The 72089-nt window shown below is 45.9% G+C and overlaps 2 protein-coding genes across 2 annotated transcripts; one reads left to right on the forward strand and one right to left on the reverse strand.

Annotated features, from left to right (window-relative positions):
• Positions 1 to 857: 857 nt before the first annotated feature.
• Positions 858 to 46852, reverse strand: LOC141144111 (selenoprotein N-like). Its single transcript, XM_073629500.1, has 2 exons — positions 46618 to 46852; positions 858 to 8562 (listed from the first exon to the last, which is right to left on the reverse strand). Exons 1-2 carry the CDS (start codon positions 46673 to 46675, stop codon positions 6866 to 6868), a joined length of 1755 nt encoding a protein of 584 aa, XP_073485601.1. The 5' UTR covers positions 46676 to 46852; the 3' UTR covers positions 858 to 6865.
• A 10598-nt stretch (positions 46853 to 57450) lies between these two features.
• Positions 57451 to 59854, forward strand: LOC141144112 (E3 ubiquitin/ISG15 ligase TRIM25-like). The gene has a single exon (XM_073629501.1). It carries the CDS (start codon positions 57641 to 57643, stop codon positions 59219 to 59221), a length of 1581 nt encoding a protein of 526 aa, XP_073485602.1. The 5' UTR covers positions 57451 to 57640; the 3' UTR covers positions 59222 to 59854.
• The last annotated feature ends 12235 nt before the right edge of the window (positions 59855 to 72089 follow it).

The raw sequence follows: 72089 nt of genomic DNA on the forward strand, positions 1-72089 counted from the left end.
GACTTAAAAGTGTACGTCTGAGGAAAAAAAAAGATACTCAGTACATCTCAGCAATACATTCATGTCTCCCATTGTTTCATCTCCTATAATAAAGCTGCAATTACAAAAAAATACCTGTTGTTGATTTGTTAGAAATCTAGTGAATTCTTAACTTCCTGTTTGGCCTGACAACACAGTGCACTGAAATTCCAAACAGCCCTGCCTGCTGGACTACAGAACCCCTGCCTATCCCCCACCCAGCCACTTCCCACCCCCGCCTTTCCCCCACCCCGCCAATTCCCATCCCCGCCTATCCCCCACCCTGCCACATCCCACCCCCGCCTATCCCCCACCCCGCCACTTCCAACCCCCAGCTATCCCCACCCCGCCACTTCCCACCCCCCGCCTATCCCCCACCCAGCCACTTCCCACCCCCGCCTATCTCCCACTCAGCCACTTCCCAACCCTGCCCATCCCCCACCCAGCCACTTCCCACCCCCGCCTATCCAGCACCCAGCCACTTCCCACCCCCGCCTTTCCCCCACCCCGCCAATTCCCATCCTCGCCTATCCCCCACCCCGCCACTTCCCATCCCCGCCTATCCCCCACCCCGCCACTTCCCATCCCCGCCTATCCCCCGCCACTTCCCACCCCCCCCTATCCCCCACCCCGCCACTTCCCACCCCCGCCTATCCCCCACCCCGCAACTTCCCACCCCCGCCTATCCCCCACCCCGCCACTTCCCACCCCCGCCTATCCCCCAACCCGCCACTCCCCCCCGCATATCCCCCACCCAGCCAATTCCCACCCTGCCACTTCCCACCCCCGCCTATCTCCCACTCAGCCACTTCCCAACAGCGCCCATCCCCCACTCAGCCATTTCCACCCATGCCTATCACCCACCCAGCAATTCCCAACCCTTGCTTATCCCCACCCAGCCATTTCCCACCCCTGTCTGTACCTCCCCACATTGGTAGATTTGTTTTTTTCCCCAGCAAAACAAAGCTATTAACACCCTAACTCCCAAGCACTAGTCCACGCACTGTGTGTAGAGAAGCAATCTCAGGAGATGCTGTTCTGGGGGCATACCTATGTCAGTAGGGACTAAATTCCCAGCACCTGTCCCTGTGAGAATATTACAAGCCTGGCGATGAGGTCACTGGGAGTAATGCTAGGACATGTTCTAGAGGGAGGTTTGGCTACTTAAAGTGGTTGTAAAGGCAGAAGGTCTTTTTATCTTAATGCAAATCTATGCGTTAAGATAAAAGCCTTCTGTGTGCAGGAGCCCCCCCCCCCCCCATACTTACCTGAGGTCCATCTAATTCCAGCGATGTCCATGAATGTCTCAGCCATCTGAGATTCTCCTTCCTGATTGGCTGAGACACAGCAGTGGCGCCATTGGCTCCCGGTGCGGTAAATCAAAGTCAGCTAGCAAATCAGGGGAGAGAGGGGGCGGGGCTCCGTGTCTGAATGGACACACTGAGCTGTGACTCGGCTCAGGTGCCCCCAAGCTGCTTGCTGTGGGGGGCATTTAACAGGAGGGAGGAGCCAGGAGCACAGAAGAGGGACCCGAGAAGAGGAGGATCGGGGCCGCTCTGTGCAAATCCACTGCAACAGAGGAGGTAAGTATAACAGGTTTGTTATTTTTATAGGAAACAAAACACGAGATTTTACAATCACTTTAAAATTTGGGTCATGCCCGGACATACACTTTAACATCCATTAAACAGTTGAGAAGAATAGAGTCCAATTTCCATCATACTCAGTTTACATACACTACACATAACAGGAACCTTACAATCAAAACGTTCTACTTCGTAGCAGTAAAAAGAATATAAAAACGGTGTATATTTTATAGAAAACAAAAAAAATAACTTGCAGAAAAGATAAAATCATGTCTCTCCATCCTGAACATAAGCTATTGAAAAATTTCAGGTCTAACCCATTTAAACTAAATTTAGGATTACACAGTCATGGCAAATAGCTTAATCAGGACCACGAGAATAATCCGTCTGTTCTGCTACAGAGCCTGGATATAAAGGAGATCACACACACACAAGAGGGGCCAGTACAGCCCTGGGAAACCTAAAGTGTATCTAAACCCAAAACAACCAAAAATGTGTATATATTTATTGCAGCACATCGGTCCTTAAAGCGAAGGTCCGCCGAAAAAAAAATATTAAAAGCCAGCAGCTAAAAATACTGCAGCTGCTGACTATTAATATATGGACATCTACCTGTCCAGGGAGCCTGCGATGTCGGCAGCTGAAGCCGATCTTTCTGTCGGCTCTCGGCTGCTGCCGTCGCCATCCTCGGTAAGGGAATCACTTCACTTCCTGGTTCCCTACTGCGCATGTGCGAGTCGTGCTGCGCGTCCTCACTGTCTTCTGTCTCCCAGAACACAGCGGGGGAAGACAGAGTAGGCGCCGGAAGTGGCGTAGGTCACCGTGAACGCCAAAGTGCTCTATGCCAGGAAGTGGGAGCTAATACCTGTATTAGACAGGTATCTGCTCCCTCCTCCCCCCTGAAAGGTGCCAAATGTGACACCGGAGGGGGGGGGGGGGAATCCAAAAAGTGGAAGTTCCATTTTTGGGTGGAACTCAACTTTAAATGTGGTTGCTGCATACATTTTCCTTTTTCAGGCTCCCCCCCCCTTTATTTTCACCTGCTGATCCTGCCAGTAACACACGTCCTGTCCCTTTGTGTCTACACTCATTTATCTATAGAAGGAGCCATGGTTGTCACGCAGGTAGGGTTGCCACCCATCTGGGATTCACCCGGACAGTCCAGGTTTTGAATCATGTGCAGACACATTATTCAGACTGGATTGTGGCTCCCCAAATAACGGAGTGCCACAACCGCAGAGAGCATAGGCCTGTGCATGTGCTGAGTGTGCCTCCTTAATCACCAGGGTTGCCAACCATCCTGCAGTTGTCTAAGCTGAGTGTCTGGGACACTCTCTGTCCAAAGCCAGCACATTAACCCCCATCCCCCCCCCCGTCCTCAGGTGAGTGAGCTCACCATCCACTGTCTGTGACTGAAGTCTCCCCCCCTTCCTTCTCTCTCCTGCCCTCAGAGTGAGTACACTAAGGTAAGTAGTAAGGGGTGCTCTGCAGACTCCCGCAGTGTTTGCCCTTAAACAAAATTGCTGTGTGCCGCTAAAGTGTTTGGGTTTGGCTTGAGGAAAAGTTGGCAACCCTACACACAAGCTGAACTACAAATGTGTCTGTCCTTGTTCATCTCCATTACATGGTGGATAGACGGGATTAATAGTTCACAAAAGGAGAGAAAACATTGCTGTCTTCTGAGTTCACAGAAAGTGATAAGGACACGGCATCTCTGGCAGGATCAACTGGTATTTTCTGTACTTGCTAAAAATGTTCTTAGCCCAATAAAAGAAAACAAAATACGGCCACCACATTCTAAGGACTGCTAAGCTGCAATATATTATATTTTTGGGTTTGGATTTAGATACATTTTAACATTTCAGCTGTTCTTAATTAATGCATAGATACTAAGACTTGAACTATAAGTGAAAGCATTGCGGTTTCTTGTATACAGACGGGTTGTGATAATTTCCGATTCCTAAGTGAAGATATACGGGGACCACCCGTAAATGTTAATGGTTTGATTAGACCAGCCTTTCTCAACCAGAGGAACCCTCGAAATAAAGTTCAGGTCTCAGGGAACCCCTTGGTAAAAGCAATTCATTGGAAGTCAGTGGGAAAAAAAAAATGTCCTTTACATTGGTGATCAGAATGCCATCCTTTAGTGTTGTTGCTGGCTTTGCCAAGGGGCATTTGACCTGGAACTACACAGTCACTATGGGATGGGAGGTCAATCAGCCATGGCTCAAGAAACCTCTAGCATCCTCTGGAGGAAACCTTGGGTTCAATGGAACCCTGGTTGGGAATGGCTGGATTAGACTGTAGAAAGCATTGACTTGCATGGAACACCAAGTCCTATATTTCATGTTATTCAGAAAATAACACTCTGGATAGGTAGTGCTGGAACTCTTGGATTATCCTATTGGCGTTTCTATACAATATATACAATAGTGTTTTAGTGGTGTTTTGGATGGAGTGTCTGGATTCCCAGCTGATGGCCTTCACACATCAAAGGACCCCCCCCAGGTTTTCTTGGTTTGGTGCTTGAGATTGGAGCACCACACATCATGAGCTAATAGTTCAGATATACATTTATACCAATGCAAGATCAAATAGAAGACCATACAAACGATTTAACACGTTTCAGGGGCCAGAACTCACCCCCTTTATTGGGACATAAGGATAAGAGACTATGTATGTGGACTGAACCTGATTAGAAGATACAATATATGTGGTATTTTAACCAAAGAGTAAAGCACAATATTCCTCATGTGGTTGGAACAGCATCTTTTTAACCATTTTAATCAACCTATCCCGTTTCTAATCCTTAAGCTCTGATGAAGGGTGCCCTCAAAAGGTATTAGCTCTTATATAGTGTTTTTATACTCTTCTACTTGATCTTACATTGTTATAAATTTATACGTGGACTATAAACCCATGGTGTGGCATTCCAATCTCACATCCATTTGGATGAAGTTTTGGAAAGTATTGCCTCTTTTGTTAAGGTTATAGGGCACTTTAGAAGGGTTCTATTTAACCCAACTTCTCACGCGCATTAAGATCCACCTGCTTTATTTTCCAATGACTATACATAATTCAAATGTCTTTTCCTACCCTGTTTTCCCGAAAATAAGACCTAGCATGATTGTCAGTGATGGCTGCAATATAAGACCTACCCCCCAAATAAGCCCTAGTTAAAGTCCTTTTAGGTCTTCTTTTCAGGGTAGGGATTATTTTCGGGGAAACAGGGTAGGGTTTATTTGGGGGGTAGGGCTTATATTGTAGCCATCACTGACAATCACGCTAGGTCTTATTTTCGGGGAAACAGGGTAGTACCTGCCCTCATCCATACTCAGGGTTTTTTCAGATTCCTTATCCCTCTGAACCTTTAATTCAATCAGATCCTCTATAAGAAGGGGGGGTTTGAGGTCAAATTTCAAGGAGCCTATTTCATGGAATATGGCATCTCCAATGTATCTTCAGGTTTACTGCACTGGTAATGTACTGCACTTTGGTAAAAAAAAATGCAAAGTGGAAGGCGGTGAGTTCAGTGTTTCTTATTACAACATAGACCGATTGTGTGATTTTATTAGATAGCCCTTAGTTAGGCAGACCTCCCCACTCAACACTCACTGTATAGAAAATCCAATTGCATTAAACAAGGCCTAACATGGTATGTGTAAACCAGTTAAAGTTCAACTGAAGCCTCACACCTTTTTATCTTTATAGCTCTGTACTCCTGACATATTTTGTTTCAAATACTTATCTACTGTAAGTGAAAATGTTGCTTCATGGCCTCCCCCTCCAGTGCTCTGTTCTGGCAGAGCTGAGTAATAGTCACACCCCTCATCACATACCGTATTTATCGGCGTATAACACGCACATTCATTTTAAGAGGGAAGTTTCAGGAAAAAAACATAAATTATAAATAAGAAACTTTGAAGCAAAATAAGGGTCAGTGCCCATCTGCAGCCTCACCATTGCCATCAATGCTGCCTGATCAGTGCCCATCTGTGACTTCACAAGTGCCGTCAATGCAGCCTCATCAATCCACATCAATTCAGCCTCACTGTTGCCATCAATGCAGCAGCCTCACCATTGCCATCAATGCAGCAGCCTTTACCATTGCCATCAGTGCAGTCTGATTGATGCCCATCTGCAGCCTAGAGGGGACAGGGAGGGGGGCAGGACGAGCGCCGACAGATTACATACAGTGAGAATTTCCTATGATAGACAGAACAGTGGTCCAATGGTGGACCAGGAGACGGGACTTCCTGTTAAAGAGGCCGCCAAGTAAACAGGAGATTCTCACTGTATGTAACCTGACGGCGCTCGTCCCACCCCCCTCCCTGTCCCCTCCGAGGCAGCTAAAATTGAAGTATTGGCGTATAACACGCACACGCTATTTGCAGCCGATTTTCACGGTGAAAAAGTGAGTGTTATACGCCAATAAATACAGTAATTCCTTTTATAGACTTCTATTGTAGAGAAGGGGAAGGGGTGTGTCTAACCAGGTCATGTTACTGAGCGCTGTTTACTAAGAGCACTGGGTCTACCACTGGTGTCTATTGAATTGCACTAGCATATTTAGACACCTGGCACAACTGCTGTGACAAGACGAAGGAGGAAAGACTATGAAGATGGATGGTTAGTGTAATGTCTGCAGTAATGATCTGCACTGGATATAGGTGACCTAGAACAGATATGTTTCCCCTCCTCAACAAGAATGGGATTTCATTTTAAATCTGACCCTTAAAAAATACACTAAAACCTTCATCAATGGAAGGCCCAAGAGCAGCATCTACCCATTCTACATTCCTTCTTCACATCATTGTGTTTATTATTATAGCACAAGGCTCTTAAGTTCAATAGCATTATTCTGGAGAAATAAGTCATCTGGTCACCTCCCTGGACAATTCAGTTTGATCTAAGATGAGAAAATACATGATAAGACTTTACCTTGGGAGAAAACCATATCATAATGATCAGCAGAGTCAGTTATGAGAATCTGAAGTAATACAGAAACCTTGCAAGTTCTGTAAAAACACAATTTGACCTCACTCCCTTCTGCCTCTCAAGCCTCCATATTGCTTACCCTACTAATGGACAAGCTCCTTGACCAATAGGGAGACTGCCAAAGTCGAAGGGGTGGGACCAAGCTCAAAATGTATGTAGTTTCAGTTGTCTATATCTTTGGTGCTGGCGGCCCCATCAGTACTTTACCGTGAAGTTACTGGTGTGTTGTATGGACATTATCACAATATTTGTGGAGTGTTAAACTATAAATTCAAAAATGGCTTTGCTTTCTCAAGCCCTTCTCTCAGGAATTTCACATAGGTGGAAGTAGATACATCTTCCAAGCCGTCAGCAAAACTGAACAAGCTGGTGTCCACGTCCTCTGGCTTCACAGAAGTGATATCTAAGAAGTAGTTGGCATTAATGTTGTGGACTACGGTTCCATTGGGAAGACATACCATAATTTCCACTGGGAAATTGTACTTCTCCAAGTGAAGAGAAGCAAATGTTGCATACAGTTTATTTTCCTGGTTATTTTGGAGCTCCTCGAGTTCCTTCACCAGCGACCAACTGCTGATGAAGCTCTCGTTGAGCAAAGCGAGAACGGGCAAACTCTCCAGGACGGTCTCCCGGAGAGTTCGCCCCGAACCTCAGCAGGATTGATCGTCCAAGGCACCCCAAAGCAAGATGGAGTGCACAAGTTTCTTTTCAGCAAAGGCTCTATCAAAAGCTTCAGGGAAAGGAAGGTAGGATACCTTCTTAAACGGGTACATGGTGACTTCAAGCTTTTTGGCAGCTTCCTCCACACTTATTTCAGACTGCCAAATAATTTCATCAAATACAAAGTCTAGAGGTTCACCGTTGGAGCTATGACTGTCAATGACATCTCCATTCTCATCATAGATGACTGAAGGGATAGAGGGACCCATGGACTCTATTTCCATCTGAGGCAGGTAGCCAATGTCCACTTCCATATTACTGCTTTCACTTGCTCCATACAGCCATTCCATATCAACATTTAAAGTCCGGTTATTGGGGACATACATCTTGAAGTATCTCACATGAGAGCCATCTTTGGAAATGACAATATGACCAGTGAATTGACCTGGAGAAAACCAAAAAGGATAATTGGGTGGTTCATTAAGCTGAAACTCAGCATGAATCCGGAAAACAATGTCATAATAGAAGTCGCCAATGGCTCGGATGCAAGCCACTGAGCCTTGAGGAGCAAACCTGGTTTTTATGAATGGACGTGGATGAATCATGGACAACAGTTTATGTATGATAACTTCTTTTCCCTTTGGAGGAGGTGGATAAATTCGGTTATTAGGCAGGTACCCTGTGAAGATATTTAACTCACTTGGAATAATCCACCAAGGATCTCCAAGATCCAATTTGTGCTTTGGCGGGAGAAAGGCTTTGAATTGCTTGGCAAAGAAAATAGTAGTTGGCGTTACTGGCACAGTCCAGTTTCTCAAGCCTGAAAGAGCGCTGTTGGTAATACCTAAAAAGCCATCCTTGCTCTTGGTCATGGTCTCCATGAGTAGAGGCTGGAAATGAGCAGTCACTGACATAGTTTCTCCATTGGGATCAAGGTCCTCCTCCTCTTCGTAGTCAGACACTGGGGTAATCCCAGTGAGTTTTTCAGCTATAGGTTTAAACTCCTCAGGACTTATGTACATATCCTTGTTGCTATCCAAGGAAGAAAAAAGGAAAAGACCCTCTGTGCCAAGTGCCCGAAGAGCTGCCTCCTGCTGCTTCACCAGTTCATTATCACTGTACAACTTTACCCCAATTAGCAGGGCAATTGCGAAAAAAACAATAGTCGTTCTTTTAAAGACTTTATACCAAAACAAGGGTTCTTTTTCTTCCTTGCTTTCTTCTTTGTCCACATTTTCTTGATGCACACCATTTTCCGTCTCCTTGTCTTTTTTCCTCTTCCGAAGGTCAGTGGTCATATCTGCAATAAACAAGAAACTTTTAGTAACAAACTTGCTGGGCAACACAATGCAAATCAAATGTATATTAAAACCATCAAGTATGAAACAAATGTTTGGATGTTAGGCTTTGTACACTTGTATCTAAAAAGGGAAGTATAAGTGCTTAAATCTAAAATGAAGATTTCAATGAATGCAGGTGCCAGCAGCACAAGGGACACATCGGACTGATAATCTAATAATAAATCAAGTCCCTTGTGCTGATAGGTCAAAAGTGTAAAAAAACAAAAAAAAACAAAACAAAAAAAGTAGGCTTTAATGTTAATTCTCACGAATGCACTGCATCCAAAATCTAGGGGGCACCCTACAGGTTCACTGGGCACTTACTTCCTGAATCCTGTGCTATCCTGTAACTTTCTTTATAAATGCTTCTTGCATCACCAATCACATTCAGACTTTCAAAGAAGGTTTTGAATCTGATTGGTGGATGTCCAATCATCACAAGTCAAGTACAGAAAAACTGAAAAAATAAAAAAACATTTTACAGTAGTCAACGGAATAGGAGTTGAGGAAATCTACCCAGCGGGGACACAGGCAGCAATGAAAACCGGAGAGGTGTTCTATCCCATCCCTACTCCACCCAAAACTGAAATAAAAGTCAAATTAAAAAAGCTGGGTGACTTTACTTTAATCATTGTAGGAGATGTATCAATGTCCCCCATATGTGTCCCCAGCAGAGTTTCCCCGTTATTAGTGTCCCCAGCAGAGTTTCCCCATTATTAGTGTCCCCAGGAGAGTTTCCCCATTATTAGTGTCCCCAGGAGAGTTTCCCCATTATTAGTGTCCCCAGGAGAGTTTCCCCATTATTAGTGTCCCCAGGAGAGTTTCCCCATTATTAGTGTCCCCAGGAGAGTTTCCCCATTATTAGTGTCCCCAGCAGAGTTTTCCCCATCATCAGTGTCCCCAGCAGAGTTGTCCCCATTATCAGTGTCCCCAGCATAGATGTCGACATTATCAGTGTCCCCAGCATAGATGTCCCCATTATCAGTGTCCCTAGCTCAGATGTCCCCAGCATAGATGTCCCCATTATCAGTGTCCCCAGCATAGATGTCCCCATTATCAGTGTCCCCAGCTCAGATTTCCCCAGCATAGATGTGCCCATTATCAGTGTCCCCAGCATAGATGTCCCCATTATCAGTGTCCCCAGCTCAGATTTCCCCAGCATAGATGTCCCCATTATTAGTGTCCCCAGCACAGATGTGCCCATTATCAGTGTCCCCAGAAGATGTGTGCAGATTAAAGAAATACAAGCCGACTTCTTCACTGCAGGAGCCGACTTCAGCTCTCCTGCACCTCCCAACTCCTGCCAACTGCTACACACGCAGGCTGTAAGGTGGAAAGATTTCTTTTTACCAAATAACATTTTATTGTTATATTTGTATTACAAGATTACATATTATATACCATCGTTCAAAACCGTACACGTTATTAAAACATTCAATACAAAAAGAAAGAAAGAGGGGGGAGAAGGGAAGAAGGGTAAAGAAGGGGGGAGGGGGGAGGTGGTTATTACATTGATTTGTTTACTTGTTCAAGGTGGGTCCTCCCGACAGTGCCACAGCTCCCATACTTTATTATGTGCTTCCAGCCTGTCCTGTATTCTGGCCGTCATCTTTTCCATCAACTCCACATCTTTAATCCTAGCGTATAGGGCTTCAGGAGTGGGGGGGGAGGTTTTTTTCCAATTTAGGGCGATAAGGCAGCGTGCCGCTGTGAGAATATGACGCATTAATTTTTTGTATGTCTTAGGGATTTTTAGTTGTAGGAGTCCTAGAAGAAAGAACTTGGGAGTCATGGGAACCTGAACCTCCAAAAGATCGGTCAGTAATTGGTGGACCTCAGTCCAATAGGGGGTAATCAATGGACAGCTCCAGTATATGTGAAGGAGTGTTCCCCTTTCTTTCTGACATCGCCAGCAGCGGTCGGAACTGGAGGGGTATATGGCGTGGAGGGTGTCTGGAGTCATATACCAGTATAGGAGGATTTTATAAGTATTCTCCTTGTATAGGGTACAAAGGGAGCTTTTTGCCGCCTGGGTCCATATCGTCCGCCACTGCTCCATGGGAAGTTCCTCCTCGAGGACCCTTTCCCACCTGATCATGTAAGCATGCTTACCTTTAGTTTCTAATGGGTAGGCATTTATTATTTTGTAAATATCAGAGATTAGGCCCTTCTGGGCTGTGCCTCCCATAATCAGGTTTTCGAAAAGCGTTGGAGGAGAGAACTGTAGGTCAGACGCTATGGACAGGGCATAATGGCGTATTTGCAGGTAGCTGTAGAAGGCCTGACGTGGAAGGTCATATTTGGTTTGAAGATCAGAGTAGGGCAATAGTCTGCGGGTTCTAGGGTCTACTATGTGTCCGTAGTGGAAAAGGTTCCGCGACGACCACGGGTGAGACATCTGGCGAGTAAGGCTGTCTGGAATTTTGGGGTTATAGATGAAGGATGTTAGGACCGACTTTTCTGAGGACAATTCATGTACATTTGATAATTTGTACCACAGTCGGCGAAGATGGGACACGGCTCCCAGTAAGCGCTCGGGGGGGACTTCCGCCCTTGCGTTCCATAGTAGGTTATTAGGGTGGGTCGGGGCTAACCATATTTTTTCAATCTCTGTCCACCTATTATAGGACCGTTGAGTAAACCAGGAGGCTATAGCTCGTAGTTGGGTGGCTTGATAGTATTTAATGAGGTTGGGGAACGCGAGACCTCCATCTGAGCGTGCCGCCATCATTACCGACCGAGGAACCCGATGTCTTTTGTAGTTCCAGGTAAATTTAAAAAGGTCAGATTGTAGTTTACTCAGGTGGCTGTGGGGGACAGGGATGGGTAGAGTTTGGAAAAGGTAGAGCAGTTTCGGGAGGATTGTCATCTTAATCGACGCGATCCGACCTAGTAGGGAGATGTGATGTTTTTTCCATGATGTTAGCAGGGCTCTGATGGAGCGGTATATGGGGGGAAAGTTTTCCTGATATAAAGTGTTAAATTTTGTAGTGATGTGTACCCCTAGGTATTTCAAGGAAGTGATTTTCCAGTGATATGTGAAGTTTGCTTTCAAGTGTGTTGTTTCCGTGTCCGATATGTTGATTGGAAGGGCCTCTGATTTAGAGGTATTAATTTTATAGCCCGACAGGGCTCCATATTTGTCCAGTTCTGCGTGTAAATTTGGCAGGGAGACTCTGGGTTGGGTCAGGGTAAGGATCACGTCGTCTGCGAACAACGAGATCTTGAACTCCCGCCCCCTAACAGAGATCCCCCGAATATCCTGATTACCTCGGATAGAGGCCGCCAAGGGTTCGACACATAATGCAAATAGCAGGGGTGACAATGGGCATCCCTGTCGGGTGCCGTTTGTTATCGGAAAAGCTGGAGAGATGGCAAAGGGAGTTCTGACCTGTGAAGAGGGATTTGTATAGAGATGTTTAATGGCTCTCAGGAATGGTCCCCGAAATCCCACGTGTTGTAGTGTGGCGAACAGGAAGGGCCACCCAAGTCGGTCAAAGGCCTTTTCGGCATCTAGGCTGAGTAGCAGAGCTGCCGTTTTCTCCCTATTCGCCACATCCACCAAATCAATCACCTTCCTGGTGTTGTCTCCTGCCTGCCTAAGGGGGACAAAGCCCACTTGGTCCTTGTGAATTAGGGATGGGAGGATCTTGTTCAACCGGATTGATAGTAGTTTAGTGAAAATTTTTAGGTCTGAGTTCAGCAGGGCAATAGGTCTATAGTTGGCACATAGGGTAGGGTCTTTTTCTGGTTTAGGGATCAGAGTGATAAATGAGCGCTGCATGTCTGACGGGATGGGGGAATCTCGGTAGAATGCATTAAAGAGTTTGCACATATGTGGTAAGAGGATGGGGAGAGCTGCTTTGTAGTATTCGTAGGGTAGTCCGTCTGGTCCGGGGGCCTTGCGTGACGGGAGAGTCTTTATAGTCTGTTCTATTTCCTCTTCAGTGATTGGCATGTTTAAAGTTGTCAGGTCAGGATTTTGGAGCTGTGGGACTCCACTCTCCGCCAAATAGCGCTGCATTCGGTGGAGAAGGTCTGGAGGGGCGGGATTACTAGGGATATTAGGATTATTGTAAAGGTCCTGATAGTAGTTCGCAAAGGTATCAGCGATGTCCTTGGGGTGGGATAGTAGGGAGCCTGATTTAGTCTTAATTTGGTGTGGTGTGGATATGTGAGAGTTATCGCGTAGTTTTTTCGCTAGCAAGGAGTGTGCTTTGTTGCCTTTATCATAGTATAACTGTCTTAGTCTGAGGATGGCTTTTTCTACCCGCCCCATTGCCAAATCGCTCAATGTTGTTCGCAGTTTTACAACTTTTTTAAGAAGGGTTAGAGTTGGTGACCGTTGTAGTTGGTTTTCTAAAGCCCTAAGTTCTTTTTCGGTTTGAAGTTTTGTGGCCATGGCATCTTTTTTCATAGCAGAGGACAGTGCCATGCATCTGCCTCGGATCACGGCCTTGTGGGCTTCCCATAGTGTAGATGTAGATATGTCAGGGGTGTTGTTCTCTGCAAAATAGTGGGTGAGAGTGGATATTAATTCTGTTTTCGATGGGATATGCTGGAGGAGGAATGTATTTAGTTTCCAATTGTATGGCCTATAGGCGGTGGAGCCTAGTTCTAATTTAAGTGATATAGGTGCATGATCAGACCATGAGATCGGTAGTATCTTTGCTTCTTTTGTGTGTCTAAGCGCAGTATTATTTAAGAAAAAGTAGTCGATGCGTGAGTGTATTTGGTGGGGGGCTGAGTAGAACGTGTATTGCCGGTCGCCAGGGTGGAGAGCCCTCCAGGCATCGAAGAGAGCATAGCGTCTAGAGAGTCTGCGGAAGAGCTTCGAGTCCCGTAGGGCACGAGCCGGTATTGCCCTGGGGCCCACCACCTGACGATCCGCAGTTGTTGAGTGAGTTAGATTAAAATCGCCCCCCACTACTAGTATCTCATGTTCAGATTTAAAGAGTCGGGTAAATACTTTAGTCAGGAAGTTATATTGTTTAATATTGGGGGTATAGAGGGTGCAGAGAGTAAGTGCCTGTTTTTGCCACTGTCCTTGAAGGATGACAAAGTGGCCATGTGGATCGCTATATTGGAAAGATTTCTAATGCAAATAAAGGCCGGGAAGCTGGGAGGTGCTGCACTGATGACGTCACCTCCTAGCAGCCAATCCTCAGCTCAGCACAGCAGCAAATCCTCTGGCAGCATGGGAGGGTGTGCGGGGAGCGGCTTTTTGTCCTGGACCTGCCAGACATATACTGCCGATAACAGCAGCTGCTTTTAAAAGCCAGCGGATTGGCAGTGCTGTGTTGGCAGAGTCTGGGCAAGCTAAGGGCCGGACAAAACACACCCACAGGCCGGGGTTTGGAGACCTCTGCTCTAAGCGCCTAATGGGTTCTTAACCACTTTTGCTCCGAAAGGTGTTACCCCCTTCCTGACTAGGCCATTTCTTGTAATATCGCACTGCGTTTCTTTAACTGACAATTGCCCAGTCATGCGACATTGTACCCAAATAAAACTGATGGCTTTTTTTCCCCCACAAATAGAGCTTTTTTTTTGGTGGTATTTGATCATCTCTTTACGTTTTTTATTTTTTGTGCTATAAACAAAAAAAGACAGACAATTTAAAAAAAAAAAAAAAAAAAATTATATATATATATATATATATATATATATATATATATATATATATATATATATTTTTTTTTTTTTACTTTCTGCTATAAAACACATCCAATAAAAAAAAAAAAAAAAAAATGTAAAAAGAAATCTAATTTCTTCATCAATTTAGGCCAATATGTGTTCTGCTACATATTTTCGGTAAAAAAAAAAATCCCAAAGAGCGTATACTAATTAGTTTGCGCAAAAGTTATATCGCTTACAAACTATGGGATAGATTTATGGACTTTTTATTTTTTTATTGTTTCTACTAGTAAAATCAGCCATTTTTAGCGACATTGCGGCGGACAAATCCGACACTTACACTTTTTGGTGACACCAATACAGTGATCAGTGCTAACAAAAATGCACTGTCACTGTATAAATGACACTGGCAGGGAAGGGGTTAAAATCAGGGGCGATCAAAGGGTTAGGTGTGCTCCTAGGGAGTGCTTTCTAATGGTGTAGGATGCTGTGACTAGAGGAAAATAGAGATCCGTGTTTCTGCTTAGCAGAAACACAAGATCTCCATTTTCCTCCCTCACTGAACGGCGGTCTGCCTTGTTTACATAGGCAGACCGCTGTTCTGCCTCTCCTGTTAACGATTGGTGGGTCCAGGTGGACATCCCGGCCGCTGGATTTACTGCTTGGCTCCCACTGTGTCCAATCACAGCAGGAGCAGGGCTCCGGTGGTGTGTGTGTGCACCTCCCAGAGCCGAGGAGTGGAATCACGGACAGGTACGTGATTTTGTGCTTAAGGGCAGCCCTGGCTCAGTATATGTATGTAGGGCGATCCTTTAAAGAGGAGCTCCGCCAAATTTTTATTTTTTTTTAAAAGTCAGCAGCTCCAAAATACTGCAGCTGCTGACTTTTAAAATAAGGACACTTACTTGTCCAGGGTGCCCGCGATGTCCTCACCGGAAGCCGATCTGTCCCTTGGCTCTCGGGTGGAGGCACCGCCATCTTCAGTAAGGGAATCAGGAAGTGAAGCCTTGTGGCTTCACAGCCTGGTTCCCTACTGCGCATGCGCGAGATGTGCTGCGCATCCTCACTGGTCCCTGCTGTCTATTGGGACCTGTGTGTCTCCCAGAAGACAACGGGAGGCACAGAGGAGGGGCCGGACATGGCGTAGATCACCGCGGAGCCTGCGGCGATCTCTGCCTGGAAGTGGGAGCAAATACCTGGATTAGACAGGTATCTGCTCCCCCCTCCCCCCCTGAAAGGTGCCAAATGTGACACCGGAGGGGGGCAGGAATCCGATCAGTGGAAGTTCTATTTTTGGTTGGAACTCCGCTTTAAGCGGTTTAAAGGAAGCTCCATGCACCTAGGTTGGAGGTACACAAGTATTTTTTTTTTTATGCATTTTTTTTTTTAATGCAAAAAATGAACAAACACAGCAAAGAACTGGATTCAGTTTTCTGAAGCTCCATTTATAAACGACAGGACAGAAAATACGCAAGGGTGACCAGGGCGCCCTTCCTTTGCAAGCCTGTTATACGGCTTAGATCACAATAAAATGCACAGAGCCAATCAGAGTGTCACTGTGGCCATTACAGCAATCACAAATGTAAACACTGTCAGCGTTTACATTTGAGAGCCTTCCTCCACTAATGCTAATAGTCTCTCCACTGATCCTCAACCCCTTCCCACCCACCTCGGTGTCCCTTTAAATAGTTTGAAATGTCCAGGGGGCAGGAAAGATCAGCGATCATGTGACCAATGTCACAGTGCTTACATTATCAGAAACCAGTCCTAACGGTTACCGATCTTTAGCCCGGACTGAAAGTGGTCTTCGCCAGCTTGGTCTTTGTGCTGGAAGTGCGCAATGAGTGCACGCTCTGCACATAAACTTTGGCCACCCAGAGATATATGAGGTGTGTGGGCGTTAAAGCCCACCCTGTTGGTGCCGCACATACAGTATCTCACAAAAGTGAGTACACCCCTCACATGTTTGTAAATCTTTTCTTCTATCTTTTCATGTGACAACACTGAAGAAATGACACTTTGCTACAATGTAAAGTAGTGAGTGTACAGCTTGTATAACAGTGTAAATTTGCTGTCCCCTCAAAATAACTCAACACACAGCCATTAATGTTTAAACCACTGGCAACAAAAGTGAGTACACCCCTAAGTGAAAATTGGGCCCAATTAGCCCCCCCCCCCCCCCCCCCCCGGTGTCATGTGACTCGTTAGTGTTACAAGTTCTCAGGTGTGAATGGGGAGCAGGTGTGTTAAATTTGGTGTTATCTCTCTCACTCTCTTATACTGGTCACTGGAAGTTCAACATGGCACCTCATGGCAAAGAACTCTCTGAGGATCTGAAAAAAAAGAATTGTTGCTCTACATAAAGATGGCCTAGGCTATAAGAAGATTGCCAAGACCCTGAAACTGATCTGCAGTACGGTGGCCAAGACCATACAGAGGTATAACAGGACAGGTTCCACTCAGAACAGGCCTCGCCATGGTCCACCAAAGAAGTTGAGGTCACGTGCTCAGCGTCATATCCAGAGGTTGTCTTTGGGAAATAGACGTATGAGTGCTGCCAGCATTGCTGCAGAGGTTGAAGGGGTGGGGGGTCAGCCTGTCAGTGCTCAGACCATACGCCGCACACTGCATCAAATTGGTCTGCATGGCTGTTGTCCCAGAAGGAAGCCTCTTCTAAAGATGATCCACAAGAAAGCCCGCAAACAGTTTGCTGAAGACAAGCAGACTAAGGACATGGATTACTAGAACCATGTCCTGTGGTCTGATGAGACCAAGATAAACGTATTTGGTTCAGATGGTGACAAGCGTGTGTGGCGGCAACCAGGTGAGGAGTACAAAGACAAGTGTGTTTTGCCTACAGTCAAGCATGGTGGTGGGAGTGTCATGGTCTGGGGCTGCATGAGTGCTGCCGGTGTCTTGCCAAGAAAGTTCCCTCGGCGGATAAGTTCCTCCCCTGTACTGCGCAGGCGCAGCGCCTGTGCAGTACGAACTACTGTCAGCCGCCGGAGATAGCCGAAGCTCAAACTGTTCAATCAGCTGTACACGGACCTAGAGGGGGAATCTAAAAGAGCCGAGCGAAGCGCGGCGAGCGAAGCGAGCCCGCGAGGGGCCCTCTTACAGGCGCTGTGTACAGCTGATTTTCAGCTATTCCGCTTCGGCTATTTCCGCCGGATCCTACTGCGCAGGCGCAGCGCCTGCGCAGTAGAGGGGGGAACTTATCCGCTGAGCGGAACTTTCTCGGCAGAACACTGGCACTGGAGAGCTACAGTTCATTGAGGGAACCATGAATGCCAACATGTACTGTGATATACTGAAGCAGAGCATGATCCCCTCCCTTCAGAGACTGGGCCGCAGGGCAGTATTCCAACATGATAACGACCCCAAACACACCTCTAAGACGACCACTGCCTTGCTAAAGAAGCTGAGGGTAAAGGTGATGGACTGGCCAAGCATGTCTCCAGACCTAAACCCTATTGAGCATCTGTGGGGCATCCTCAAACAGAAGGCTGAGGAATGCAAGGTCTCTAACATCCACCAGCTCTGTGATGTTATCATGGAGGAGGGGAAGAGGACTCCAGTGACAACCTGTGAAGCTCTGGTGATCTCCATGCCCAAGAGGATTAAGGCAGTGCTGGAAAATAATGGTGGCCACACAAAATATTGACACTTTGGGCCCAATTTGGACATTTTCACTTAGGGGTGTACTCACTTTTGTTGCCAGCGGTTTAGACATTAATGGCTGTGTGTTGAGTTATTTTGAGGGGACAGCAAATTTACACTGTTATACAAGCTGTACACTCACTACTTTACATTGTAGACAAGTGTCATTTCTTCAGTGTCGTCACATGAAAAGATAGAAGAAAATATTTACAAAAATGTGAGGGGTGTACTCACTTTTGTGAGATACTGTATATGTTGGGCGGTCGTAAAGGGATTAATGTACACAGCACTGCACCTACCAACCACCAATGAAAGGGAACACATTAAGCACTGATGGTAAGGGGTACCCAGGTCATATTGGCCATAAAGGCCTCATTCACACTGGAGTACCTATGCAGACACCCATGTGAAGGGCCATATTTGCCCACTCTGGATCAACAGGTGCCCCATACATTTATGTGCATGCAATCCTATTCATGTCTATTTGGACCAAGCAGCTGTATGCACAAAGCCTCTGGTCCGAATTTTACAGCTAGGGACATGTGTACCCACACAGGGACCAGCAGCTGTGTTTGAGCGCCACATCCCAATAGACATGAAAAGGATTGCCTGCACTGCACGAAGATGTACAGAACACCTGTGAGGGCAAGATTGCCTTTTGCATGGGTGTATGGTTAGGTATTCCTTTGTGGAAATAGGCCTAAAGGGGGCAAACTGACCACCAAGGTTATGGGAGAAAAACACCACTGACCCGGGACAGACCTCTGGTATCAGGATTCCTGAAATGCCGCCTATCCTTGTTATGGGTCAGTGCCCCACTAATCAGTGAAATGCGGATGAGGATAACAGCCTTACGTCATGTAACTTCAAAAAAAGGTCAGTAACAGCGGCTCCAATACTTCTGCTATGACAAGTTCCCTCTGTCTATATCAGTGGCAGGCAATACAGGAATGCTTGTACATGCTTTATTACTGGCAGAATATTATACATCATACAGGAGAACAATGAGCAGAGCATTGCACCCACAATCAGTGGATCTCAGGTGCAATGTCAGGCTCCTGCACACCGCCTGCAGCTCTGTTGCCCAAACCTCTGTAACATGTTACAAAAGGGGAACTTATCCTTTAAAGGTGAACTCCAGGCATACCGCTATATACACAGATGAAACATATATGGGAGTCGTTTTATCTGCTAGAGAAGAGCAAACAAAGGGCCAGTTTACTGTCCTTCAGACACAAAGGGGGGCTGGACTAGGACCATTGGGAGTAGAAAATGTCCTGGTGTCCAGTGGGAGTAAATAATGCCGAATCTTTGGCGTCAGAGGCAGGACTAGTTCCCCATCGTTGGTGTCAATGGAAAGAATTGTGCCCCATCGTTGGTGTCCATGGAAGGAATTGTGCCCCATTGTTGGTGTCCATGGAAGAAATTGTGCCCCATGGTTGGTGTCAATGGAAGGAATTGTGCCCCATCGTTGGTGTCCATGGAAGGAATTGTGCCCCATGGTTGGTGTCAATGGAAGGAATTGTGCCCCATCGTTGGTGTCCATGAAAGGAATTGTGCCCCATCGTTGGTGTCCATGGAAGGGATTGTGCCCCAGTGTTGGTGTCAATGGAAGGAATTGTGCATTGTGCCCCGTCCTTGGTGTCCATGAAAGGAATTGTGCCCCATCGTTGGTTTCAATGGAAGGAATTGTGCCCCATCATTGGTGCCAGTTGGAAGGAATTGTGCCCCATCGTTGGTGTCCATGGAAGGAATTGTGCCCCATCGTTGGTGTCCATGGCAGGAATTGTTCCCCATTGTTGGTGTCCATGGAAGAAATTGTGCCCCATGGTTGGTGTCAAAGGAAGGAATTGTGCCCCATCGTTGGTGTCCATGAAAGGAATTGTGCCCCATCGTTGGTGTCCATGAAAGGAATTGTCGATAGTGTCAATGGAAGGAATTGTGCCCCATCGTTGGTGTCCATGAAAGGAATTGTGCCCCATCGTTGGTGCCAGTTGGAAGGAATTGTGCCCCATCGTTGGTGTCCATGGAAGGAATTGTGCCCCATCGTTGGTGTCCATGGAAGGAATTGTGCCCCATCGTTGGTGTCCATGGAAGGAATTGTGCCCCATCGTTGGTGTCCATGGAAGGAATTGTGCCCCATCGTTGGTGTCCATGGAAGGAATTGTACCCCATCGTTGGTGTCCATGGAAGGAATTGTGCCCCATCGTTGGTGTCCATGGAAGGAATTGTGCCCCATCGTTGGTGTCCATGGAAGGAATTGTGCCCCATCGTTGGTGTCCATGGAAGGAATTGTGCCCCATCATTGGTGTCCATGGAAGGAATTGTGCCCCATCGTTGGTGTCCATGGAAGGAATTGTGCCCCATCGTTGGTGTCCATGGAAGGAATTGTGCCCCAGTGTTGGTGTCAATTGAAGGAACTGTGCCCCATCATTGGTGCCAGTTGGAAGGAAGGAATTGTGCCCTATTGTTGCTGTCAATAGAAGGAATTGTGCCCCATCGTTGGTGTCCATGGAAGGAATTGTGCCCCATCGTTGGTGATAGTGGAAGGAATCGTGCTCTTCTGATGGTGTCAGAGGGAGGAATAGTGCCCCATTGTTGTTGTCAGCAAAAGGAATTATACCCCATTTTTGGTGTCAGTGGAGGAATAGTGCCCCAAGGGTCAGGTAAAGGCAAGCAAAGGGCCGCATCCGGCCCCAGCGCCACAATTTGGAGATTTACACAGCTCAGCCACAGAGGAGGGGGAGGGTGGACGTTGGACCTGATTTTTCTCAGTTGCAGTTAAAGAGGAGGGCCCATTAAAAAAAAAAATAAAAAAGTCAGCAGCTACAAATACTGCAGCTGCTGACTTTTAATTGGACACTTACCTGTCCCAGGGTCCAGCGATGCGGGGGATCGAAGCCCCGCTCGTCTCCCCCTCCGTTCGGACGGCACCGGCATTGCAACTGTGGGCGCCGGGCTGTGGCTTCACAGCCTGGCACCCACTGCACATGCGCAAGCGGCGCCATGCGCCGTGATTGGCCGCTCAGTCACCTGGGACCTCTAATGGGTCCCAGATGATTGACAAGTGGGAGGGAACAGAGCCGAGTCCTTCCTGTGCCGAGGGGGAAGTGATGTCACCAGCCCAGGCACTGAAAGAGGCAGACTACGAGGGACCCCCTAGCAACAGGCATTTAAAGGTGAGTTAAAAAAAAAAAAAATTTCCAAATGTTTTTTTTTTAGGCACAGTCATGCATTTTTTTTTTTTTTTAGGGTGGAACACCACTTTCAGTAACACTGCACGGGACTGGACAACGAAAGGAGAAGCAGCAGACTGACAAGTTAATTTCTCTGTCACCCTGCTCTCTCCTCCTATCAGCACTGTCTCTTGCACTGCAGCACAGCCGTTTGGCTCCTTGTGCCGTTTTTAACTCCCAGTCTGAGCTCTGCTGTACCGGGGGCCGATTCCAAGCCCAGTTCGGGGCGTACACTCTGCTTGCATTTTGTGCGGTCCACGTGGATTACAGAAAAGGCTATGGTGCCACTTGGCTTTCCCGTCATGACTTATCCCTTTTGACCACACGGCTACTACCCCCTCTCCTCGCACTCACCCGCCTGTCGCATTTTGTGACGTATATCATGAACAGGCCTATATGACCGTGCTACCAATCCAGCAAGCAGCCAGTGTTAGATGGATGTCATCTGTTGGCATTGGACTGGAGTATTTTGAAGCTTTCTGTTGGTTGCATTGAACGATTTCATCAAGGAAGCCTCATTCATCTGTGTGTGGCCAGAAGAGACATCTGAGGACAATTACTTGTCTGGTACTTGTTTTATGTCCATCACCATTGTCCTACTAATGAGATTTCAGGCACTTGTCTGTGTGGAGCTCCGAGCAGAGAGCCGGAATATTCATCACAAGAGACGTCTTCAAGTGATCTTTGCATTTCTTAATTACCTTTTTATGTGAAAAGCCAATTATTATCATTGCTACACTATAGTGAATAGCTTCAAGTATCTGCTCAGGGCGTAGATAAGTGGGGGGGATGGGGAGATCCAAGAATCCGATGCAGGAAGTACTGGCCCCGCATCTCTTGTCAAGTGCTACGGGGTCTCAACACTGCTGTACAGTGCATCCGGCAAGGATTAACAGCGCTTCACTTTTTCCACATTTTGTTGATTTAATTAATTAATTTTCCTCAAAATTCTACAAACCTAACCCTATAATGGGAAAGAAGTTTGTTTAACCGCTTAAGGCCCGAGGCCTCTTTCTGAGATTTGTTGTTTAAAAGTTAAAAACAGGTTGTTTTTTTTTGCTAGAAAATTACTTAGAACCCCTCAAACATACATTTTTTTTTCTAACACCCTAGAGAATAAAATGGCGGTCGTTGCCATACTTTCTGTCACGCGGTATTTGAGCAGCGGTCTTACAAGTGCACTTTTTTTTTTGGAAAAAATACACTTTATTGAATTTAAAAATAACAGTAATAGTTAGCCCAATTTTTTTTTTTTTTTTATATTGTGAAAGATAATGCTACGGCGAGTAAATTGATACCCAACATGTCACGGTTCAAAATTGCGCCGGCTCGTGGAATGGCGACAAACCTTTACCCTTAAAAATCTCCATAGTTACAGAGGAGGTTTAGGCCTAGAATTATTGCTCTCGCTCTACCGATCGCGGCGATACCTCACATGCGTGGTTTGAACACTGTTTATTTTATAACCGGGCGCTACTCACGTATGCGTTCGCTTCTGCGCGCGAGCTTGGCGGGACAGGGCGCGTTTAAAATTTTTTTTTTTTTTCTTATTTATTTTACCATTTATTTTTTATTTTTACACTGTTCTTTAAAAAAATAAATAAATTGTGTCACTTTTATTCCTATTACAAGGGATGTAAACATCCCTTGTAATAGATAAAAAAAAAAGCATGACAGGACCTCTTAAATATGAGATATGGGGTCAAAAAGACCTCAGATCTCATATTTACACTAAAATGCAATAAAAAAAAAAAAACCCCAAAAAAAACAAAAAACTGTCATTTAATAAAAAAAAAAAAAAAAAAAGGTCCTTTTAAGAGCTATGGGCGGAAGTGACGTTTTGAGGCGTGGCTTCCTACCTGCAATGGTATGGAGACGGTCAGGGGACATCTTCCCCTCACTCATCTCCATACCCAGCAAGGAAGAGGATCCGATCGCCTCCGCAGAGACCACTATTATCAGAAATCGGACCGCCGGCCGAAGAAGAGGATACCGGGATTATGGTAGCTAGCTGCTGCCATAACAAAGTTATCCCTCTTCAAATTAGGACTTTTATCAGCGTGCGGCGGTCTGGAAGTGGTTAAAGTATTTGCAAATTTATTAAAAAAAAAAAAAAATCCCATGTACATACAGTATCTCACAAAAGTGAGTACACCCCCTCGCATTTTTATAAATATTTTATTATATCTTTTTATGTGACAACCAGTGTTAATTTTGGCAGCAAATTTCGATTTAGTTTTAGTCCCAATGGCATTTTATTCCTAATCTAGCCTTCCGCAGGTCGTTTTAGTTTTAGTCGTATTTTAGTCGACTAAATCTCCAGTACATTTTAGTTGACACACTCATTTTAGTCGTCTAAAATCGAATGGGTGTAGTTAAATTGTAATGCATTAGTTAAACATTTCTCTGCAAATTTCCAAACTTATTATATATTGCTGGAGTGAAAAAATCTCCTATGTTATTGATTATGGTATTGAGGTATGAACATGCACTACAGATCAGCGTTCATTTTGAAGTCAAATTTCAATTCAGTTTTCGTCATAGTCATTTGACTAAAATGCCATTTTAGTTTTAGTCTTATTTTAGTCATCTTTTAGTCGACTAAAATAGTATTAATTTAGTTGACTAAAATGTTTTAGTCGACAAAATTAACACTGGAGACAACACTGAAGAAATGACACTTTTTGCTACAATGTAAAGTAGTGAGTGTACAAAAAAAGGAAGAGGAGAAAAATGGGACTTTATATTTATATGAGGTATGTCACTGAACAAATATCTAGTTTATATTGATCATTAAATTGTTTATAAATTCCAAATCAAGTTAAAAATGATCAACCTTTGTTAAAAGACATGATATACTGTAAATAACAGTTCACTTGTATACACATACAATTATTATACAAAGTAAAATACAACATGATTGGCAGTACAATTTCATAGATCGTTCCTGTGCCTGTGTGGGTTTCCTCCCACACTCCAAAGACATGCTGGGAGGTAAATTGGCTCCTCTCTAAATTGGCCCCTAGTATATGAATGTGAGTTAAGGACTTTAGATTGTAAGCTCCTTGAGGGTAGGGACTGATGTGAATGTACAATGTATATGTAAAGCGCTGTGTAAATTGATACAAGTACTTTAAATAAATAAAAATAATAAAATAAATTAATAATAAACATAAGCAATTGCTTAGGCCCCTTTCACACTGGGGCGGTAGGGGGCGTCGGCGGTAAAACAGCGCTATTTTTAGCGCTGTTTTACCGCGGTATTCGGCCGCTAGCGGTGCGGTTTTAACCCCCCGCTGGCGGACGAAAAAGGGTTAAATCCACTTGTATATATATTGATTTCAATGGGCAGGAGCGGTTTAGGAGCGGTGAATTCACCGCTCCAAAGATGCGGCTGACAGGAGTTTTTTTCTTCTCCTGCCAGCGCACCGCTTCAGTGTGAAAGCCCTCGGGCTTTCACACTGAACAAACAGCGGAGGCTGTTTTGGGGCGGTTTGCAGGCGGTATTTTTAGCGCAATAACGCCTGCAAACCGCCCCAGTGTGAAAGGGGCCTTAGTGAGCCAAACTTGTCTGGGCATCAGTTCAAAGTGTACTCGACGCATGTTTCATGGCTCCCGCCACTCATCAGGAGTAAAATGCTCTGAAATTAAAATCAATGACATATCTATAAATATAGGATACCCTTTAAAAAGAGAACCATCTCTTAAAAAAAAAAAAAGAGGGGTCTATAATTTAACAAAATCGTCCAATAGCGACGCAGTGGCAGCCCGTCCATAGGGGGCACATGGGCGCGGCGCCCCCCCCCCCTCCCCCCCCCAAAGCTAGTGACAAAAAAAAAAAAAAAAAGTCCTTTAAAAGTGGTAGTAAACCCTCCTAAAGAAAAACGATTTTAACATTATTATAAAGTAACTTTTCATTTTGATTCAAATGGGCACTAGGAGTAATCATAAGAATAGTTCTTACTGTAAATATTCTTTATATCCGAAAAGCTGCTTCTTCATAATAGCCGGCGCCACCTCAACTGTGGTCTTTTCCGCCCGCAGTACATACCGTATTCTTCTCCATAATCTCGCGCATGCGCAGTAATTGCATTATCCAAGCCTCTTCTTCGTTTCCAGTTACTACGGAAACTAAGCATACGCGAATCAGTGCTTGCTTACTCCAGAAATGAGGTAAAGCAGGAGGTATTTAGGAGGAAGCCTCGCGGGATGTCGGGGCGGACGTCAACAAAAGGAAATGATGCAGCCCCGACATAGGCACGGCATTTTTCCGGCAGAAAGATCGAAGATACGGCGCATGCGCGGGCGACTTCATCACAAACGAATATAGGGGAAATTCGCAAGGCAAGCAGGTAAAGACAAAGTTAGTTATGGCAAATTATTTTTAATACTGCAATTGATAATTCAATAGAAAGCCATAAGAATGGGTATACAACCGCTTTAAGTGCAGTGTGTTTAGGCGCCGGACACAGTGCACTATGGGAAGCTTGACGCCAATGCAATCACGTGATTGCAGGCGAGACGCTTCATTTGCGGGGTTTTCTGCTGCTCTGTGGCGCTATGCATTGCGCCTCTACACTCTCATAGGGTCATTCTTCTTGCTGCGTTTATGTTGCTTGGCACCGCCGTAGGATGTGGGCGGTGCGTTCCCTCCTGACGTCACTTCCGGTTTCTCTGTGCCAGTGAGAAGCCGGTATTCTATCGGATAGTGCCGGCTATCAAGAAGTGCTCGGGAGGAACGGCGCATGGGCCATAGGGAGCAGCCCAACAGCTGATTTTACGATCGGCTGTTGTGAGGGCAAGACAGCGCCTGCGCACAATATCCGAGGGAAGACATTTTTCTGTCACATTGTGCCTGGCGCTGGCGAGGCGTGTTCGTGTTGGTGAGGGGCGGATTTGTACATGTCGGGGGGCGGATTTTTAAATAATGGGCAGTGCTGCAAAACAAATTTTATTCTGCTATTTTTCCTGGACGCTTGCGGGGCGTGCCCATCTTTTAAAAATCCCCAACATGCGCAAATCCGCCCCTCACCGACATGAACACGCCTTGGCAGGGTGAGGCACAATCTGACAGAAAAGTTTCTTCCATGGGCTATTGTGCGCAGGCGCCGTGTCGCCCCCACAACAGCTGATCGTAAAATCAGCTGTTGGGCTGATCCCTACGGCGCATGCGCAGTACATCCTGGGCACTTCTCGGTAGCGGGCACTATCCAACAGAACACTGGAAGTGAGGTTGCCGCTGTTTGGATGGAATGCACGGCCCGAGCGGGGCCTATTTTGAAGATCGATTGAAGATGCTGCTGCTGGGAGAATAGGACAACTTGGAGAAGTGACAGATGGGAGGACATGCCAGGACACACCGGACATTTAATTCCTCATCACCCCCTCACTGACCATCAGACAATGAAAGGGAAGAAAGGTAGGTGCGGGCTTTGTACAGGGGACGGAGGAAGAAAGGTAGGTGCGGGCCGTGTACAGGGGACGGAGGAAGAAAGGTAGGTGCGGGCTTTGTACAGGGGACGGAGGAAGAAAGGTAGGTGCGGGCCGTGTACAGGGGACGGAGGAAGAAAGGTAGGTGCGGGCCGTGTACAGGGGACGGAGGAAGAAAGGTAGGTGCGGGCCGTGTACAGGGGACGGAGGAAGAAAGGTAGGTGCGGGCCGTGTACAGGGGACGGAGGAAGAAAGGTAGGTGCGGGCCGTGTACAGGGGACGGAGGAAGAAAGGTAGGTGCGGGCTTTGTACAGGGGACGGAGGAAGAAAGGTAGGTGCGGGATTTGTACAGGGGACAGAGGAAGAAAGGTAGGTGCGGGCCTTGTACAGGGGACGGAGGAAGAAAGGTAGGTGCGGGCCGTGTACAGGGGACGGAGGAAGAAAGGTAGGTGCGGGCTTTGTACAGGGGACGGAGGAAGAAAGGTAGGTGCGGGCTTTGTACAGGGGATGGAGGAAGAAAGGTAGGTGCGGGCCGTGTACAGGGGACGGAGGAAGAAAGGTAGGTGCGGGCTTTGTACAGGGGACGGAGGAAGAAAGGTAGGTGCGGGCTTTGTACAGGGGACGGAGGAAGAAAGGTAGGTGTGGGCCTTGTACAGGGGACGGAGGAAGAAAGGTAGGTGCGGGCTTTGTACAGGGGACGGAGGAAGAAAGGTAGGTGTGGGCCTTGTACAGGGGACGGAGGAAGAAAGGTAGGTGTGGGCCGTGTACAGGGGATGGAGGAAGAAAGGTAGGTGCGGGCCGTGTACAGGGGACGGAGGAAGAAAGGTAGGTGCGGGCTTTGTACAGGGGATGGAGGAAGAAAGGTAGGTGCGGGCCGTGTACAGGGGACGGAGGAAGAAAGGTAGGTGCGGGCTTTGTACAGGGGACGGAGGAAGAAAGGTAGGTGCGGGCTTTGTACAGGGGACGGAGGAAGAAAGGTAGGTGCGGGCTTTGTACAGGGGACGGAGGAAGAAAGGTAGGTGCGGGCTTTGTACAGGGGACGGAGGAAGAAAGGTAGGTGCGGGCTTTGTACAGGGGACGGAGGAAGAAAGGTAGGTGCGGGCCTTGTACAGGGGACGGAGGAAGAAAGGTAGGTGCGGGCCTTGTACAGGGGACGGGGGAAGAAAGGTAGGTGCGGGCCTTGTACAGGGGACGGGGGAAGAAAGGTAGGTGCGGGCTTTGTACAGGGGATGGAGGAAGAAAGGTAGGTGCGGGCTTTGTACAGGGGATGGAGGAAGAAAGGTAGGTGCGGGCTTTGTACAGGGGACGGAGGAAGAAAGGTAGGTGCGGGCCTTGTACAGGGGACGGGGGAAGAAAGGTAGGTGCGGGCTTTGTACAGGGGATGGAGGAAGAAAGGTAGGTGCGGGCTTTGTACAGGGGACGGAGGAAGAAAGGTAGGTGCGGGCCTTGTACAGGGGACGGAGGAAGAAAGGTAGGTGCGGGCTTTGTACAGGGGATGGAGGAAGAAAGGTAGGTGCGGGCTTTGTACAGGGGACGGAGGGTGTCTGCACTGACAGACAGGGGGGACGGGTTGTGTTGTCTGTGTGGACATTTGCTTCCCATGCTGCTGTCAAAGTGAATGCTCTGCCTCTGTCACTGTGTATTCCACTGTTTCATCAGAATAGGCGACCCGTCAGAATTGGTAACGGAAGTGACGTTTCGTCGTCGCCATCTTGCTACACCCCGCACTCCCCCACAGTAAGGATACACCGAGAAGGGGGATAGCGGGAATCTTGTTACACCCACCGGAGTTTTGCATTTTACACTTATTTTTAACAGTAAAATAAGTATATATAGTATACAGTACTTAGAACTCCGTCTGAATGTTTAGATTTTAATTTTAAAAGCAGTGAACTTCTGACAGATTAGCAAACCTGTGAGATCAGCAGACTTGCCGCTGCTTTTAAAATTCAACATCTAACCAGTCAGACGGAGTTCTAACTACTGTGTTTCACTATATAACCTCAGTGTACTGTTAAAAATAAGTGTAAAATGCAAAACTCCGGTGGGTGTAACAAGATGTCCGCTTTCCCCCTTCTCAGTGTAACCTTGCTATTCTGACGCATTCTGACGGGTTGCCTAATCTGATGAAACACCGGGACTGCGATCATCAGGACCCCCTCCCCCCATAGTTCTGCTCAGATAGACTTTAACCCCCCCCTGATCTGCATGCAAGCTACTTCCAGAGCCCTGTGTAGCCTACAAAGTGCTTGGTGACACTGAATGACTATTTGCGTCTTATGGCCGATCTTTGCTTTGTGTCCGATGATGATCTATTCCTGAAATAAAAAAAGTGTTTTGTGTGCACGTCACGGCGTGTGTTGGTGATGTGAGTGAGCTTCACACAAAGGCCCCCCCCCCCCCCTTACCCCAGCAGCAGTGCATGGCTGAGCTCCTCACTTGTGTAATAAACAAACTTTCTGCTGCATGAGGGAGGTCAGTGAAAGGACATGGGCTCTGCTCACCCACCATCCATCCATCCATCCATCCCAGGCTCCATCCATCCATCCCAGGCTCCATCCATCCATCCCAGCCTCTTCCACCCAATGTCATGTGTATGTGCCACCAGCCCACACAGCTGGGAAAGTCTTTGTTTGGGAATCAGGTTTGCATTCCTGATTCCCAATCTAAATGTCATAGTAGTTAACATCTACCTTAAGGTATAGAGACAGATAAGATAAGATGATAGTTGTCCTATATCTCATGCACATGGCCAATTAGAGCCGTATAACACCCAGATCAGCATATGTCTGCAGCGGGCACGGCCGGGTATTTGTGATCAGCCACAGATAGGAATCCATTTCTTGCTATTCACCACTGCGTCGCTTTAACTGACAATTGCGCGGTCGTGCAGCGCTGTACACAAAACTGATGCCCTTTTTTTCCCCCCACAAATAGGACTTTCTTTTGGTGGTATTTACTTGCGCAAACCCAAAAAAAAAAAAAAAGTTTGGAGCACCAGCCGCCACTGAAGGGAAAACGGGGGACAGGGATGATGGTCTCCCCTCCCCCCCCGGGGCCGAGGTGAGGAATCCCATCCAAACTGGGGACAGCAGCCAGGTGAAGACCAGGCGACCAAATCACAACCATGTGAATCTTGTGTGTGCTAGACAAATATTTTATTATACCTTTTCATGTGACAACACTGAAGAAATTACACTTTTCTACAATGTAAAGTAGTGAGTGTACAGCTTGTATAACAGTGTAAATTTGCTGTCCCCTCAAAATAACTCAACACACAGCCATTAATGTCTAAACCGCTGGCAACAAAAGTGAGTACACCCCTAAGTGAAAATGTCCAAATTGGGCCCAAAGTGTCAATATTTTGTGTGGCCACCATTATTCTCCAGCACTGCCTTAACCCTCTTAGGCATGGAGTTCACCAGAGCTTCACAGGTTGCCACTGAAGTCCTCTTCCACTCCTCCATGATGACATCACAGAGCTGGTGGATGTTAGAGACCTTGCGCTCCTCCACCTTCTGTTTGAGGATGTCCCACAGATGCTCAATAGGGTTTAGGTCTGGAGACATGCTTGGCCAGTCCATCACCTTTACCCTCAGCTTCTTTAGCAAGGCAGTGGTCATCTTGGAGGTGTGTTTGGGGTGGTTATCATGTTGGAATACTGCCCTGCGGTCCAGTCTCTGAAGGGAGGGGATCATGCTCTGCTTCAGTATGGACAAAAAACAGAAAAGAACAGAAAAGAGAGGGCGCACCGGCCTTGTGCATTATCTTTAAAAAGGTTTATTAAAACAGAAAACGTAAAAGTACTACTCACAAGGGTAGATAAAAATCACGCTTAATAGTCAAATGATGGTAGCAGTCTCCAGACCTATGGACAAGACGTGCAGACCGCTGCTGGCTGACGCGTTTCGAAGGTAGCATCTTCAGTGGCGTCTCCAGCTTTCATATTAAGGGGGGGCACATGGGGGGACAGGGACAAAAATAGGGGGGCAATATAAAATGCAAAAAAAAAATATATATATAGATAGATATATCTATCTATCCTGGGGCCCTTTACCCCTTTACTACGACCCCACAACGGCTCTTTCACATGTTCTGCAGAGAGCTCCCTTCCTACTGTATTGGGGCCCCCCAGGGTGGCAGAAAACAAGCGATATATGTCACCAGCATACCAAGAAAATATAAGGATCCAAAACAGTGGGAGAACTATCAGGGTTGCAAAGGTTGTCTTGCCTCCGGGCCCTGGTATTGTGCCACTGTGGGGTTCCCCAGCCTCCTCTTGCTGTCCTGCCCCTGCTGTTGACAGCTCTGGTCTGGCATCTCTTGGAATTTACAGGCTGGTTCTCCTGTCCTAAGGATGGGAGAAATCAGTCTGTTTTTTCAGTGACTGAGAGTCCTGGTGGAGTCCTTCCTGCAACTCGCTCTTCTCCCTGCCAATGAGGATGCAGGGGAAGGAGCAGATCGGGCGGCCGTGGTTGTGTGAGCGCTCGCATTATGCAGTGTCAGCGAGCAGAGGGAGGGGGGAGGAATCACCCGCAGGAGCTGACTGGGGACGTTCTCCCTCTCAATAGAGACTGTGTTACCCCAGCGGTGGCCCGAGTAAGATGCGGCACATCCGATATGAATACAAACAAAAATAAATTGCCTTTTTGTAAAAAAAAAAAAAAAATTAAAAGAAAAAAAAAAAATTTTTTGGGGGGGGGGGCACATGGTGGGGCCCAGCATAATGTTGGGGGGGTCAGGGCCCCCTCTGGCCCCCCCCCTAGGGTCGCCATTGAGCACCTTCTGCTTCAGTATGTCACAGAACATGTTGGCATTCATGGTTCCCTCAATGATCTGTAGCTCTCCAGTGCCGGCAGCACTCATGTAGCCCCAGACCATGACACTCCCACCACCATTCTTGACTGTAGGCAAGACACACTTGTCTTTGTACTCCTCACCTGGTTGCCGCCGCACACGCTTGTCACCATCTGAACCAAATACGTTTATCTTGGTCTCATTAGACCACAGGACATGGTTCCAGTAATCCATGTCTTTAGTCTACTTGTCTTCAGCAAACTGTTTGCGGGCTTTCTTGTGCATCATCTTTAGAAGAGGCTTCCTTCTGGGACGACAGCCATGCAGACCAATTTGATGCAGTGTGCGGTGTATGTTCTGAGCACTGACAGGCTGACCCCCCACCCCTTCAACCTCTGCAGCAATGCTGGCAGCACTCATACGTCTATTTCCCAAAGACAACTTCTGGATATGACACTGAGCACGTGACCTCAACTTCTTTGGTCGACCATGGTGAGGCCTGTTCTGAGGGGAACCTGTCCTGTTATACCGCTGTATGGTCTTGGCCACCATGCTGCAGCTCAGTTTCAGGGTCTTGGCAATCTTCTTACAGCCTAGGCCAGTGATGGCAAACCTTGGCACCCCAGATGTTTTGGAACTACATTTCCCATGAAGCTTAACTATACTGCAGAGTGCATGAGCATCATGGGAAATGTAGTTCCAAAATATCTGGGGTGCCAAGGTTAGGCCATCTTTATGTAGAGGAAATATTTTTTTTTAGACCCTCAGAGAGTTCCTTGCCATAAGGTGCCATGTTGAACTTCCAGTGACCAGTATGAGAGAGTGAGAGCGATAACACCAAATTTAACACACCTGCTCCCCATTCACACCTGAGACCTTGTAACACTAACGAGTCACATGACACCGGGGGAGGGAAAATGGCTAATTGGGCCCAATTTGGATATTTTCACTTAGGGGGTGTACTCACTTTTGTGGCCAGTGGTTTAAAAATTAAAGAGGAACTGCAGTCTGCTCACATAATGTGTAATAAAAACGTCTTTGCCATTCTGAAGCTTCCCTCCAACCACTTTGCATATTATTTTATATATACTGTGATTCTGTACTTTGCCAAATATGCTGCAGAAATCTCCCTCCACTGAGTCTGGCTGCAATCATTTTAGCTGTGGGCAGCTGAAGCTGCTGCCTGTTCACTTCCTGGATTTACACAGACATGGAGAGAGAGAGTGAGAGAGAGAGAGCTGTGTATGATGTCATAATCCTAGGCTAATGACCAGACAAGAAACAGGAAGTGGGCTGTATAAGGGATTTACTGGCAGAAAAAAAAAATGTTTTACTATCTAAAGTTAAAACGACAAGAACAGAAGATTTAATAGATGGAAAGATGAAAAAATGGCTGAAGTTCCGCTTTAATGGCTGTGTGTTGAGTTATTTTGAGGGGACAGCAAATTTACACTGTTATACAAGCTGTACACTCACTACTTTACATTGTAGCAAAGTGTCATTTCTTCAGTGTTGTCACATGAAAAGATAGAAGAAAATATTTACAAAAATGTGAGAGGTGTACTCACTTGTACACAGCCTAAGGCCCCTTTCACACATGCGGACCGTATGTCCGTATTTCATCCATCCGTTTTCGGATGAAATATGGACATACATGCATCCCTATGGGATAGCGGGTGTCAGCGGATGTACATCCGCTAACACCCGATGTCGTCCGGCTCCGCTCTCGTCCGATTCTGCGGACGGAAGAAAATCCTATTTTTCTATCCGTCTGCAGAGCGGATCGGATGAACACGGACAGACGGTCCGTGTTCCTCCGATCCCCCATAGGGGAGAGCGGAGATCTGACAGGGCGGTCCCTGCACAGTGTGCGGGTCCCGCCCTGTCATCTGCCTGCTCAGCTGGGGAAAACGGAGCGATCCCCGCTGAGCAGCGGATAAACACGGGACGGATCAACACGGATCCGTCCCGTGTGAAAGGGGCCTTAGTATTCACAGCTGATCTCCGCTGATCATCCTTGAGATGTTTCTACAACTTGATTGGAGTCCACCTGAGGTAAATTGAGTTGATTGGACATAATTTGGAAAGGCACACACCTGTCTATATAAGGTCCCACAGGTAACAGTGCATGTCAGAGCACAAACCAAGCCATTAAGTCCAAGAAATTTGTCTGTGGACCTCCGAGACAGGATTGTATGGAGGCACAGATTTGGGGAAGAGTACAGAAACATTTCTGAAGCATTGAAGGTCCCAATGAGTACAGTGGCCTCCATCGTCCATAAAGGCAAGCAGTTTGGAACCACCAGGACTCTTCCTACAGCAGGCCGCCCCGGCCAAACTGAGCGATCGGGGGAAAAGGGCCTTAGTCGGGGAGGTGACCAAGAACCCGATGGTCACTCTGATAGAGCTCCAGTGTTTTCTCTGTGGCGAGAGGAGAACCTTCCAGAAGAACAACCATCTCTACAGCACTCCACCAATCAGGCCTTTATGGTTGAGGTGGTCAGACGGATACCACTCCTCAGTAAAAGGCACATGACAGCCCAACTGGAGTTTGCCAAAAGGCACCTGAATGACTCTTAGACAATGAGAAACAAAATTCTCTGGTCTGATGAAACAAAGATTGAAATCTTTGGCCTGAATGGCAAGTGTCTAGAGGAAACCAGGCACTGCCCATCACCTGGGCTATACCATCCCTACAGTGAAGCATGGTCGTGGCACCATCATGCTGTGGGGATGTTTTTCAGCGGCAGGAACTGGGAGACTAGTCAGGATTGGGGGAAGGATGAATGTAGCAATGTAGAGAGACACTCTTGATGAAAACCTGCTCCAGAGCGCTCTGGACCTCAGACTGGGGCAAAAGTAATCTTCCAACAGGACAACGACCCTAAGCAGACAGCCAAGACAACAAAGGAGTGGCTATGGGATAACTCTGTAAACGTCCTTGAGTGGCCCAGCCAGAGCCCAGACTTGAACCCAATTGAACATCTCCGGAGAGATCTAGAAATGCTTGTGCCTCGACGCTCCCCATCCGACCTGATGGAGCTTGCGAGGTCCTGCAAAGAAGAATGGGAGAAACTGCCCACAAATAGGTGAGCCAAGCTTGTAGCATCATACTCAACAAGACTTGAGGCTGTAATTGGTGCCAAAGGAGCTTCACCAAAGTATTGAGGAAAGGCTGTGAATACTTATGTACATGGGATTTTTTTTCCATTTTTAATAATTTTGCAGAGATTTCAAAACAAACTTCTTTCACGTTGTCATTATGGGGTATTGTTTGTAGAATTTTGAGGAAAATAATGAATTTGATCTATTTTGGAATAAGGCTGTAACATAACAAAACGTGGAAAAAGTGAAGCGCTGTGAATACTTTCCTGGATGCACTGTAAATGTGCTGCTGTGCTCTGTTAAGCTCACCCCCGTTCTTGACCTACCCAGACTCCTGCATGTTACCTATTTCTGACCACTGCAATCTGTGCACTATGCACTACCCTGGCTCTGAGGAGGAGGGTTCACCTTCAAAACGCGTCAGCTATTTTTGGACACTTCCTGGTCTTCTTGCAGTACCGATGGACTTGATTAGACCTTCAGGCAGTTGATGTCACTTGCTATGACATGCGTTTACTTAGTTCACGTTTGTGAGTATATTTATTGCTGTTTTTATCTTGGAATAAATTTAATTAAAATAATGCGCTAGGTCGGTGCGCCCTTTTCTTTTTTGTTGTTTTTATGCATTATGCACACCTGACCCCTGCAATCTATTTGCTATACCCTCCTGACCCCTACAATCTGTGCGTTACACACTCCTGACCAGGGCAGTCTTAATAGCATCCTGGGCCCCGGGCAAAGTAATGACCTGGGGCTCCCTACCAGCCTGTGCCAATTTACTCACCTACTCTCAAGAATTAAAGTATAAATAGCTGATAGAATTAAAAATATATCTATTAGTACTTTCAATAAAATCGATTTTAACCAATTAAGGACCGGAAGGATTTGCCCACTTAATGACCAGGCCATTTTTTTGCGATTCGGCACTGCTTCGCTTTAACTGACAATTGCGCAGTCATGCGATGTTGTACCCAAATAAAATTGACGTCATTTTTTTCCCACAAATAGAGCTTTCATTTGGTGGTATTTCATCACCTCTGCGGTTATTATTTTTTGTTCTATAAACAAACAAAGAATGACAATTTTGAAAAAAAGTTTTTTTTTTTACTTTTTGCTATAATAAATACCACCAAAAAATATATAAAACAACAAATTCATTCATCAGTTTAGGCCGATATATATTCTTCTACATAAAAAAAATAAAAAATTGCAATAGGTGTATAGTGATTGGTTTGCGCAAAAGCTACCATGTCTACAAACTATGGGATAGATTTAGGGACTTTTTTTAAAAATTATTACTGTTTTAACTAGTAATGGCGGCGATCTGCGATTTTTAGTGGGACTGTGACGGATTGCTGCGGACAAATCTGATCCCAAATGACACTTTTTGGGGACCAGTGACATTATTACATTGATCAGTGCTATAAAAATGCAATGATCACTGTATAAATGACACTGGCAGGGAAGGGGTTAACACTAGGGGGCAATCAAGGGGTTAACTGTGTTTCCTGGGTGTGTTCTAACTGTAGGGGGGGGGGGGTGGGCTGCCTGGGATATGACAGAGATCACTGTTCCTGATGACTGGGAACAGTAGATCTCTGTCATGTCCCCTGTCAGAATGGGGATCCGCCTTGTTTACAAAGGCAGATTCCCGTTCTGCCTCTGTACTAGGCGATCGCGGGTCGCCGGCAGACATCAAGTCCGCCCGCCCACAACTTCGCCTGCACGAGCCACCGTACAGCTGTATAATGACGGCGGATGGTCGGCAAGTAGTTAAACAATAAGAAAACATTCTATTAATCAAAGACTAACCAACACAAAGAGCACAGTACGGGGAGAAACAAAAGGGCACAATACTGGGATCAGGAGAGCCAGGAGGGCACAATACTGAAATCAGGAGGGCACGGTACAGGAAGAGCCAGGAGGGCACAATACTGAAATCAGGAGGGCACGGTACAGGAAGAGCCAGGAGGGCACGGTACAGGAGGAGCCAGGAGGGCACGGTACAGGAGGAGCCAGGAGGGCATGGTACAGGAGGAGCCAGGAGGGCACAATACTGGGATCAGGAGGGCACAGCACAGGAGGAGCCAGGAGGGCACAGTACAGGAGGAGCCAGGAGGGCACAGTACAGGAGGAGCCAGGTGGGCACAATACTGGGATCAGGAGGGCACGGTACAGGAAGAGCCAGGAGGGCACGGTACAGGAGGAGCCAGGAGGGCACAATACTGGGATCAGGAGGGCACGGTACAGGAGGAGCCAGGAGGGCACAGTACAGGAGGAGCCAGGAAGGCACAGTACAGGAGGAGCCAGGAGGGCACAGTACAGAAGGAGCCAGGAGGGCACAGTACAGGAGGAGCCAGGAGGGCACAGTACTGGGATCAGGAGGGTACGGTACAGGAGGAGACAGGAGGGCACAATACTGGTGATTAGGAGGGCACAGTACAGGTCCCGAGGCACGGCCATCCTGGGACAGCTTAGTAAAAAGCATGACATGTCCTGTCAAATCCGGGACAGTTGGCAAGTATGATGTAATGCAAGAATATCATGGGGCCCCTGGGCACCGCCTGTCTGTAAGCTATCCACTCCTGTACCATGCACTCTATGTGTTACCCACTCCTGTTCCCTACACTATTACCATTAAATACTCCTGACCCCTGTGTGTTACCTATTCCTGACCCCTGCAATCTGTGTGTCATCTATTCCTGACCCCTGAAATGTATGTGCTACCTACTCCTGACCCCTGCAAGCGGCGTGTTATCCATTCCTGACCCCTGCAATGTATACGCTACATACTCCTGACCCCTGCAATCTGCGTGTTATCTATTCCTGACCCCTGCAATGTATGTGCTACATACTCCTGACCGATGCAATCTGTGTGTTACCCACACTTGACCCCTGCAATCTGTATTCTGGTCACTCCCATCCAATCTGTGTGTTACCCACTCCTGACCTCTGCCTTATTTACAGCTCATACTCCTGTACATTACATATTTCTCACTCTTGAACTCTGTTACAAAGCCTCAAGTTTTAATACCCTTCCACTGTTAGCACAATTTTGCTACAACTACAATCCCCCACAGCACATTGTGCAACACCACTGCCACCTCTTATTTTATAGATGGCCTGGGTGCCTTTAATTCCTACTGTTTAAAGGAGCTTATTCCCCCCCCCCCCCCCCAAAAAAAAATAATAATGACCCTGGAACTGCTCAAGGACAGAGTTGCATCATTTGCTATGGAACGTGCCAACTCTATGGAAACGCAGTGTCTTAGATGGACACGGTCCTTGCTTTGTCTACACTCGGCATGACCTGCACAGATGGCCAATTTACCTTCAGATGTTGATAACGCGCAGTGCAGCAAAGAGTTCCCAGTGCATGCGCAGTTTGGTGCAGATCGCCCTGAAGACAGGTTGAGGGAGTAATAAGTACATTATCTGCAAAAAAAAAAAAAATAATGCGCCCCCCCCTCCCCAAAAATGATAATTTCCAGGTTTTGTAAGAGGCAAGTTATAAGGAAGGGGGGGGAGGTCAGCTTTAAACTGAACACATGAAGAGTTACTTTTGGCTGGAAGTGAATGGACTGGGCACTGGACCATTCACAGAGCTCATGAAAATTAAATTAAACACAATATTAGCCTGCAGGCTTCAACCTCAGTCACTGACCTTCACATGTTCCAGAGCGGAAAGGCGGGGGAGATGTATCAATCTTGCGGCACAGCGAAGGACTGCAGAACCGGAGAAGAGCGAGGCTCCTTTCCTAAATCTGTCCCTATGCTGCTCTATGATAGCACTGCACCAGTATCACAATACATACTGACAGATGTTTAAAGGGAAAGTGTTATGGCTTGTGGTCAGTTTTATTTAAGTTATCTTTTTAAAGCCCGATTCCACCCCCACCTCCCTTCCCTGTGTTTATTATCTTGTTACAGCTCAGTGCTGCAGATCTCCTGTAGCCTCTTTGCAGACATTTTCTGCCTACATACACCCCAGCGATGGCTGCCTGCCATTTCTCAGGACGGCCACTTGTAGTTTGCGGGAGGGTGACAACACAAGAGCACAGGGTAGACAGGGGCAGAGTGTTGTCACCCCATGACAGGGAGCGCCTGAACAAGGACCTTCATGATAGGATCACCGGGGATGACTTTAACTGCTTCCCGCCCGGCCTATAGACAAGCCCCTTTCCCCAGCCGTCATTTGTCTACATATCACTCATTATGGGTGGACATCATATGGCGTCGCCCCCAGAACGTGCCACGCTTCGGCGCATTCTGTCACCTGCTGTCTCCATTGGGCACAGCCGATGACTGATCAGTGTACCGGCCCGCTGCTGGTACCATGTGATCGCTGTGACCAATCACAGCAGGTCACGTGACAGTTGTAAACAATGAATGGTTTCCTTTCATGCCATCCATTGTGTACAATTGTGCTGCTAGCTCTGATTGGCCTTGCATGTACCAGGTGATCGCTGTGACCAATCAGAGCTAGCAACACAATTGTACACAGTGGATGGCATGAAAGGAAACCATTCATTGTTTACAACTGTCATGTGAGCTGCTGCGATTGGTCACAGCGATCACATGGTACATACAAGGCCAATCACAAAATTGAATTAAAATTTCATTTGGAAAAAAGGGTTGCCTATAACAGTGGAATTCACTGCTATCAGAAATCATAGCAGAAAACAAATGCCGGTATAGAGCACCAGGAAAAAGGGGTTACTAAAGTAACATTTGGATCATACTAGAGAGTATCTAAGATACACTAGTATGATCCAGTTGTTAGTTTAGTAACCCCTTTTTCCTGGTGCTCTATACCAGGATTTGTTTTCTGCAATACGTTTTGGTTACGGTAACAATGCCTGATGTGGTGAACGATCTACGAGTGACCACCATCTAATAGTGGATTCATTTTCTGACCTACCGGGTCCTTTGTTCAGTTTATAAGCAATCATAGTGTGAAAAAAAAATACTGATCACCTCCCCAAAGTAGTACAGTGTTACTCTTGTCACAGTATGCAATAAAAAATAAATAAATAAAAAAAAAAAAAAAAAAAGATTTATTTTTTTTTAATTTAAAAACTGTTGCATGACCGCGCAATTGTCAGTTAAAGCAACGCAGTGCCGAATAGCAAAAAACAGCCTGGTCATGAAGGCCGGTAAATCTGGTCATGAAGGGCAAGTCGTTTTTTTATTTTTTTTACATATTGTCACTAATCAGTGTCCCTAATCACTGCCAAGCCAGTTATATGATGATGCTTTACTGCACTGGTGCATGTAAAAAATGTAAATAAAAAGAAAATCATGAAAAAAAATAAAAATTAAAAAAAATTAAATTTCTTCATTTTCCACAAAACTGTGACAAAAAAAAAAAAAAAATCACAACTTCAAAAAATGTGCAATGCCTCTTACTAAATACCTTGGACTGTCTACTTTCCAAAAAGTTGTCGTCATTTGGGGGGGGAGGGGCATTTCTACTGTCCTGGCATTTTCGGGCCCCAAGAAATGAGATCGGCCGTCAGTACATCAGGATTGATCGATTTTCAGATATATATCATAGCTTGTGGACTCTATAACTTTCCTACAGACTAAATCAGGGGTAGGCAACCCCCGGCACGGGTGCCAGAAGTGGCACTCAAAGCCTCTTTTTCCGGCACTCGACTCCCTCCCCATCAGCCGAGCAGCGCAGAGAAGTGTCAGTGAGACACTAATGCATTCAAATTTCAGAATCCCCCACACTGCACTAAGGGGGAGGCACTGCGCCCCCACATATCGTAAAAGATGGGAAACATTGATTGGTTATCTAACTTTGCTGTAGCTGCGAACGTCAGCTTTTGTGATGGGAAGAGATTGGGTGCATTCCTGCTAGAGAGGGGGCGGTCCCTGTTTCCAGGAGGAGGTGGACTGTGGTTGGCCACTGCTAAAGCCAATGACAGTCCTGCTAGCCCCGCCCACCATCTGGAGGAAGATGACCCACTTGGTTGCCACTACCAATCTCAGAAAGAAGGGATTTCACTGTGGTTGAGAAAACCCCAATCAGGTGACAGTTTGTGGAATTACTGTTGAGCTTCTGAGAACTTTGTTGAAATTATTCCTGAACTTTTGCGTCACTTACTACTGATCCCCGCCACTCTGTGTTTTTTTTAAGCCACAACCAGTATTCAGCGCAATGAAAATCACACCCAACCACTTTTTCTCAGCTGCTGGGGCCCAACTTACGATCCTGCACACAGGCCCCCTGCTTTTAGAAAAAAACCCTGACCTGAGCTCATCATTGCACATCCATTCCATATGCTTGTATGCGACATCCCATACATCCCATACATCACATACATCCCATACATCCCATACATCCCATACATCCCATACATCCCATACATCACATACCAGCACATGGGCTGGATGCAAGAGGTGGATCAACAGGAGGAGTGTGCCAGGAAAGTCTCATCTCTGCTTCCTTTCACTACTCTGCATATCACACATATCATAGATGAGAAGAGGGTACAGCGGTGGGGAAAGTGAGCAGAAGGGGTTCAGAGGTGGGACAGAAGAGCAGGAGGATACAGCGGTGGGGCAGATGTGCAGGGAGGTACAGTGGTGGAAGAGATGAGTAGGGTGTTCAGCAGTGGGGCAGATGTGAAAGCGGGTTACAGTGGTGCGGCAGATGAGAAGGTGATTCAATAATGAGACAGAAGAGCATGGGGATATGGGGGTGGGGCAGATGAGCAGGGGGGGTTACGGTGGTGGCACAGAAGAGCAAGGGGGTACAGTGGTGGGGAAAATGTACAGGAGGTACAGTGGTGGGAGGGATGTGCAGGGGGTACAGAGGTGGGACAGATGAGCAGGGGGGGGTTCAGTGTTGGGGCAGAGGAGAAAGGAAGTACATTGGTGGGACAGATGAGCGGGGTGTTACAGCAGTGGGGCAGAGGAGCAGGGGGTACAGAGGTGGGACAGATGAGCATGGGGTACAGAGGTGGGACAGATGAGCAGGGGGGGTTCAGTGTTGGGGCAGAGGAGCAAGGGGTACAGAGGTGGGACAGATGAGCAGGGGGGGTTCAGTGTTGGGGCAGAGGATCAGGGGGTACAGAGGTGGGACAGATGAGCAGGGGGGGGTCAGTGTTGGGGCAGAGGAGCAAGGGGTATAGAGGTGGGACAGATGAGCAGGGGGGGTTCAGTGTTGGGGCAGAGGAGCAAGGGGTATAGAGGTGGGACAGATGAGCAGGGGGGGTTCAGTGTTGGGGCAGAGGAGCAAGGGGTATAGAGGTGGGACAGATGAGCAGGGGGGGTTCAGTGTTGGGGCAGAGGAGCAAGGGGTATAGAGGTGGGACAGATGAGCAGGGGGGGTTCAGTGTTGGGGCAGAGGAGCAAGGGGTATAGAGGTGGGACAGATGAGCAGGGGGGGTTCAGTGTTGGGGCAGAGGATCAGGGGGTACAGAGGTGGGACAGATGAGCAGGGGGGTTCAGTGTTGGGGCAGAGGAGCAAGGGGTACAGAGGTGGGACAGATGAGCAGGGGGGGTTCAGTGTTGGGGCAGAGAGGCAGGGGGTACAGAGGTGGGACAGATGTGCAGAGGAGAAAGGAGGTTTGTAACATTTTATAACAGAAACGAAGAAAAACTTGTTCTTTTTCAAAATTTTCAGTCTTTTTAGCGGTGATTAAATACCACCAAAAGAAAGCTCTATTTGTGGAAACAAAATGATAAAAATGTCATATAGATAGAGTGTTGCACGACCGCACAATTGTCAAAGTGTGACGGCGCTGAAAGCTGAAAATTGTCCTGGGCAGGAAGGGGGTGAACGTACCCGGTATTGAAGTGGTTAAAGAAAGCTGGAGATTTCGAAATACCGAAAATAGCTTTAGGAAATAATAATATTGTTTATATGAAATTGTAGTGATTGAGTCCACATTTGCTTGTATGTAGTGAAGCCATGAGATCCCATTTCAGGCCAGGTGACTCCCATTATTTGGAGTGGACGGTCAGGCTAGGTTCACACTTGCGCATGTCAGAAACGCGTGCAAAAATGACGCACTTTCCCGAAATGCACACAAACACGTTGCCCTTTAGCAGAGGCGTGGTGGTGCCAATAATTGTTACTAACACCCCCATGCATCCACTAACGCGTTTTGGTGCGGCACAATTTTGCAAATGAGTCTCATGCATAGGGCAGCCTATCGAAATGAATAGGCGACCCTCAATGCGCATGCACTCCATCGCACCTGCATGATGTGAATGGAGACTATTGGCAGGTTTGACTGCAGCACACTGGGACTTGTAGTCCCACCACATTTGAAATCGGGCTGCTTCTACTGGCATGGGGTAGAGGTGGTGGCAACACACAGACACAAGACATTATCCTGGGACACATTGGGGGAGATTTACTAAAACTGGAGCACTCAGAATCTGGTGCAGCTCTGATGGTAGCCAATCAGCTTCCAACTTCAGCTTGTTCAACTAAGCTTAGACAATACAACCTGGAAGCTGATTGGTTACTATGCACAGCTGCACCAGATCCCCCCTCCCCCCCATTATTGGTCAAACTAGATGGACTTGTGTCTTTATTAAACCCAAAACCAAAAATGTAATAGATGCAGCTTACCAATCATTAGATGTGGTGGCTGCATTCGTTTTTTTTATTCTCATGGCCTTTTTCCCCCGGGGATCTGGCCAGTAACACACCTCCTTTATTAGGGAGACACAACTCTAGATGAAGGAGCACAGGAGGCACAGCAGACCGCAACACTGTCAGTCTGGGGGGGATGGAAGTGTTACATGTACTAGCAGATTTAGATACACTAACAAAATTAAAGCCAAACTCCAGCTCACACTTTATATTTGGTTACAGCAAACAGTGTTTTTCATTTTAGGATAAAGGTTTTACAGAAATAAATAAAAGCTGATCATTGTAAGCACCCCTGCCAGTGGTAAATGGTTCATCTCATCTCTGTAAACTGATACATTCTGCTGGAGCGCTTAAAGCGGAGGTTCACACAAAAATTGAACCTCCGCTTTTCGGAACCCTCCCCCCCTCCGGTGTCACATTTGGCACCTTTCAGGAGGGAGGGGGGTGCAGATACCTGTCTAAGACAGGTATGTGCACCCACTTCTGGCATAGACTCCCACGGGAGTCTATGCCTCTTCCCCTCCCCATCGCGCTGTCTGCTGGGAACACACACGGGTCCCAGAGACAGCGGGGACCAGTTAGGAAGCGCAGCGCGACTCGCGCATGCGCAGTAGGGAACCGGGAAGTGAAGCCGCAGCGAGGACCGGAGGACCGATTTGGTCTCGGGTGCCGACATCGCTGGGACAGGTGAGTGTCCTTATTTTAAAAGTCAGCAGCTGCAGTATTTGTAGCTGCTGACTTTTAATTTTTTTTTTTTTTCTCGCGGGACTCCCTCTTTAAGCTTGTGACAAACAGACATACTGGCTGGATCACCCGATGTAAATAGAAGAAATAAATCCTAAAAAGGAAAACGATATGCAGCCACCTCAACTAAGAATTGGAATGAGATATATATATATCTCTTGGTGGAGTAAAAAAACCCACTTCTACCTGTTTACATCATCTCCAAAACATAGATGTTTGTTCATATTGGAATCAAAGCATACTGGGCAGACAGACTTTGTCACTGTCGTTGTTTTTAATCACAAATTTTATGGAATGTCAAATCAGCCAATACAGTGTTTAATGTAAGTGTATCAGATATGAAAATTACATTATGAAATGCTTTATTGATGGATACTCAGATATTGATTATTATCTTTTCAATATATCTTCTTTAATACAGAACCTTTGAACGCGTACACTACCCCTGAGGAAGGAGTTTAATTGACTCCGAAACGCGTCGGGTGAAAAAGTACTGCTTCAAAACTCTGTATATACACGATTGTAATACTGATGGATTTACATTCCTAATGATAGATGTTACAGTTGTCATATTTTATTATGTTAATTCAATAAATTATATTTGTACCAAGTATACCTCTTTTATGATTGCTACATGTGCCTGAAAAGTCCACCACTAGGGGACCCCCTTTGCTGTTATGTATAAATAATTTTGGATGTGGCACAAATTCACAGTCAGATGCTGATCTACAATATACATTACAGGTGACAATTGGCATGCTGCACCAGCTGGAAGTCTACGAGTGGCATGCTGCATCTGGTGGCAGACCTCAAGGGGCAAGTGAAACGCTGCATCTGGTAGCAGGCGACAGGTGGCAAGTGGCACACTGTATTTGCTGGCAGGCTACAGGTGGCAATTGGCATGCTGCATCTACTGGCAGGCTATGAGTGGCACGCTGCATCTACTGGCAGTCTACGAGTAGCATGCTGCATCTAGTGACAATGGTGGCAAGTAGCATTCTGCATCTAGTTGCAGGCTACAGGTGGCAAGTGGCATGCTGCATCTTGAAGAAACGCACCGAGGACAAAGATTCCCCGCTCTCTTTCTTTTCGGCGTCAGCTGCACTGGACAGCGAACGAATGGAGAGCGCTCTGAGGCTCCCAGTTCATTCACAAACTGAAGCATAGATTCATAAATTTACTTTGCATTAGAGATGAATGGACACAGTGCGTGATTGGTGCCAATCTCTCACTGTGTTCGTTCAGGAAAGGAAGGGGTTGGTAAATAAAATATATTTACCGTGCCCCCCCCATCCTGCAACATCCCCCTGTGTGCCCGCAGCAGCTGCTGGTGGGAGGGGAGGGAAGCTGGGGGGGTACACAGGGAGGCCCGGACAGCAGGGGGGGGTGGGGACACAGTGCAGCTGGAGGAAGAAAATGGAAGAGAAGACCCCCTTTTGAATTGATGGGGCTTGGGACAGGAGGGCTGGCTGTATTGCCTTATCAACAGCCCTGCATGTAAGGGTGGCCATAAACATTACAATCTGATTGCACAACCTCATATATATTTACCAAAACAATATAAGGACAAACCTTAAAAAAAAAAAAAAAAAGTGTGCGATTATACATAATAATAATAATAATATAAAATTACTACTACTAATATTTTTATTATTAATAAATTGTACATATTTGTCTAAAAATATAATGGCAAACCTGTAAAATCCAATCAAATTCTTATCCAATGGCACAGGCCCTAATATTACACAGTTGATGGTAGATCTAAAGCAGATTGTATAGTGCAGTGATGGCGAACCTTGGCACCCCAGATGTTTTGGAACTACATTTCCCATGATGCTCAAATACACTGCAGAGTGCATGAGCATCATGGGAAATGTAGTTCCAAAACATCTGGGGTGTCAAGGTTCGCCATCACTGGTATAGTGTATGGCCAGTTTAGGAAGACTGTGCGATCCCCTTGCAACTGACCATCAATTTCACAAAAATTGACCTGGAATTTTTGGGCCACCACATGTTACAATCTGACCGTGCAATTTTGTACAATCAACCCCAGGTGGAGTTTGTATTAAAATACCGTCCTGCAAACGCATGCCAATCATTTTGGCGCACGGTTGCGGTGAACTCCCATTGACTTTAACGGGCACACTGGACAGGCAGTGCAAGTTTAGAGAAAATGATAAAGCATGCGCACAGCCCAGTCCGGCTGCAATTGTAGAATTTTCGCCTGGTGGTCGAGGGTGGCGGTAAAGAACACAGCTCAACTGCCTGTTTTTTCCGCCCTCCGGCCGCCCATGTGAAAGAGCCCTTAAAAGGAGATTGTACAATCAGATTGCAGTAAGTATTTGCGCACCAGTCACAATCTTCCATTATGTCTATTTCGCCGTCTTTCACAAACAATTGCGCACAATCTTGACCCCCTGCACCTGGAAGCGTCATTTTTCGAAGGTACCCGGCCCCCTGCTCGTGTATTCGACCAAAATACGAAGTTGTGATCGTTTCTAAAATGCTCCTGCGCGCTGAACCCTCAGCGATCGTAGAATCGGACACAGCGATACGTCTAGACTGGAAAGCGTGATCCAGATGTGCCCGATAACACATCGGGGACATAATCGTCCAATCACTGAGATCACTGAGATCTGTTTACAAACAGCAGGAAACAATGTATCTATATTGTCATCACACAGAGATCTGTTTTATAAACACAGCCAAGCAACAGGAAACATTGTATGTAAATCTCAGCCACACAGATGATACAATGTAACAAGATGAGGACAATAAAATGATCTGCTTACCTCCCACCCTGCCAGCCAGAATGAGCAGCTCTGCACTCCCACCACAGGCTGCCCCCATCTGCTGTCCTCATGGAGGGGGAGGGGGGGTCCTAAATCTGCCTCAGCTTGGATTTAACCCCCTGTACTGCCCTGATGGATCCCTGTACAATAATCTACCCCTATTTCAATTAAAATACCAATAAGAAGAGTGATGAATGTGAAGAATAAGAACTAAACTCCCCCTCCCCCCCTCATTCCTAGTATAGTGGTACGGTCCAGGGGAGAAGCCTACGTGCCTACAGCAGCCAGTCCCTCCAGGTTAACCCTTACAGCGCTGGAGGGAATTCTCTGCACACTCAGCAGGGGGCGGAGAGGAGGCATCTGGTGCAGATGTTGTGTTTGGCTGTGAATGGCAATGAGAACATTTGTCTCTGGGGACACTTATTACATGTGATTAGAGGGAACAGCTGGAAGGCTTCCTTGACCTCCAGGGACTGTTAAGGAGTGAAGGTTGTCATTTCCAGTCCATGATCATCATCAGCACTTACACCCCGTTCACACATGTGCGACTTGTCGTGCGACTCTGAACACCAAAGTCACATGACAAGTCATACTCCATGTTTTCCAATAATAACCATTCATATACACTCACCGGCCACTTTATTAGGTACACCATGCTAGTACCTGGGTTGTTTGATGGGCACAGTGGCTGCGTTTGATGGGCACAGTGGCTGCATTTGATGGGCACAGTGGCTACATTTGATGGGCACAGAAGCTGCGTTTGATGGGCACAGTGGCGGCATTTGATGGGCACAGTGGCGGCGTTTGATGGGCACAGTGGCTGCGTTTGATGGCACAGTGGCTGAGTTTGATGGGCATAGTAGCGGCGTTTGATGGGCACAGTGGCTGCGTTTGATGGCACAGTGGCTGCGTTTGATGGGCACAGTGGCTGCGTTTAATGGCACAGTGGCTGAGTTTGATGGCACAGTGGCGGTGTTTGATGGGCACAGTGGCGGCGTTTAATGGGCACAGTGGCTGCATTGGATGGGCACAGTGGCTGCGATTGATGGGCACAGTGACTGCATTTGAGCACAGTGCCTGGGATTGGTGGGCACAGTGAGGCTGCAATTGATGCCCCAAAATTTTTTAGCACAAGCCACCACTGGTTGGACCCCCTTTTGCCCTCAGAACTGCCTTCATTCTTGGTGCCATAGATTCAACAAGGTGTTGGAAACATTCCTCAGAGATTTTGCCCCATAGTGACATGATAGCATCACGCAGTTGCTGCAGATTTGTCGGCTGCACATCCATGATGCAAATCCCCCATTCCACCACATCCCAAAGGTGCTCTATTGGATGAGATGTGGTGAGTGTGGAGGCCATTGGAGTACAGGGACCTCATTGTCCAGTGGTGAGATGATTGGAGCTTTGTGACATGGTGCATTATCCTGCTGGAAGGAGCCATCAGAAGATGGGGACACTGTAGTCATAAAGGGATGGACATGATCAGCAACAATACTCAGGTAGGACGTGGGGTTTAAATGATGTTCAATTGGTACTAAGGGGCCCAAAGTGTGCCAAGAAAATATCCCCCACACCATTACACCACCACCACCAGCCTGATCCGGTGATACAAGGCAGGATGGATCCATGCTTTCATGTAGTTTACATCAAATTCTGACCCCACCATCTGAATGTCGCAGCTGAAATCGAGACTTATCAGACCAACTTTTTTCTAATCTTTCTCCAATGTGTGAATTGTAGCCTCAGTTTCCTGTTTTAAGCTGACAGGAGTGGCACCCGGTGTGGTCTTCTGCTGCTGTAGCCCATCTGCTTCAAGGTTGGATGTGTTGTTCGTTCAGAGATAGTATTCTGCATACCTTGGATGTAACGAGCGGTTATTTGAGTTACTGTTGCCTTTCTATCATCTCCAACCAGTCTGCCCATTCTCCTCTGACCTCTGACATCAACAAGGCATTTTCCTCCTCACACCTGCCGCTCGCTGGATATTTTCTCTTTTTTGGACCATTCTCTTGTGTGTGAAAATCCCAGTAGATCAGCAGTTTTTGAAATACTCAGACCAGCCCGTCTGGCACCAACAACCATGCCACTTTCAAAGTCACTTAAACCCCCTTTCTTACCCATTCTGATGCTCAGTTTGAATTTCACCACGTCTAGATGCCTAAATGCATTGAGTTGCTGGCATGTGATTGGCTGATTAGCAATTTGTGTTACCAAGCAATTGAACAGGTGTACCTAATAAAGTGGCCGGGGAGTGTATGTGCGACTTAAAGTTGCAGCGACTTAAATGTAGTTCATGCACTACTTTGGCCCAACTTTCATGCAACTTCTGGGCCATAGACTTCAATGTTAACTCTCAAAAGTTGCATGAAAGTCGTACCTGAATGTTTTACATGCACTAGTGGGTCCGACTTTGCAGAGGGACAAGTCACATCCAAGTCACACCCATCCAACGTTGTGGATGGGTGTGACTTGGATGTGACTTGTCCCTCTGCAGAACAAAAAAAAAATTGTTTCGTTTCTTTATTTGCATAAATTCCTTTAGTTAAATTTGTTTCATTCGTTTGCAGAATTTGTTTCGTTTATTCGTTTTCGGATCGATTCGAAAAGTTTTTAAATCAATTTCGAGTCGTTTTCCAATTCGAATAGTTTTCAAATTTCCAAAAAGAATAAAATATAATAGAAAATAAAGCAATGGAATAGAAAAGAAAAAAAAAATCGATTCTATTTCTTTATTTCCTATTCTATTTTATTCTCTTTAGAAACTGAAAAACTATTCAAATTCAAATTTGAAAACGATTCGACTTCGAAAAGTTTTTTACTTCGAATTTGAAAAGTATTCAAAAACTATTCAAATTTGAATTTTGTCCGAATATGAATCTCGTTATTTCAGATTTGTTTTAAATTTGGTACTATTCTAATTAGGAAATTCAGATACATCTGAATTTCTGAATAAGGAAAATTTGTCCGAATTTTATTTCGATTTGTTATTTACATACATTTGTTTAGTTAAATTAGTTTCATTCGTTTTCGGAATTTGTTTTGTTTATTCATTTTCGAATCGATTCAAAAAGTTTTCAAATCAGTTTCGAATTTTTTTCAAATTCAAAACGTTTTCGAATTCAAATAGTTTTCCAATTTCCAAAAAGAATAAATAGGATAGAAAATAAAGCAATGGAATAGAATTTTTTTTTTTTTTTTTCTATTTTATTACATTATTTTCTATTCTACTTTATTCTCTTTGGAAATTGGAAAACTATTCGAAAAGTATTCAAAAACGATTCGAATTTGAATTTCGTCTGAATATGAATCTCGTTATTTCGGATTCGTTTGAAATTTGGTACTATTCTAATTCAGAAGTTCGGATACATCTGAATTTTTGAATAAGGAAAATCCGTCCGAATTTTAATTCGGGACGAAACGAACCGCACATGTTTACTTTGGAGTTGTACAAGTGTGAATGGAACCAAGCTGGGTATACACTAGTAGATTTTAGAATAAAAATTTGTTTGAAAATTCGTACAACGATTCGTACAAAAATTCTCAGCACATTCCTCAGCTTTGGTAATTGACGTTCAGCAGGCGGTGAGCAGGCAATACAACGCACCCCCACCACCACATGTGAAGAACGCAGAGTGCTCTTCAGAGAGCACAACATGTGTGAACGTGTCCTTAGAAATGGGAGAAATATTTTCCTTCTGCTCCTTTTCTCATCACTGAGGTTGAAGACGAATGTCTCTTTCAGCCCACTAATTAATTAAAAAATTGAACAAACGTTTTTAAAACTCAAATTTTCATTCGCAAAGCTACAAGTGTATATCTAGCTATCATCAGCCCCTTTTTTTTTTCCTGCAGGCTACATTCATTTAGGCACATCGCAGCGCATGCATTGACCACAGGTGAGTGCATGCGCATTGGCATGTCGCATCGCGGTGTGCTGCATTACCTTTTATAGAGCGCTTTTCTCCTCACTTCCTGAAAGACTGCAAAGGGGTTGATTTACTAAAGGAAAATAGACTCTGCACTTTGCAAAGTGCAGTTGCTCCAGAGCTTAGTAAATGACCAGAAGCTCTGCTGACTTCCATCATCCAATCATGTGCAAGCAGAAATATTGTTTGTTTTTATTTTCCTTGCATGTGATTGGGTATTCTTTGCAAAGTGAAGCTTTAACTCATTTACTAAGCTCTGGAGCAACTGCACTTGCAGAGGGCACAGCCTATTTGTCTCTAATAATTCAACCCCAAAGAGTCTACAGCAGATCTAAAAGAGAGAATGCTCTTCCTGCAAATCAAGGCAGAGCCCCCTACACAGGGAGGAACTAGAGCCCAGCCAGGTAGGAGAAAGTAGAGGTGCAAGGAAGCTTTGGGGGGAGCTAGGGTTGCACTCTGTACACAGCACACCACTGAAGTCTACACCCTGTACATAACACACCCCTGAACTCTACATTCTGTACACAGCACACCCCTGAACGCTACACTCTGTACATAACACACTCCTGAACTCTGCACTCTGTACATAACACACCCCTGAACTCTACACTCTGTACACAGCATACCCCTGAACGCTACACTCTGTACATAACACACTCCTGAACTCTGCACTCTGTACATAACAGACCCCTGAACTCTACACTCTGTACATAACACACCCCTGAACTCTACACTCTGTACACAGCACACCCCTGAACGCTACACTCTGTACGTAACACACTCCTGAACTCTGCACTCTGTACATAACTCACCCCTGAACTCTACACTCTATACATAACACACCCCTGAACTCTACACTCAGTACATAACACACTCCTGAACTCTGCACTCTGTACATAACACACTCCTGAACGCTACACTCTGTACACAGCACACCCCTGAACACTACACTCTGTACGTAACACACTCCTGAACTCTACACTCTGTACATAACTCACCCCTGAACTCCACACTCTGTACATAACTCACCCCTGAACTCCACACTCTGTACATAACACACCCCCTGAACTCTACACTCTGTACATAACTCACCCCTGAACTCCACACTCTGTACATAACACACTCCTGAACTCTACATTCTGTACATAACACACCCCTGAACTCTACACTCTGTACATAACTCACCCCTGAACTCTACATTCTGTACATAACACACCCCTGAACACTACACTCTGTATGTAATACACTCCTGAACTCTGCACTCTGTACATAACACACCCCTGAACACTACACTCTGTATGTAACACACTCATGAACTCTGCACTCTGTACATAACACACCCCTGAACTCTACACTCTGTACATAACACACCCCTGAACTCTACACTCTGTACATAAAACACTCCTGAACTCTGCACTCTGTACATAACACACCCCTGAATTCTACAGACCCCAAATACATCTGGCCCTTGAAGACAACCATACTGCTGATGCGACCCACAATGAAATTGAGTTTGATGTTCCTGCTTTACAGGTACAGTTTACACCCATTAGGTCTCATGCGCATCCATGTCACTGGTCCAAATCATTTGGTGGAGGGGGGATTATGGTGTGGGGTTGTTTTTCAGGAGTTGCGCTTGGCCCCTTAGTTCCAGTAAAGGGAACTCTTAAGGCATCAGCCATAGGTGTGCGCAGCCTATTGCATTAGGGTGTGCACCCCAAATATATTAAAACATGAACGGTGTTAGTAGGGCAGTGGTTGGTGTCAGTAGGGCAGTGGACGTTATTAGTAGTTTTTTATTTGTATTGTTTTATTTTTGTATTGTTTTTTTACAATTTGTTTAGGAGCCCTGTTGGAGGGCTTTGGTGAAATATCAGCAGGGGGAATCTGCACCACATGGGGTTATTAGAGTGTGCCCAGGCACACCTGGCATGCCTATGGATTCAGCATATAAGACATTTTGGACAATTTCATGCTCCAAACTTTGTGGGAACAGTTTGGGGACGACTCCTTCCTGTTCCAACATGACTGCACACCAGTGCACAAAGCAAGGTCCATAAAGACATGGATGAGCGAGTTTGGGGTGGAGGAACTTGATTGGCCTGCACAGAGTCCTGACCTCAACCCGATAGAACACCTTTGGGATGAATTAGAGTGGAGACTGCGAGCCAAGCCTTTTTATCCAACATCAGTGCCAGACAAATGCGCTTCTGGAAGAAGGTCAAACATTCCCATAGACACACTCCTAAATCCTGTGGACAGTCTTCCCAGAAGAGGTGAAGCTGTTATAGCTGCAAAGGGCGGAGCCAACTCAATATTGAACCCTCCGGACTAAGACTGGGATGTCATTAAAATGAACATGCGTGTAAAGGCAGGTGTTCCAATACTTTTGACAATATATTGTTCTATGTACTTACATTGGTGCAAACTGGATTATTGTAACTATGCCATAACATCATCTATACCTGGAATTCAGCTTTAACAGTAGGTGTTTTGAGGAACAATTTGAGCTGAACTTGCATGTTAGGTAAAGGTCCATTTAAATAGAAAGTCCCTTCCTCTCACACTGGGGTCCCAGGTCTTCATCAACTCATCTACATTACAGTAGAGTTGGAAATGACAGATCCTCCTGTTTGCTGAAGTGTTCACACTCATGTTCCCGGGTGTTGGAGGTTTCCTAAATAAATACATAGGGGTAGTAAAGGCCAGATGTCACATTGGTGATAGAAAGCTGGAGGAATGGAAGGGGAGGGGGGCAGAGGAAATGATGTGTGGCTTTCATTCTGCAGTGATACACAAAAGGAACCAACCAAGGAGTCATCCACCAACCCTGCAAAGCACAGTCCTGCCTTCCTAAAGTCTTCCCAAATGTCTCAAGCAAATATGTACTTCAGACCTCAGATCAGCACTTTGGACCCAGGGGCGGACCCAGAGTCTCGGGAGGGGCACTGCCAGAAAATACGTTTTTTTACGGGCAATTTATCGGGGAAATGGCTGGTGTTGGCGCTTCAATCATCCTGGCACCGTGGTTGATATGGTGTCAGAATGATTGAAGAGCATTATTTCTATTATTACATTGTTATATAAAATGAAATAGTTCAACTCCCCATAATGCAGAATCAGTGGGAGCCCTGAGCGTTTCACTAGCCACCATCGCCTGCCACCAGATGCAGATTGTCACTTGCCACGTCACCTGCCACACGTTGCGGATTGTCACTTGCCACGTTGCCTGTCACTAGATGCAGATTGTCACTTGCCACGTCACCTGCCACAAGTTGCAAATTGTCACTTGCCACGTCACTTGCCACGCATTGAGGATTGTCACTTGCCACGTCGCCTGCCACAAGTTGCAAATTGTCACTTGCCACACGATGCGGCTTGTCACTTGCCTGCTACAATTGTCACTTTCTTGCTAAGGTGGGGATTGTCACTTCCTGTGTCCCAGAGTGAAGTCAGGCAGCAGAGAGATGATGTAATCTCTCTTCTGCCCGCGGCTGCCTGCACAGTGAGGGTGGAACTGCAGGGATGCAGGGTGGGCACCGGGCGGACGCTGGGCGATGGGAGATGATGTCATCTCTCTGCTCGCCCGCCGGCCCGCTGATTGGCCAGCTGCCTGCTCACCCGCCGACTGACCCGCCCGCTCACCCACCGAGCCGCCCTCCCGCTCACCCACCGAGCCATCCGCCCACTCACTCAGCCGCCCACCAAGCCGCCCGCTCACTCATGTTTTCAGGATTTCCCTCAGATGAAACAGATGTGGTAATTACTAAGGCAGTGAAACTGATCAAATCACCTGTGCAAAATAATGGAAATCCTGAAAACATGACCTGTTGGGGCGCCTTGAGGACTGGAGTTGAGAAAAACTGCCTTAGATCACCCCCAATGCATGCACTTCAGACCTCAGATCAGCCCCATTTCATGCACTTCAGACCTCAGATCAGCCCCATTTCATGCACTTCAGGCCCCAGATGAACCCAAATGCATGCACTTTAGACCACAGATAATCACTAGGGCTGCTGATAAAAATCACAGGGTACAGCCTACCTGACAGGGGCTCCCCTCCTCCGAAAAAATCAAATGATATGTTTGCTAAAATGGAATGCACCCACAATGCTATGCTTTGCAGCCAAGGCGGAAATGATACCCCCCCCATCGAACAAGACTCATATTGAATAGCGGCACGGAGGCAATATGTGCACTCCCACAGTGAGTGATCGGTACCAATCACTCACTGTGTTCATTCAGGTCGGTGTGTTCGTTTAGCATGGTGAGTCCCCGGACCCCGCTCACCATCCTAAATCAACCCGCCTGTGTGCCTTCAGCAGCTGCCAGTGGGAGAGGCGAGGAGGGAAAACTGCAGCACTGCGGGGGGGTGGGGGGGCACACCGGGGTCCAAGACAGCAGGGAGAAGAGGGGGCAGATACTAGTACCCATCCCCCTGCAGTGCAGCCTGGGGGAGAAAAGAAAAGTAGAAGGCGGCAGCACTGCACAGGTCACAAGTGTCAGCAAAAAGGCAGTACTGCTGATCCTCCTGCTAGGCAAGTGCCGGATCCCCCTTTTTGAATTGATGAGGCCGGGGCCCAGTACAGGGGGGCTGGCTGTACTGACTTGTCAGACCTCAGATCAGCCACCATCGCATGCACTTCACACCTCAGATCAGCCACCATCGCATGCACTTCATACTCGGGTTGTGTGAATGAGCCCTTGTACTTTTCTCTTATCTCTTTTCCATATCTGCAGGCAGATATAATAGATATAAATAATGCAGCTCTACACATTAAGGGCTCATTTTCACCTTATGCCATTGAATGTGTTTTTGAACGCAGTGCAAACACACATGGAGGAAAACTGGATGTATTTCATTGATCCCAGTTTAAATAATTGTTGTGCTTTCATGTGCATTTAAACAAAGTACAGCATTTTTTTGCACTGAAACACAAGCAAACTTGCCGTAAACGCAGCTCAGTAAAAAAAAAAAGTAATGCCAATAATTCATTGTAAAAGAGCATAAACGCATACAAAACCACAAACTGAGCACAGCAATTGCAGAGTTAGCCCTAATACTCCATTTACTGTGTTTAATAATGCAGTATAAGTACTTGAATGCAACCTAGTGTCAGCCTCTTACAAACCCTGTACAGCAGAGCTCAGACTAGGAGAGAGAGAAGCAGCACAAGGAGCTAATCAACTTCCTCTTATCATTCTGATAAGAAGAAATAGCAAAGTGACAGATAAGCTGATCATCAGTCTGCTGCTCTTCCTTTCACTGTCCAGTCACAGGTTGGGGAAGGGAAAAGACCTTGCAGCAGAGAAAAATCAGGTCTCCTGCCCTGCCTGCTGTAGCGCTGCGCTGTGTAAATCTCAGGACTGGATGGACAGAAAAACAAATCCTTTGGCAGGTAAAACAGGTTCTTTATGTGTTACTCATGTATTTAGCTGTTTGCCTGGAGATAAACGTTCTCATTCTCTCCTACAGTAACTGATTGGTCATATTACGTCAATGTCACTGTCCTTATCCATAACTACATTATTTTTCTCTCTCTCTTTTCCATTGTCTCACTCTCTCTATCTTTCCTCTCTTTCTCAATCGTTCGTTCTTTCTTTTTCTTTCTTTCTTTTTCTTTCTTTTGTTCATTCTTTCTTCTCTCTCTTTCTCCCTATCATTTCTGTAATCTCTTTCCTTTCCTCTCTCCTTTCCTCTCTCTTTCTTTCTCTCTCTCCCTAACTTTTTCCATAATTTCTTTCTTTCTTTCTTTCTTTCTTTCTTTCTTTCTTTCTTTCTTTCTTTCTTTCTTTCTTTCCTCATTCTCTTTAATTGTAACTAGTAATCTTCATTCATATTCTTTCTCTTTCTCTGTTTCTCACTTTTTCTCTTTCCATCCTTCCCCCTTTCTTTATCTGTCTTTTTGTGTCTTTCCTTCTCTCTCTCTCTTTTTTTCCCATCCCTCTCTCTCTCCCTCTATTTTCCATTCTCTCTCCTTTTCTCTCGGACTCTTTCTCCATCCCCCTCACTTTCTCCCTTTGCTCTCGCTCTCTCTCTCTCCCCCTCCATTTTCTCCCTCCTAATAACCAGGTGCAAATAAGTTGCTTTATTGGGGGGAAGGTCTGCTTTAAACTCCCTCTCTTTTCCCCCATTTCACTCTCTCTCCCTTTTAAATTCAAATAAGTTTTATTGATAGGACCGAATATATTTTAGCATTGCCAAAGCAGTTGAGTTTGTATGGGGGGTGAGGGAGTAGCTCCAGGGCAGCCCTTGGGGAAGGAGGTAAAGGGTAATATAAAAATAGATAGGGGGTGAGTCCATGGACAGGATTCCCCCCCTCTCCTTTTTTCCCTTTCTCTCTCTCACTCTCTCTCTCCTTCTCTCTCTCTCTCCTTTTTCTCTCTCTCTCCTTCTCTCTCTCTCCTCTCTCTCTCTCTCCTCTCTCTCTCTCCCTTTTCTCTCTCTCTCTCTCTCTCTCTCTCTCCCTCTCTCCTTTCTCTCTCTCTCCTTTCTCTCTCTCTCTCCTTCTCTCTCTCTCTCTGTTTTGTCCCTCTTAATAATGACTATATACTTGTTTAATCTCCCCCCCCCCTCTATTACAATACTCTATAGGGACATGAAGGCTGTCTATACTGCTCTAAGCAGCTACATTTCATCAGGGTAAAAGAAAGAAATGAAAGCTCTGTCTGCCTGCTAATATCAATGTTAATAACAGGCATGCATTGTAACATTGTGTCTTTATCCTTGGAAACACATTTCCATTGTTAGTTCCACTTTAAATCACTATAATAAACCTGCACTCCCAATTCTCCCAAGTTACACGATTCTTGCAGACTTCCTCCTGCATATCAACACATTGGCCAATCAGAGCTGGCTTTGCACACTTTTGCAGGCACTAAGACAAGCTCCTCTATTGGGGGTTCATGCACAGTTCAGGCTGGTGCCAGGGACTGGGCAGATAAACTCTTGCTGTATTCTGCAGTACAGTTGCTCGTCTTTCTCCGGGGACATATTCTTGTACCGCCAACTCAGAGAAAAGCTGCAGATCGATAGAAGGCAAGAGGCTTCCCTGCAGAGCTATTGTTGACTTCATCTGCTGCTTTTCATTAGAATGGCTTCGACTGAGCTGAAAGAGGAGCTGAACTGTTCCATCTGTCTGAGCATCTATACAGATCCTGCCATGCTGAACTGTGGCCACAACTTCTGCCGGGTCTGTATTAGCCGGGTCCTGGACACCCAGGAAGGAAACGGGCTCTTCACCTGTCCTGAATGCCGGGCAGAATTTCAGACTCGACCTGCTCTGCAGAAGAACATGAAGCTCTGCAACATCGTCGAATGCTTCCTGTCCTCACGACCGGTGCAAGAGCATGTCGGGATATTCTGCACCTACTGCGTCCACTGCCCTGTTGCGGCGGTCAAGACGTGCCTGCAGTGTGAGACCTCGCTGTGTGACGTCCACCTCCAGGCGCACAGCAAGTTGGTGGAGCACATCTTGACTGAACCCACCACGTCCCTGGAGAACAGAAAATGTCCTGTCCACAAGAAGCTCCTGGAGTATTACTGCCCTGAGGATGCCACATGCATCTGCGTCTCCTGCTGCGCCTTTGGAGACCATCGGGGACACCAAGTGGCGCTCCTCTACGAAGCCTCCAAGAAGAAGAAAGAGAAGCTAAAGCTGGTGATGACAAGGTTGACCTCAAAGGCGGCAGAAACAGAAAAAAGAGTGCAGAGTTTGCAAGAGCACAGGCAGAAAGTGGAGGAGAACGCAGCCGCCCTCACGGGACGGGTCAACCTGCTGTTTATGGAGATGCGGGAACAGCTGGAGGTCTTGGAGAAGAGAGTCCTCAAGGAGATCACCAGCCAAGAAGAGCAGGTCTCTCAACACGTGTCTGACCTCATCCAACAGCTGGAGATTGAGAAGGAGGAGCTGACTAAGAAGATGCACCACATTGAGGAGCTCTGCAGCCTCACCGACCCTCTGACTGTCTTGCAAGGAAGAGATGATATCGGCTACAACGATGAGCAGGGTGAACAGGAGGACAGAAAGAGGGATGAGAAAAAAGTTCACCCCATCTGCGACCTTGATGAAGGTCTAATTTCCGTGATCTTACATTCTTCCCTGAAGGACATTGTCACCTGTCTAAAGTCGAAACACGGCTTTAACATGCAGGTGGCCTCAGACATGCTCTTGGATGTGAACACGGCGGGGGACTACGTGGCCGTGTCGCGGAACTTAAAAATGGCTTCCTGGTCGGAGACAAAGCAGTGTCGCCCCAAGACACCCGAGAGGTTTGTGAACTATCACATTCTAAGCATCCGGATTTTCACGACCGGGCAAAATTACTGGGAAGTGGAGACCAGCGAGGCCGGTTACTGGATGGTAGGGTTGGCCTATCCCAGCATAGAACGGAAAGGGGACCGGGCTGTGACGGGCTATAACAAGAAATCATGGTGTCTGCGCATGTCGGATAAGACTCACTCGGCCATCCACGACTCGAAGATCAACCCCTTGTATCCGGATTCGGCCGTGCAAAGGTTGGGGATATATCTGGATTACGAGGCTGGCCGGCTTTCCTTCTACCAGCTCAGTGACTCCATTAGGCACTTGCACACCTTCATTGCCCACTTCACGGAGCCCCTCCATGCTGCCTTCTGTGTTTATAACCATTCGTGGATCAGGATTAAGAGCTAAGACATCAGATATGCCAAAAAAACATACCTGTCATTCATGGAAAGCAAGAGCAGAGCTTGACCATTATTCAAGATCTAGCCTGTCGGTACTTTGGGGACCAAAGGCCTGGCTGTAACCTGAGGTGCGGTGTGCAAGTTCCTTGCAAACCGATAGGCTGATTATTAGTTTATCCTACAATATGTTAGTTAGATAGTTAAGTATGCTGGACAGGCTTGGGTAAAAAAAAAAACAACTATAATTTCATACTTTCCGAAATTTACTTTACTCTAAAACTCTTTTGAACTGGAAAGATCCTTCTACAGGCCGTCGCAAGTCTGCCTTGATGGAAATGTCCAATGGACAGATCATGATGGAGCTTTTGCAGAAATTTGACCTTTTTTAGACTTTTTTTGTAAATGTTGCAGGCTTTGCTCGGGAAAGATATTTCGTAATTTGCTCAAGTATGACCCTTGAACCGAGATGTCAGAAGACCTGCACTTTTCCAGCTCCTTAGTTTTCTTCACAGTATTAAATAACAGAATCCCTTAGTTAAGAGTTTTCTAAGCAAACACACTATGGGGGTTGATTTACTGAAGGCAAATCCACTTTGCACTACAAATGCACTTGGAAGTTCAGTCACTTTAGATCTGAGAGGAAGATGAGGGGAAGCTCTGCTGATTTTAGTATCCAATCACGTACAAGCAAAAATGCTGTTTTTTTATTTTCCTTGCATGTCCCCCTGGGATCTACAGCGACTGCACTTCCAAGTGCACTTGTAGTGCAAAGTGGATTTGCCTTTAGTAAATCAACCCCATCGTTATTGGATGCTGCTATGCACACTCAAGAGCTTTGAGACAGTTGGGGGGAGGGGTTGATTTACTGAAGGCAAATAGACTGTGCACTTTGCAAGTGCTGTTGCTCCAGAGCTTAGTAAATGAGGTAATGTATTACATTGTAAAAGCTCTGAAAAGCAGCCAGGAAAAATGCCATCAGTCCTTTTTTTTTTTTGGGGGGGGGGTAAAGGGAGTCTGAGTTAATTTTTTTTTTTTTTTTATGGTTGTCCATTTCTTTTCTCAGTGATGCGTTATTTTTTTTTAACACTTTCAGTAATCTGCCCTAATGTAAAGTTTAACACTTGTTGCTGTTTCCTGTATTGTGTTCTATCTTTTATGTTTTTTTTGTGAATGACTTACTCTAGATAGAGTAGAGTGACTTTTACCAAGGAATACACAATCACGTGCAAGGAACCCCCCCCCCCCCCAAAAAACAGCATTTTTGCTTGCACATGATTGGATGATGGAAGTCAGCAGATCTTCCCTCCATTTACTAAGCTCTGGCGCAACTGCACTTGCAGAGTGCAGCTATACTTTGCAAAGTGCCCAGTTTTTTTTTGCCTTTAGTAAATGAATCCCTCATGGCGTTATTAACATGAGGCCAGGCAGCTGACGGAGAGAAGCAACTATTAAAGTGGTTGTAAACCTCAGTCATGAAATATGAACAAAGCACATCCCACTATAGTGTGCACTTGTCTCAATCCAGAGCACTGTTGATTTACTAAAGGCAGATAGACTGTGCACTCTGCAAAGTGCAGTTACTCCAGAGCTTAGTAAATGAGCAGAAGCTCTGCTGACTTCCACCAACCATGACACTACCTGGCAGGAGTTTGCATGTTCTCCCTGTGCCTGTGTTGGTTTCCTCCGGGTACTCCGGTTTCCTCCCACACTCCAAAGACATGCTGGAAGGGTAATTGGCTTCTGTCTAAATTGGCCCTAGTATATGAATGTGAGTTTGGGGACCTTAGATTGTAAGCTCCTTGATGGTAGGGACCGATGTGAATGTACAAAGTATATGTAAAGCTCTGTGTAAATTGACGGTGCTATACAAGTACCTTAAATAATAATTATAATAATAATAATAATCATCCAATCATGTGCAAGCAAAAATGCAGTTTTTTCCCTTGCATGTGATTGGGTATTCTTTGCAAAGTGAAGCTTTATCTCATTTACTAAGCTCTGCAGCAACTGCACTTGCAAAGTGCACAATCTATTTGCCTTTAGTAAATCAACCCCTAAGTGTCTTTTCTGTCTACTGCCTTATTCCTCTGCTATAAACATGAGTCACTCCTGACAAGTGTTCCTGATACCAAGAGAAAAATGGTGACAGGGGAGGGAACTTCAGCACATAGCCTGTGATTGACATCCTCAGCTCTGTACCTGTGTGCTGTGTGAAGGGGGGGGGTGTCCCTTCCCTCCAATCAACTCAGAACTCTCTTAACTGATGTAACGGCAGGCGTCCACCCCCCCCCCCCCCCCCCCCTGCTTTTCACAGCTGAGAGATCCTGTGTAAATTCTGCACTTTAAATGGATGTAGGGGACAGATGACTGCAGATAAACAGGTACAACTTATGTAGGAGGATTTGTTTCATCTCTATGTGTGTCACCTGAGCCCAGCCACTTTACTGGGTATATGTGAAGGTTTACAACTGCTTTAGATGGATAGAATTTCAAATGAAAATTCTTAGGAAAAGACGATGAGATTATCAGACGAATGATCATCCGCTTTTTTTTTTTGCATGCTAATCTCAGATCGAATCTGATGAGTTTTCTAAAGTCACGAAAATTTGCGTACGTAAATTCGGAAGTGATGTCATGTGTTGTATTGCATTTTCGAACAACAGCTGTACTGACTGAACGATCAGATTATCGTGCGATCGCTCCAAAATCAGTATATTTCTTACGATTTTCCGAATCGTGTGTAGCGGGCATTAGGCTCCCATTCACATTTGGCGTTTTGGGATCTCGGGCAAAATCACTGCGATTTCAGATAATCGCCAAAATGCATGTTTGGATGCCATTCTTTTTCAATGGCAACTAAAATGCAGTGCAGTTTTGCTGCGACTATCGCACGGCAAACCGCAACATTCGAAGCTTGTCATCTTTAAAAAAAAAAGGAACAGGAGCTTCTTTTGGGGCCACAAGCTTCGCACGTTGCGGTTTGCAGCAATTTGCTGCGTGACTTATTGCATGATGATCGCGCCAAAACCGCACCACGTTTTAGGTGCCATTGAAAATGAATGGCACCTGAACATACGTTTTTGCGATCGCAGTGTGCTTTGAGAGCGCCGGCAGAATTGTAGTGATTCTGCCTGAGATCCCAAAATGCCAAATGTGAATGGAGTAGAGACGCACCGCAATTTTGGTGGCTGAAACGTCTCGGCAGAAAATGGTGTTATCGGCATTTTATAAGAGAAAAAAAAGTTCAGATAATGGCGCTGAAATCGCAGGTGATTTTACCACTATTTTACTACGATTTTACTGGGCTTAAGGTGTGTTTTTCATAGGTCATGTGACTTAAAAACCGCATCCAAAACATAACGGGTGCGTTATTGATGCGTTCTTGCTGCATTTTCAATGCATTTTAATGGGGATGTGCGTTTCTAGTGCGTTTTTTTTTTTTAACTGACCAAAAATGGAGTGAGCGGAATTTTTAACACCACAACGGAAGCGCAACGGACCAGTTTGAAGACATACGTAGAATTTAAAGGGATTCATTTTTCTTGAGCTTTTCTTGTGCTAAAGGTGCCAAAAATGGTTGACAATAAATTCATATTTATTTCAATTCATGATATTAACCACTTCAGCCCCAGAAGATTTGGCTGCCGAATGACCGGGCCATTTTTTGCAATTCGGCACTGCGTCGCTTTAACTAACAATTGCGCGGCCATGCGACGTTGCACCCAAACAAAATTGACGTCCTTTTTTCCCACAAATAGAGCTTTCTTTTGGTGGCATTTGATCGCCTCTGCATTTTTTTTGCGCTATAAACAGAAAAAGAGCGTCAATTTTGAAAAAAAAAAAAACACAATATTTTGTACTTTTTGCTATAATAAAAATCTCCCTTTTTTTTAAAAAAAAAGCTAATTTTTTCTCAGTTTTGGCCGATATGTATTTTATTATTATTTTTCTTTTACTAGTAATGGCGGCGATCTGCGATTTTTATCAAGACTGCGACATTATGGCGGACACATCGGACGATTTTGACACATTTTTGGGACCATTGTCATTTATACAGTGATCAGTGCTATAAAAATGCACTGATTACTGTAAAAATGTCACTGGCAGGGAAAGGGTTAACACTAGGGGGCGATCAAGGGGTTAACTGTGTTCCCTATGTGTGTGTTCTAACTGTAGGGGGGAGGGGACTGATTAGAGGAAGTGACGGATCGTGGTTCCCAGCTATTAGGAACTCACAATCTGTCACTCCTCACAGAACAGAACAGGGATTTGAGTGTTTACACACACACACACGTCCCTGTTCTGCCTCTCGTGCCCGCGATCGCTCGTGGTCGGCGGTCATCGCGACTGTCGGCCACGAGCACCGGCACCCCCCGCAGTGCAGCGGGCACGTGCTCCCAGCTGCTATCCCAATCCCGCGAGCCGACGTATAGCTAAGACGGCTCGCGGGATCGTGCCGACCTGCCGCAGTATAATGGCGGCGGCTGGTCGGCAAGCGGTTAATTAAAAAGTCCAATACAACTACATATAAAAATATATACTTTTTAAAAACGGTCATTTTTTCGTTTTCGCCCAAGCGCGCCCTGCATTTTTGGTTTTCGGCACCAAAATTTCCATTCGGTGCATTTGGAAAATTTTCAGACCATTTGTTTGTTATTTGAAATATTTTGTTTGCTTTTATAACATTTGATTTTGGAATGAATGGACAAAAAACACGATCACTGTTAGCAATTCATTCGAGGACATTTTTTTCATCCTGCTGCCTCAAATTTTCTTCCCACTGAAGTTTGAAAACGTCGTTTTGACCCAACTGATGATTAGAGAAATGAATTAACATTCTTATGCCCCGTACACACGGTCGGATTTTCCGATGGAAAATGTCCGATCGGAGCGTGTTGTCGGAAATTCCGACCGTGTGTGGGCGCCATCGGACATTTTCCATCGGATTTTCCGACACACAAAGTTGGAGAGCAGGAGATAAAATTTTCCGACAACAAAATCCGTTGTCGGAAATTCCGATCGTGTGTACACAAATCCGACGGACAAAGTGCCACGCATGCTCGGAATAAATAAAGAGATGAAAGCTATTGGCCACTGCCCCGTTTATAGTCCCGACGTACGTGTTTTACGTCACCGTGTTCAGAACGATCGGATTTTCCGACAACTTTGTGTGACCGTGTGTATGCAAGACAAGTTTGAGCCAACATCCGTCAGAAAAAATCCTAGGATTTTGTTGTCGGAATGTCTGAACAAAGTCCGACCGTGTGTACGGGGCAATAGAACGTTTTTTTTCCTAACAATTTTTATTTGCAGTTCTACCCATCTATGGCCAGCTTTAGACCTCTTGGCAATGACCCTTAACCACTTGAAGACCAGAAGACCAGGCATTTTCTGGCACTTTTTGTTTCCATATGAAAATCTCTCTATCTATCTATCTATCTATCTATCTATCTATCTATCTATCTATCTATCTATCTATCTATCTATCTATCTATCTACATATACATATATATATATATATATATATACATATATATATATATATATATATATATACATATATATATATATATGTATATATATATATATATATACATATATATATATATGTATATATATATTTTTTTTTTTTTTTTTTGCTAGAAAATTTGTTAGAACCCCAAACATTATATATATTTTTTAAAGCAGAGACCTAGAGAATAAATTGGTGAGTTTTGCAATGGTATTTGCACAGCGGTTTTGCAAATGCAGTTTTTTGGGAAACAAATACACTTTTTAAAATTTTAATGCAAAAAAACAAAAAACAAAAAAAAAACAATACCTAACTCAATTTTTTTGTACAGTATCAAAGATAATGTTATGCCAAGTAAATAGATACCAAACATGTCACGCTTTAAAATTGCACACGCTCACACAACGGTGACAAACGGCGAAAATTTCACTATCCATAGGCAAAGCTTTAAAAGCCTTTACGGGTTACCACTTTAGATGTACATATTTACTGCCCATGATCCGACGTTCGTGGTGATACCTCACATGTGTGGGACGATGGCGTTTTTTTCTTTTTTTTTTAATACATTTTTTTTTTTTTTACACTGTTGCTTTACAGTTTTTTTTATCACTTTTATTGCTGTCACAAGGAATGTAAACAGCAATAGGCATGTGACAGGTCCTCTTTATGGAGGGATCTGGGGTCTATAAGACCCCAGATCCCTCCTTTGCACTTGCACTTGAAAGCATTCAAAAAAGCATTCAAAATGCCAAGATTGCTGTTTTTGAATACTTTAGATTTTCACAAATTGGCCGGTGACCATTCCCAATCAAGCCAGAGAGACTTCCCTTCCACCCGCTACATATCCAGTTAGTTAACATGTGCTCCCCCCTTTTAGGATATAATTATTGGCTAAAGAGCCCTGTAGCTTGCTTGCTTTATTTCCAATGATTTTGCACAAAGAAAGTGAATGGTGAGGGACCGCCAAGGTGCAAATGTCTCCTTGTACTTTATATATGTCGTCTCCCCTTAGGATTTAGTTGTAGTTTAGTTGACTTAGAAAAGTTTGTAAAAAAAAAAAAAAAGTTATAAGTTCTATTAGTGTGCAGAGCCACCTTACCTTCAGCAGTGGTATGGAAGCAACCATAGATATCTAACCCCGTGTTGCTGGAAGTACAATACTGAAAATATTAATTCTGAAATACTCTGCTCCTTCCTCCATCAAATTCTCCTCTCCTGAAATACTCTGCATTGCTGGAGGACTCTGCTCCTTCCTCTATCTACTTCCTCTAAACCTCCATAGCTTGATTGGTTTACTTCCAATGATTTTGCACAAGATGGTCTCAAGGCTGGTGGTTGGGCAGTCAGGTCCACCAAAGAAATTGAATGGTGAGGGACCACCAAGATGGAAACGTCTCCTTGTACTTTATACATGTAGTCTCCGTCTCCCCTTGAAAATTTTGTAGAAAAAAATTCAGAATTTGTTATCAGTTTGAACAGGAAATCTTTATTCGCATTAATCTGTAATAAACAGAACAGGAATCATCTTATTACGAAGTTTATGTTGATAGGATTATGTATAGAAATACAACGCAGAGCATTCCAAATCTTTACTTCTCAGCATGTGATGTGTTGCCTGCCATGTGTTACGGATCTTTTCTGTTTCTTCAATAGAATGTACATGCTTGTCGAATTGGGAGGAATCATTTTTGTGTATATTTTAAGAAACAAATGTCTGCTTCTGAGCTATAATTTACTGTATGCTCAGCATCATTTATTATACTATTGTACGTGCATGAACATGTTTTATATAGTAATGTGTGTGCAGAGCCACGTTACCTTTAGTGGTATGGAAGCAACCTCAGATATCTACCCCATGTTGCTGGAAGTACAATACTAAAACTATTTCTTCCTTTATCTAACTCTCCTCTCCTTAAATACTCTGCACTGCTGGGGGACTCAGAGAGGAAGAAGCAGAGTCCTCCAGAAATGCAGAGTATTTCAGGAGAGGAGAGGTAGATAGAGGAAGGAGTAAACTCTCCTCTCCAAAAATACTCTGCTCTGCTGGAGGACTCTGCTCCTTTCTCTATCAATCTCTCCTCCTCTGAAATACTCTGCTCTGCTAGAGGATTCTGCTCCTTACTCTAATTCTCCTCTCCTGAAATACTCTGCACTGCTGGGGGACTCTGCTCCTTCCTCTAATTCTCCTCTCCTGAAATACTCTGCACTGCTGGGGGACTCTGCTCCTTACTCTAATTCTCCTCTCCTAAAATACTCTGCTCTGCTGGGGGACTCTGCTCCTTACTCTAATTCTCCTCTCCTAAAATACTCTGCTCTGCTGGGGGACTCTGCTCCTTCCTCTAATTCTCCTCTCCTAAAATACTCTGCTCTGCTGGGGGACTCTGCTCCTTCCTCTAATTCTCCTCTCCTAAAATACTCTGCTCTGCTGGAAGACTCTGCTCCTTCCTCTAATTCTCTTCTCCTGAATTACTCTGCACTGCTGGAGGACTCTGCTCCTTCCTCTAATTCTCCTCTCCTAAAATACTCTGCTCCTTCCTCTAATTCTCTTCTCCTGAATTACTCTGCACTGCTGGAGGATTAAGATAGAGAAAGGAGCAGAGTCCTCCAGCAATGCAGAGTATTTCAGGAGAGGAGAGTTAGATAGAGGAAAGCGCAAACTCTCCTCTCCTAAAATACTCTGCTCTGCTGAAGGACTCTGCTCCTTCCTCTATCTAACTCTCGTCTCCTTAAATACTCTGCTCTGCTGGAGGACTCTGCTCCTTCCTCTATCTAACTCTCGTCTCCTTAAATACTCTGCTCTGCTGAAGGACTCTGCTCCTTCCTCTATCTAACTCTCGTCTCCTAAAATACTCTGCTCTGCTGGAGGACTCTGCTCCTTCCTCTATCTAACTCTCGTCTCCTAAAATACTCTGCTCTGCTGAAGGACTCTGCTCCTTCCTCTATCTAACTCTCGTCTCCTTAAATACTCTGCACTGCTGGAGGACTCTGCTCCTTCCTCTATCTAACTCTCGTCTCCTTAAATACTCTGCTCTGCTGGAGGACTCTGCTCCTTCCTCTATCTAACTCTCATCTCCTAAAAATACTCTGCTCTGCTGGAGGACTCTGCTCCTTTCTCTATCAATCTCTCCTCCCCTGAAATACTCTGCTCTGCTGGAGGACTCTACTCCTTACTCTAATTCTCTTCTCCTGAATTACTCTGCACTGCTGGAGGACTCTGCTCCTTCCTCTAATTCTCTTCTCCTGAAATACTCTGCACTGCTGGAGGATTAAGATAGAGGAAGGAGCAGAGTCCTCCAGCAATGCAGAGTATTTCAGGAGAGGAGAGTTAGATAGAGGAAAGCGCAAACTCTCCTCTCCTAAAATACTCTGCTCTGCTGAAGGACTCTGCTCCTTCCTCTATCTAACTCTCGTCTCCTAAAATACTCTGCACTGCTGGAGGACTCTGCTCCTTCTTCTATCTAACTCTCGTCTCCTAAAATACTCTGCACTGCTGGAGGACTCTGCTCCTTCTTCTATCTAACTCTCGTCTCCTAAAATACTCTGCTCTGCTGGAGGACTCTGCTCCTTCTTCTATCTAACTCTCGTCTCCTAAAATACTCTGCTCTGCTGGAGGACTCTGCTCCTTCCTCTATCCAACTCTCGTCTCCTTAAATACTCTGCTCTGCTGGAGGACTCTGCTCCTTCCTCTATCTAACTCTCATCTCCTAAAAATACTCTGCTCTGCTGGAGGACTCTGCTCCTTACTCTAATTCTCCTCTCCTGAAATACTCTGCACTGCTGGAGGACTCAGATAGAGGAAGGAGCAGAGTCCTCCAGCAATGCAGAGTATTTCAGGAGAGGAGAGTTAGATAGAGGAAGGAGCAAACTCTCCTCTCCTAAAATACTCTGCACCGCTGGAGGACTCTGCTCCTTCCTCTAATTCTCCTCTCCTGAAATACTCTGCACTGCTGGAGGACTCAGATAGAGGAAGGAGCAAAGTCCTCCAGCAGTACAGAATATTTCAGGAGAGGAGAGTTAGATAGAGGAAGGAGCAGAGCAGAGTATTTTAGGAGAGGAGAGTTTGCTCCTTCCTCTATCTATCTCTCATCTCCTAAAATACTCTGCTCTGCTGGAGGACTCTTCTCCTTCCTCTATAACTCTCCCCTCCTAAAATACTCTGCTCTGCTGGAGGACTCTGCTCCTTCCTTTATCTAACTCTCCTCTCCTTAAATACTCTGCACTGCTGGAGGACTCTGCTCCTTCCTCTATCTAACTCTCCTCTCCTAAAATACTCTGCTCTGCTGGAGGACTCTGCTCCTTCCTCTAATTCTCTTCTCCTGAAATACTCTGCACTGCTGGAGGACTCAGATAGAGAAAGGAGCAGAGTCCTCCAGCAGTGCAGAGTATTTCAGGAGAGGAGAGTTTGCTCCTTCCTCTATCTCTCATCTCCTGAAATACTCTGCACTGCTGGAGGACTCTGCTCCTTCCTCTAATTCTCCTCTCCTAAAATACTCTGCTCTCCTGAAGGACTCTGTTCCTTCCTCTATCTATCTCTCCTCTCCTGAAATACTCTGCTGGAGAACTCTTTCCTTCCTCTAATTCTCCTCTCCTGAAATACTCTGCTCTCCTGAAGGACTCTTTCCTTCCTCTATAACTCTCCTCTCCTGAAATACTCTGCTCCTTCCACCTTCCAGGTGAATGTCACAATAGGAAATCTCTCCTCAGCCTAATACAGATGGTAACTCTGGATGTCCGGTATTCTTTTAGGTTTAGGTTTGACCTGCAGAACAATGCCGAGTCTAAAGCTGGCCATAGACTAATAGATTTTCGAATCAACAATCTTACAAAAATTCCGAAAATGTCCTAGTACACTCGATGACCTCACAAATGTTTAAAAGTACTTCAGTATTTAGAATTTTCTCATCACTGTGGTCGACAACAAATGTTGATTTGACCCCATTAGAAAATTGAAGGAACTTTCTTAAAACCTACAATTTCTAGCTAAATTCTTCTACTAGTGTATGGCCAGCTGAACTCGGGAGGTGGGGACTTTGGAAAGCACAATTTGTATGGTTTTCACATGAAGAAGGTGTTGATGTGCTCTTTGTATTAGATACATTTTATAAGTAAATTACTAAGAAATTTCAGGTGTTTTCTGCAAAGGAAAAAATGTACAAATCTTATAAGTAAACAGATTGTAAATATGAAGGAATTATTTTCGGAGTGGATGATACAAAGGTGTGTGTGTATGTATATAACAAATAAAAAAATAATATGTAAACCGATAAGCCAAGAATCATCATCGTCACCTAGACCGGAGGTGTTGAAGAGATCTCCACAATGGGGACCTGACAGGGGCTCCAACCCTTCCATACTGTATGCATATGCAGGCAAATATCCAAGCCACCTACCCCTATGCACTCACTATGTGGGTCTATGACCCTTATATTCCCTGACATCTACTGGTTTTCATCCCTTGATCAAGTCTTCTTCTCTTGCCAGCTAAGTTGATGTCCTTTCATGATGTCACTGCACTTGTGCCCCATTAGTTATGGACTAGCAAAACAAACGCATGTCATCCAAGAGTGGTCAAGGTTGGGGATGGGAAAAGGAGGGGGTTAGGATGATGGCAACTGTGGTGGTGAGAGCAGGTGGATTGAGGTGATGGCAGGTGCAGTGGTGATTGAAGGTCTGGGTGGCGTGGCGGGGCTTGGGTGCAGGCACAGTTGTGTGTTGGAAGGGGGGGGGGTTTGAAATGGTGAGGCAGATGTAAAAGTGGTAAGATTAGGGGTTTGGTCAGGGCAAGAGCCGTGAGGATTAGGGATAAGTGGCAAGGATGAAGAGAGGCCAAGGAAGAGTGGTGAGGGCAAGGGTAAATAGCATAAGAGTGTTGAGGGCAGTGGTAGGTGTTCGGGACTAGAGTGGTGAGGGTTGGGGACAAGTGGCAAGGACAGGGGTGGCTGGAGGGAGTAGTGGTGAGGGCCAGGGGATTAGGGCAAAGGTGAGTGGGGGGAGTGCAGTGAGGTCAGTGGTGACAGAAGGTCTAGGTGGGGTTGGGAGGAGGGTTGCAGGCACAGTTGCGTGTGGGGGGGGTTGAAATGGTCCAGCAGGGGTAAAAGTGGTAAGGGTAGGGATGGGATGGGTGGTCAGGACAAGAGCTGTAAGGGTTGGGGATTTGTTTCAAGGACAGGTATTAGGAGGAGTAGTGAACGCAGGGGGAGAGTGGAAAGCACAAGGGTAAATGACATAAGAATGATGAGAGCAGTGGCTGGTGGTCAAGGCAACAGCAGTGAAGGTTTGGGCATAAATGGCGGGTGGGGTTGAGGGGTGTTGCAAGCACAGTTGCGTGCTTGGCGGATTTCGAAATTGTGATGCTAGGGTAAAAGTGGTGAGGGTAGGGGTGGGTGGTCAGGGCAAGAGTAATGAGTGTTGGGACAAGTAGCGAGGACAGGGGTGGCTGACAAAAGGTCTGGGTGGGATTGAGGGGTGTTGCAGGCACCGTTGGATATAAGTGTCAAGGACAGGTATGGGTGGGGGGGAGGAGGGCAGGGAAAGAACAGTAAGGGCAAGGGTAAATGGCTTAAGAGTGATTTAGGATAGCGGTGGGTGGTCAGAGCAAGAGCGGTGAGGGTTGGGACAAATGGCGAGGACAGGGGTGGGTGGGGGGGAAGTGGTGAGGGCAAAGGTGAGTGTGATAAGATCAGTGGTGACAAAGGGTCTGGGTGGGGTTGAGGGGTGTTGCAAGCACAGTTGCATGTTGGAGGGAGTTTGAAATGGTGCAGCAGGGGTAAAAGTGGTGAGGGTAGGGGTGGGTGGTCAGGGCAAGAGCGATGAAGTGGCGAGGACAGGGGTGGCTGACCAAAGGTCTGGGTGGGGTTGAAGTGTGTTGCAGGCACAGTTGGGTATAAGTGTCAAGGACAGGTTTGGGTGAAGGGGGGGAGGGTTATGAAGCAGGTATGGACCAGTATAAATGGCTTAAGAGTGATGAGGGCCATGTTGGGGGGTCAGGGCAAGAGCGATTACGATTGGGTATAAAAGTCAAAGACAGGTATGAGTGGGGGGCGGAGGGGGGGGGGGTAGTAAAGGCAGGGGAAGAGCGGTAAGGGCAAGGGTAAATGGCTTAAGGGTGATGAGGGTAGTGTTGGGTGGTCAGGGCAAGAATGGTGAGGGTTGGGACAAATGGCAAGAGCAGGGGTGGCTGACAAAAGGTCTGGGTGGGGTTGAGGGGTGTTGCAAGCACAGTTGGGTATAAGTGTCAAGGAAAGGTATAGGTGGGGGGAGTAGTGAAGGCAGGGGAAGAGCATGGGTAAATGGCTTAAGAGTGATGAGGGCAGTGTTGGGTGGTCAGTGTAAGAGCGATGAGGGCAAGGGTAAATAGCTTAAG

This window comes from Aquarana catesbeiana, linkage group LG05, assembly GCF_042186555.1.
Source record: "Aquarana catesbeiana isolate 2022-GZ linkage group LG05, ASM4218655v1, whole genome shotgun sequence".
Taxonomy (NCBI): Eukaryota; Metazoa; Chordata; class Amphibia; order Anura; family Ranidae; genus Aquarana; species Aquarana catesbeiana.

Bases quoted from the DNA above. Each gene is read 5' to 3' on its own strand.
- LOC141144112 (XM_073629501.1), top strand. From the start codon at position 57,641: ATGGCTTCGACTGAGCTGAAAGAGGAGCTGAACTGTTCCATCTGTCTG.